Source organism: Pteropus medius, unplaced genomic scaffold, assembly GCF_902729225.1.
Source record: "Pteropus medius unplaced genomic scaffold, Ma_sr-lr_union100, whole genome shotgun sequence".
Classification (NCBI taxonomy): Eukaryota; Metazoa; Chordata; class Mammalia; order Chiroptera; family Pteropodidae; genus Pteropus; species Pteropus medius.
The window spans coordinates 13578764-13650852 of record NW_024347791.1 but is presented as its reverse complement, the minus strand read 5'-3'; the positions used below and the strand labels follow the sequence as shown (position 1 = coordinate 13650852).

The window sequence follows — 72089 nt, the reverse complement described above, 5'->3', positions numbered from 1 at the left end:
AAGAGCTAAGTTAGTCAGAACCATCTTGAAAGATCTGAAAAACAAATGAGAATATAACAATAAACAAATGACCACAAGACAATAGCCTCGGATGCCATCAAGCAGTATTTAAAGAACGACAACAACAACACTTAAGATCAAATGGGCAAAAGTGAAAAAGGACCAAACTATACAGATGGAACTTTCAAATAACTCAGTAGCCCTATTATCTCTCTCCCCAAGGGCAGAAGGGCCATTACTGCCGTTGTGGGACAGTGAAATATTCTCATTGCCAAACTGAACCAATCTCCTCTCTTATGGGTGATCGGAGCAAGGGTAAGTACACTAAGTGAATCAGGGGAAGAGACTGCTGGTGGAGATGTCTGCAGACAAGGCGTGAAAGAGCTCTTCGCTGGGTTTTACCAAGGCAATCACGTTAAGAGAGTAGAAACTTTCAATCAACTGGGAAGAACAGGTTATTATCATCCCGGAAGTCCTCTTTTTTTCCCTGGTTACTATTAAACATTATGGGTTAAGGAGAAGAAGGAAACTAGCATTTGAGCATCACAGTGGTAAAGGCACCTTGGTGGAGACTGTCGATGCAATTTCATTTGATAGTATAATAAATGCTGTGACTTCGATTTCTTCTTCCTTCATTATACTGATAAGAATAAAGCAGAGAAGCCGAATAACCTGTTCACCATCAGTCTATTAGTGAATGATAAGACAGGCTTCAACACAGGTCTGTGTGACATCAAAGCATTTTTTCGACTGCGTTTGGAAAACTTTGCCTCCCAACAAACAGGTTCCATCCTTCTTGCATCACTTCTCAGAAACATAAGCTCATCCTATCTTCTTTACCCAAGGCAGGAATTCTCCTTCAAACTGAACATTCTTTGCTTCCCTTCAAACAGACTCCTCTTTAATCAACTGTTTTCCCCTAAACACCCTCAGGGAATCCTATCTACAAAAACACTTGGGACTGGCAACGAGCAAAGTCAGGACAAAAGGACAAAATCCTTTTGAAATGTGCTTTTGGAAATGGAGGGAATGGACATTGTTTTTGTTTGTAATACAAATGAACCCTGGAAGTGTGAGTTCAGGTCTATTCTACATTATCCATCAAAACGGTCACTGCGTACCCAAGTGTCAGTGTTGGCCTAGAAGGCCTGGACAGCAGGCCCCTCAGTGGATACTGCTCCACAAGGATCTCTACATCAGGGGATGGGGAACGTGGAAATGGATGCTGAACAATTCTCACGTCCTCTACTTTCTTCATTTGCTTTCACACCACACTCTACTGAAAATAGGCGAGAGAAAATTAAAGTGAGCATGGGGAAAGAAATTTGAAAAAACATATTAAATATGACTTTTCTAACAGTCCAGAGGTCAACTAGACACAACCTACAGCAGAGTTTCATTTTACTTACACAGTTTGCACCACAGTTTGCACAATTCAGGACACCTCATTTGTTGCTACTGAAGTACGTGGAGTAGGCATGGGGGCTAAACTCCAAGATTACATGGACAGTGTTCATGGATATTTCATTCAGATTTTAGAGAGGCATGATGAATTATTCTCAGCACAGAACACTTCCTTAGAAACCAGAATTTCTGCTCTTCAGATTTTGTGTCTCTATTCTGGTCTAACGATCATTCCTGGCTTTCTTCGTAGTAAATAACAGCCAACGCATTTTTTCAGAAAGTCGGTATTACTCAACTTTACTAAACTCTCAGCGTTCTGGAATACTTGGCTTCTACATGTTGCCTATATACATTTTTTTTGTTTTTTTTTTTAATTGCAATGGTAATCTTAATTTATACTCTACTTTATAAATAATACCCTGTGAGAGTAAAAGTTAAAAGTAAAATTCTCTTGAGCTAAGTACATGAAGGATTACAGTTTTCTCTAAGGCTGAAGGAAGTTGGACCTTAAGTGGTTAAGTTTAACACACAGTGACTAATAACAGGAGATAGGAACGAGAGAAGAAAAGCTTTCAGACCAGTCCCAATGCATTAACAGTTATAGAATGTTTATTTAACCAGTTCCCTTTGTTCTGATTTTACATTCATCAGGTGAGTTTCAGGTTATAATTTGATATCTCATGTTCAATTATCGACAGAAAGAGAATGGACTGGTCATAGATTACAGTTCTCTGGTTAGCATCATTTCCCAATAAAAATTAATAAATTGGAACTCAAGTTTGGATATCAACCTTGTGAGCTCAGTTTACGTGAAACTGTCTCTGAGAAAATGCATCTGTTCTTGTGAAACTTCAGGGCTTCAAGCCTCGACAAGCTCAAGGCCAGATCAAGTGCTGTGATAAATTCACCAAAATAAAGCCCCCTCACAGGATTCTGTGAGGCATCTAGAAAGCCAGCCAGCTGTGGCTTGGCTCTGACAACACACCTCTCACAGGCTGGGTCTGTCTTCGCATTTCTGATACTTCTGTGCACCAGTGTCAACCACAGCAGCCCATTAATTGCTGGCATCCTAGTCAGCCTTATGCACAGGAATTTCCACAAGCAGAACATATTCTTCACATCTAATTGGGGGGGGGGAGGGGGAGATGCACTTTGTTGCTCTCATCCCACTTATGTCACTTGTCAATTGTCACTTTTAGCAAGAAAAATGAAACTAAAAAAGAGAAAGTTAATAATCATTGTCCTCCCCTCACTACCAAGAACACCAAGTTAATACATAAAAGATAACACTTTTTAAAAATATTCTAGACTTACAAGCTTTTTCCAATTTGCTATACATGTTTAGAGTCACCGGTTTCGATAAAGAAGTACAAGGTTTTTTTCCTGTGCAATTTTTCTGCCTCGAACATCAGAAAGCAGGCAGATTTGCAAATCCATCATCAAGGTAGGATACTGTAAATGTATTTTATTCATGTTTACTCATGTTATCTAGAAAGTTATTTGCTTTTCCTACTGTTTCTGGGGAAAAGTGAGAGCCCTACTTTACAAGACTACCACAAACAACAGTAATGTAATTTCACGACAGACAACATAAAGAAGCACTTCTCTATCAGTTTCTGCATATATTTTGAATTAGATCAACCAATATTTATTGAGTTCCTAAAATGCATGTTAAGCATAGAAGAACCCCCAAGTCTATATTTATGAAAATGTTCTATTTGAAATAGGTGTTATGTGTTTATTTGAAATTGTGTTGAGACAGAGACAGATTGGTGGGGTCATCATTTATTCTCATGTTGCTACCATAGAAAGATCTTTTTTCCGTGAAAAACAAAGTAAGATTTATAAGTTTCAATTCTAACTATATTATAGGCATAGGAGAATTAAAACTTACTTGAACATTTCAGCCATGGAAGTCTTAGGTGTAGTCCTATTGATCATTAATAATAGCCTTTGAAACTGATTAATCAAAATGGCAGCTCCCATGCATAGTCAAACCGTCCTGTGGAAAATGAGTATGCTTCTGTGGCTAGAAATTAGAAGCAACATCACAATATAAAGCAATCTATTCCAATTCATCAACAAAATCTTAGTGAAAAGGGAGAAGAAAAATGTTACGCTAATAATAAATGATATCCATAACAAAAGTGTACAATTTCTTACCTTTTGTATTAGCTCTTTTTAAATATATTCTGTGCTTGCTACATTTTATAATGTAGAGGATGATGTATCTTCTGAATCAGTGGAGAAACTGAGGAACCATAAACTCCTCAGTGTCCTGGGGAATGTGACTACGCATTTTCAGGACGCCTTTGGAAAAGGAGTGAGTGGTCTTTGATAAGGATACAATTTGCTAGGTCTAGAGAATAGACTATGCCAAGAGTTACATTGTTCTCTTTCCCACGAGTGACCATAAAGCCCCCATGGAGAGCTAAAAGATGCAATGTAGCACATTACAAACAATACTGAAAGTCCCATAGACGGAATTTGGGTGGCTTACATATAGTTTTCTTTATTTTTATTTTGGTTTTGTTTTGCTTCTTTCTTTCTCTGGTGTAGCATTTTGAATCTTCCTTCATCAACCTCATCTCAACTTGTATTTATTCAGCCTTTTACATTAAATCTCTTTTACATTAAGTCTCTCAACAATTCCAGTGAAAACTGAACTAGCTTCTCCAGTCTCTGTGATTTAATATATTGTGGACATTTGTCATTAGCCTTTCTACTTCTTAATAGTGCTCTAATGTCCTTTCAGGGAATGGCTCCCTCTTTGTGTATGACCACGGTTCAAGAATAATTGTAGGTGCCTGCCTTGTCAGGCTTCCATCTTTTAGTACAGCCAGAGGGTGGGCATGCTTCATCCATGAATCTATGAAAATCTGAGCAAGTGAGGCAAGAACAAGATGAATGATTGACAGTCATACACCAGACTGTTCCAGCCAGGCTATGGTGCTTGCACTTCCTATTTCTCTGCTCTTCTGAGCTCCTTGGAATCCTCCCCATTCTCAGCTCCAGCCTCCTACCTAGCATCCAACTGATTTTGAGAGCCCTTGAAACAACTTCGATTTTGAAACAACTTCGATTTTGCTTGATTTTGTCAGTGGACTTCCATCGCTTGCAACCATTATCCCTTACTAACATACTAAATATGTCCGTACAGATGTTCCTCAACTTATTACTGAGTTATGTCTTGATAAACTTATTAAAGTTAGAAATATAAGTCTAAAATGCATTTAATACACCTAACTTACTGAATATCATAGCTTAACTTAGCCTACCTTAAACTTGCTCAGAACACTTAACATTAGCTTGCACAAAGCCTATTTTATAATAAAGTATCGACTATCTCATGTAATTTATTAAATACTGTACTGAAAGTGAAAAACAGAATGGTTGTTATGGGTACTCTTCATTAATGTACACAGCTAAAAACACACTGGGCCTGAAGAATGTTTGAGGCATTGAACTAAAATTGATTGCTGGATTATGGGGAAGCAATAGCAACCTCTCTCTCCTCTGATGGAGCTTGAGAATAGCTGGTAGAAAGCACTGGGGCATCGACACTTGTTGATGGTTTAGCAGGCATAGTGTTCTTCAGCATATCACCTTTGCACCATTGTAAAGTCAAAAAATCATAAGTCAAAAACCATCGTAAATCAGGGACCATCTGTACTTGATTATATATTTTTCCATAATTTTTGTACTTCAGTTTTGACTCCCCACCAGGATTTTAAGTTACAGAAAACATCAACTGAAGGGAATTTAAAAAATAAGTTAGAGATGAAGAAACAGACATTTTAGCTAACATAACTTGCCATGGGTCACACACTTAGTAGTGGAATCGGAATCAGGAGTAGAACAAGGATGACCTGCTCTGCTGTTTATCACTCTTTCCACTACAACGAGCTTCCTTCTTATTCATTAAGTGATTCTTTTAAAAACATTTAAGACTAAACTATGAAATGTATTCTCAGATAATATTCAAAACGAATATAATATGCATTCAAACGAGGAGCCATAAGAACAAAACAATAGAACTGCATCCATCATTTTAGGGTGTCATCCTGCGGAGCTGATGGAACACTGGAACTAATTCCTAAGTATGTGCCGAAGAGAGTAATTTCCCATAAGAACCCAAGGAAATATACAGCTCTAATGATGACTGCAATAACTGATACACTGTTCACAAACCTTCTTTTATCCTGAGTTTTATTTCCATACTGAACAGGAATTTTTCTCTCAGTTTCTTCCATGAGACAGCTGCAATACTTAATGTTCCAGGGTTAACTAAAAGGTATCATGTTGGATTCAGAGTGACTATTTGCATAAGTGTAGCAGGGAGAAGTTTAAGGATTGTGCAGAGAGGTCTGTAATTCATATTAGAGAAGAAGCCAGGAACATTGTTCCAAGAGGGCTGAGCACACGTCCCTTACAGTCTGTGCATTCTTTAACGTGGTTATGGAAGAACTGCTCTAATGAGTGTAGACATCGAGTATCGTTCCTGCCAGAGATTTCTGTCTCTGGAGTTTAAATCTAAGTACAAGAGGAAATGTTTCCTGTTTTGGGTTTAAATCATAAATATCAAAGAGCAGAAATTTTAGCTGCCATGCTTTTATTATTTTTCACATATTTTCTAAATTTTCCACAAAATTTTTATAGCACATTAACAGTTTATTCTTCCTTTTTTAGCATGATTAATATGAACTATTTACAACAACATTTGAACCCATCATTTCAATCTTATAAGAAACCGATATATCATCTAGAATCTAGATGTCAATGATAACTAGTTAAATATGTGCACCCCTATCATGGACAAGAATTTAATCCTCAGGTATGAAGAGTTGAGATGAAAAATAGAATAGCATAAATGATTTTTTATAACTATCTTGACATAGTAGTAACATTGAGGTCATAAAAGAACAAATGTAAGATGCCTTAGTAGTTTCTTACCTCTGAGACAAGAATTATTTAGAATTATATGCTATATTGTGAGCATTAAATTATTTTCTACAAGGAGGCGAGGGCCAAGAAAATACTTGAAAATTTTTTTGAGAAAGCAAAGTTGCCGGCAACATATTTTACCATTATCTACAAGGTTTTCTGTTACCTGGACTCTGCCCACTTTGCCAGGGTATCTCCTATCACCACCTGCCTCACTAACGAAACTCCATCTATACTTTCTTTCTTGATCTGACCTTGAGGCATTTTTATCCTTTTGCCCCAGAGTATGAAATGAGTGGCTCTTTCTCATCATGGAAGTTTTCAAACAAAGAGGCTTCCTAGACCTCCACAGCTAAAGCAGCTTCCTGCCCACTCTCATTTTCACAGTTACCTTCTACTCATAACTATTTGCTTCATAGCATTAACACCAAACAAAATTATCCCACTTATTTGTAATCAGTTTACTTATAAAACTCTCTGGAGGAACAAACATGAAACAGTTTTATTCTTTCTCCAGTATAAATTTGATAATATTCTGAGTTAAAAAAAAAAATAGGAGCAACCGCAGAAATGTTATTCTCTCTCCTAAAAGTTTGGGTGAAAAGAATTATATGATCAGGGATCTTTTTCATAGTAAAGATATGAAGAACACTACATTCTTTGTTTATAGCTATATTACCGTTTGCTTCACTTAAGGTCCTTTGAAACTCAGTTTTATATCAAAGATCTACTATCAATTAGTCAACTTGCTATTCTGGTTTCCCAACATTTTGCAATTTCACCTTAAATTAGTGTAATCTCCTTTTTCATCTTGTATATAGATATGAGTACTACATTTTTTATTCCTTAAGAAAAAAAAGAAGAGAGGAAGAGGTGAAGAGAGGAAGAAAGGAAAGAATGAAGGGAGGGAGGAAAGGAGAGAGATCAGAGGAATAACAGGAGAGAGAGAGACAGAGACAGAGACAGAGAGACAGAGAGAGACAGAGAGGAAAGGGGTGTGGGGACTCCTGATTCTAGTTCCAGTTTGGTCACTAGCTTGTTACAGAAGAGTTAGTCTGGCCATTGCAAAGACTCTTTTCTTTTTCTGAGCACTGGGTTGTAGTAAATTTAGGTAAGTCATACAGTGCACCAAAGAGGGCACCTTTCCTTAAACTCCATATTCTTTCATGAATACCATCAGTCAATAAAAATTATTCAACACCTCATATATGGTAGTGGGATATGGTAATGAAATGAGGCATCCTTGCCCTCTTTAAACTCTTTAAACATAAGTAAAATAAAATTTAATACAGGATGTTGAGTAAAAGAAATTTGTGGGGGGTTACTATAAATTGATGGCTAGAAGCCAAATATAAGGTTGAAAACATGTTGAATGCTCCAGATTTTAAAGACAACAGCAAAGAATTGGAAACAGATATCCCCTCAAGGCTTGTGGTTTTTTAACTGATTTTCCCAAACTTTAGGCCATCTTCCCTTCATTCTCATTTAATGTCTCTTAGAGGAGATTAGAGAGGGGATTGAGAGAGAAAGAATCAACAGCTTCAAGTGAGAGTGCTGGGCATTTTCTTCTCCCCTACTTGGTGGAGTTGGTGAGGTGTCTCTTAAAAATTAAGTGAGTATTGTTAACCCCAAAAGCCAAGTGAGGGGAGCTGCGAGAGAGCCACTCATAGAGAGTGGGGGTATCTTCAAGGAAGTGAGATGGCATCTTATTTTCTATTGGATCATCCATTTATGCATGTACTTGCCAATTTGCCTCTATGCCATTTTAACATAGAGGGAAAAAACTGAAAACAAATGGCTGAACAGAGCCATTTGCATGGCAAAGATATGAGAATTCCCCAGTTCGAACAGACACTGTAAATAGACTTGAGCTGACCTCCTCCTGGTACCTCACCTGGCGAGTAGGTCTTGATACCACAACTTTCAAGGAGTAAGCTGTAGATAGACTTGAGCTGACCTCCTCCTGGTACCTCACCTGGTGAGTAGGTCTTGATACCACAACTTTCAAGGAGGAAATTCCAGTGGGATTATCTATGTCAGGGATCCCTCAGGGTTTTCTAAAGTATATAAATTATGAAGTCTCTCAAGTCTAAATAGCTCCATTTTCATTGGTTCTTAAAGAAAAATAAGTACTTTATATAACTCTAATATTCTCAGATTTCTCAGAAATAAAGAAATTGTACACATAAAACTAGGCTTAAAAAATTCTTACAAAAACCTCAAGATCAGAAGCAGATTTGCATAAAAACACAAGTTTACATAATAAAGTCGAATCTTTTGCAAACTAGGCTGGCTTAATAACTTTTGGTTTGAAAACTGCTTTATGATTCTTCCCTGGTTTTATTCATGTAGTTGTATTAGTTTGCTAATGCTGTATAATAATATTACTACAAACTTCTCAACTTAAAGCAACAGACATTTATTAACTCACAGTTCCTGTTGATCAATCAAAGCTAAGTTTATTAGGCCTACCGCAGTAAGGGAGAACACCACCTTATGAGATCTTAGAATGTCTCAAAATGGGGAGCGTAAGGGAGGATAATTATAGAGCTTGGGGATCTGGGATTAAGTGGTTGAAGGAAGGTTTGTCAGATATAAAACTAATTGAGATAAGGGACAGTCCTTGACATAATAATTTAGAATAGAGGAACATAGCAAGACCAGCTTCTCGACATGAGTTTTGATAAGTAAATGCTTTTTTATAAGCTACATATTTGGCCAAGTGAACAATCTATTATCTTAATAGGAGACAGAGTTGTTTGGCCAGATGAACAAACTATATGGATAAATAGCATTTTAGGAACTTCCTGAAGCAAATAGTGAAATTGTTTATTGGTTTATAGCTTTATATTCCTGGGCAAGAATTTCCTGGAACAAATATTAAGTCAAATTTATACAGGAGATCTTAGTTCTCAGTCTCAATCAGGAAGCTATGTGAATACAAATGATCTCAATTCTTAAGTTATAATTCTGATGAATGATTTTCTGTCACAGTATAACTTGACCAAGATCCTTATTTAACTTTAAAAGCTTGGACTATACTTAATGTTATTTAATGCATAATATTGGACACCTAGATAATTTCTAAGCAGAATATAACAGTGAAATGTGGTCATCCAACATATTTTTAATATATATTCCTTTTTCTCTTATAGTGGGTATATTTGTTGGTCATGTTAATGATAAAAGGTGAAAAATGGATTGTGTGACTCTAGAGGGTTTTATGCCTGTACTCATGAATCTTGCTAATTTTATTGTAGCCGCCAGCCTCCAAAAGACACATGGACCACCAGAAATCAGTGAGTTATAGGAAACACACTCTTTATTCAGCCAGCTGGGTCTGCCAGGGGTACAGAGACCCCAAATTAAGCAGCCCCAAAATGTAGAGGTACAGGGTTTTTAAGCCCTAAATCCCATTCCTCATTCTGTCTTAAACACAAAGGTCTATTTTTCTCCTATTCACTACCTGTCAACCCACAGGTCAGGTGTGCAAGCGGGGGTACAGAAGCAGAAAGCTTATTGTTAGAATGTTATGTTCCCATGGGTGATAGCCTATGTTCCCATGAGCAATAGCCAAGCAGTAATTTTCCAGCCAGCACAATTTGATAAACTAGGTATGATAGATACTTCTATACTCCCAGTTTTCTCTATAAAATAGAAATTTGACTGGAAGTTATAATTCACATAGGTAATCAAAGACTATAATAAAGCAATAGTAGAGGACGAGTACGACTATGAGTGCAAGCTAATGGAATGATTTTGTTTTCAAAGAAAGGAGAGTGCTTTTTTCAAACTGCACATAGTAAGTTTGAAAAGAAGCAATAAAATGTATTCAAATTTTAACAAAGTTCACTCAATTTTGATGGGTATATTTATAAGATAATTTAAAAAGTAAGGGAGGGAGCTCATGAATCTTTTACTGCTAAATATAATATTATTTATATATTATATCAGAATTTATTTTTCTATATATTAAAATGACAGTTTATCTTGAACCATTTGGTCTTCTCTTAACGAGGGTGAGTGAGGGGGGAGCAATATATGCCGCCTCAAAATATACTACTTTGGCACATTGATTATTTTGAATTAAAGTTACTAAGAAACAACCAGTGAGAGCAAGATACTCTGACCTCACTCTGTTGCCCTGCAGCAACAAATAACTCTGCCATTTGACAGGTACCTTCCTTGTACCAGGAGGGTAGAAGGCATCCTTATCATCGCAGATAGGGAATAAGAGGCTAGAAGGCTGTATAAACAAACCTTGTTATTTCACTAATTTACTTCTACAAATCCAAAATTCTTTGTCTTGTCAATTCTCCACAAATTTATCGTTTGTCTAAAAGGTGTAAAAGAAGCCTGCTTTGGTCACTTCTTTGAGTTTCATATTTTTATGGGCTCCCATAAATTAAATTTGTTTTTCTTCTGTTAATCTGTTTTATGTCAATTTAATTATTAGACCAGCCAAAAACCTAGAAGAGAAGAACGGAGAAGTTTTTTTTCCTCTAAAGTAGTAAATAGTTATTCTTTTACATTCTGTGTGATATGTGTGCTTGGCAGCAATTCCATAACCCATCAAAATAGTTTTCTGTGTTTTGTGCTGATTTTGTCAAGTCCCTGATTAACTATTGGTGTAAGAAATGTCCAAACTTGTAGAGAACTTCTATAAGAGTTTATTTGAGTCAAAACTGACAATTGCTGGGAAGCAAGCTCTCAAATGCTTGGGAAAGTAACAGTTTTGCAGCTTCTTTTATGCATTTAGAATTAAGGAGGGGACATAAGGAAGATTTAGTTAACACAATTATGCGTTCTCTTGAGGGTGGTTACACTTCTGAAAAGAGGCATTGCAAAGGTGTGTTAACCTAGATGCACAGAAACAACGACAGGGTTTATTTCTGGCAAAGATAAACCTTTTAATAAAAAAGTGATATGCCTGGGGTGTGACTTCCCACCATGACCTGCCCATTTAGGAATTTATGATCAGATCACCCTGTGAGGTTACTTTGCATAGAGTATCTTTTTCATTCACATAAGCAACAAAAGCATAAAATTCCTTATTTCTGAAAGAGCTAAGATTCCTTTCAATGGTGTTACCTTCTCATTTAAAATATTGTATTATCACTTTGATTAATAGGCAGCCAATTTATTGTTTCTCAGGCACACCTGATTCTGTTTTAATTGGTGATTTAAGGTACTCTGATAACTCTTGATTTTGCTTTCCCACAATCATATTCTAGAGTAAGAAAAATAAGTTTTAGTTTTTTTAACACAGAAAATTTCTTTGACATTTCCCATAAGGCCCCTGGAAATTCATGAAGATTTGTTTTGTCTTATAAAAGAAGGGATGACCAAAATAATTATTTCTTGACATATGTATTTCTTGATTAGTTCAACACTATTGTAAGAACTGATCAAAAGAGTGGTCAAATTAAAGGGTGAATTTTATAGATAAAATATTACTCATATATATGTTTCTGAGATTGTACACACTACAGAATGAATTGAAAGGCCCTGGAGATTTGTCAGTACTCTTACTGTCCATAATATGATAGTCTTCCCTTATTCATGGGGTATATATTCTGAGATCCCTCAGTGGATGCCTAAAACTTCAGATAGTACCTAACCCTACATGTGCTATGTTTTTTCCTATACATATATACCTATGATAAAGTTTAGTGTATAAATTAGGTATAGTAAGATATTAACAATAGAAACTAATAATAAAATAGAACAATTATAACAATATTCTGTAATACAAGTTATGCGAATGGCTTTGGGGATATTTTTAAGTAAAATAAGGGTTGCTTGAACACAAGAATTGTGATAGCACAACAATTGATCTGATAACTAAGATGGCTACTCAGCGACTATTGGGTGGGTGGTATATATGGCATGGATATCCTAGACAAAAGAATGATTCATGTCCCAGGAAGGAAGGCACAAGATCTCATCACACTACTCAGAATGACTTGTAATTTAAAACTTATGAATTGCTTATTTCTGGAATTTTCTATTTAATATTTCCAGATAGCATTTGACCACGGGTAAGTGAAACCGTGGAAAGCAAAACCTCACATAAAGGGATACTTCTATACATTCTTGATTCCAGGAAAAACATCAATCAAATTCTTTAAAAATTTATGTACTGCACTCAGCAGAGAATTGTACTGTCTTCGGTTTTGACATTATTGGTTACCACAATAAATTAACCGTAATAGCTTAGTCTCACTGACAGATGATTTTTGTTATCTTCTGATGCCTGCCAAAAGGCTCACAAGTTATGATTTTTATCTTCAACAAAGAAGGACCATCTCAGAATTTTGTGGAAAGAACTATACCATGAACTTTTTAAAAAATTTATCGGAGTGACATTGGTTAATAAAATCATACAGGTTTCAAGTATATGATTCAATAACACGTCATATGTATATTTCATTGTGTGTTCACCACCCAAAGTTAAATTTCCTTCCGTCACCATATATTTGACTCCCTTCTCTACCATCCCTGCTCCTACCTTCAATCTGTCTCTGTTTGTTTGTCTCATTCATTTGTTGCTTCCAGTTTTATATCCCACACCTACTTTTAATTGTTGATATTTCAACAAATAGGCTCAGGAATAACAACTTCGGAGCATAAAGATAACACTGCTTGCACAATTGTCTGGTATATTTGGAAACCAGTTGGGATTTCCAGGATTCTTTTTAGTTCGGAGGCAGATGATTTCACAAAAATGATCTGATGACCCAAATGCAGCAGAACAACAAAATAAATACATAAAACTAAATGAACTAACAAGTGAAATCTAATTATAGTTATTTGGTTTGAAATATTGATGGCATTTGTTAATTGTCTATTTTCTGATGTTTGTATGAAGAAGTCCTGTCTTTTACTTGGTAATTTGTTTCTAACTCTGGACATTAAATGTTACTCTCAACAGCAAATGAAACATTTTAAAAATTGCTTCTAACTCTCAGTGCCTCCTTCAGAATTTAGAACTAAATACCTTCATTGAGTCTTCATACCTTATATGGAAATAAACTGACCTGCATGGGGTCAATAAGAAGTTGTCTTTCTTTCGCCAGCTATCAAATTCCTATTTAAAAAAATTTAGGTACTGCATACCAATAGAGAATTTTACTGTATACAATTTTGACCATTGTTATACAAGGTCATGTCCGAGTGTCATATTTGAAAATAAGTGGCATGTAATTAGATATGGAAATCCCACCATTAAAGAGGAAGTGTTATATTTTATGTGTGAAAGCAATGCCTACAAATCCCACCCAAGAAAACTGACCTGGTACCTGTTATATGGTCAAAGCCTCCCAGGTCGTAGTAACATCATTTACTGGCTGGTCAGGAATCTCAGCGTATTTGGGACTTCAAGTGAAAATGAATTGACCAGAATCTATAAGCAATGAAGGTGAAATCTTGGCGGGTAGATTTTCTTAGGCCTGGTGTCCTAGTCTTGGGACAGAAAAAAAATTAAAAAAAGATGCTTTTAAATTATTGAATCCTATATTACTAAATGAAATTACTCAGCAGAAATTAATCATCGGGCCTCTATAGTTGCTCAGTACTAAATGTTCAAGGAGGCATTTATGGTTGTTAAAACCTCCTACTGAACTAGATAAACAATCAAGCCAAAACATAACAAAACCAGCCTTTTGTAGATGTGTGATCAAAATAATCTAGAGGTTATTTATGCTCCAAAGAGTAGACTATTAAGCTAAATTATTTAAAACTTGAAATAAGGCAAAAAGGTCGGTGGCACGACTTTTCAATATCATAATAGGGTGTTGTTTAACAGATAAATCCAGTATTATTAAACATCTAAAGGAATGTATCTGTGCTTGACTTGGCTATTTACTATTAATTAAATATACTGTCTGTACAACATATATGTTAACTTGCAGATATTGACTAATAGAGAGTAAATTTAAGAATAACTGCTGGTGAATTTACCAATGACAATGAACTTCAAAAGAAGAAAGAATCTTTTATTGAGCATCATCCAAGTGTCAAAAACTATACATTACTCACATAGTCATAAAACCACCTTGAGTGATAGGTATTATTATCTTCATTTTACAAGTAAGAAAGTTAAAGTTCAACAGGTAAAATGATTTGCCATATTATTTAGCGAGTAAATGGTAGAGCCAGGTGTCAAACCCTGAATGTTCTTTTCAAAACCTATGCTCTTTTTACTACATTATTTTACCCCCATAGTATAAATTTTTTTCTAACGACCACGAAGTTATACCTGCCATTTCTGCAAACCAAAAACGATATCTAAATGTCACCAAATATGTATATAATGTATATATGCTAGTTAGAAAGGCAGAATTTCATGATGGGAAATATATGTTCTGCGTGCATAGAATAAAAGATCTATGAGTCATCCCCTGCAACCCTGTTTAGTTGAAGACTGCTCTTTATCATCTAGCTAGATGACAATTAGAAGTGTGTGAGACAAAGTATCCCTTAGGAAAAACTGGCTAAAGAATAAATCATTTAAAGTGCTTTACAGACATTATCTAATATATTTTCACACATCCCTATGAGCTACACAGCCCTACACAAAAAGGAACCCTAATTTGTTTATAGACTTCAAAGGTGATATGGTATAAAATGAAAGGCCAAGATGCTGCTAACAAGATTAGACTTACCTGAGGCCTAGAGCAGTTTCCGCCATCTTAGCTGAAACACCACTAAGTTAATTAACCTCTATTGTTTTCCTTAACCTGCTTAATGAAAATGTCAGTACCATTTGGGCCAGAAGGCTGTGAAACCAGGCAGGTCATTTAGAATATTTTTTCTCCCCTTCAAGTTGCCCCACTCTGATCCAATCAATGGTTAACATCCTTCACCTTAAATACAATGGGAGATGTTCACATTTGCCTTCCCTAAAGACCATGGTATCTTTTAAAAATCAGTGAACTGTGAATTTCCAGCTAATTTAAAACAACTGTTCTACAGAAAGGAGCTTTGGTCTTAGCCTGTGAGGAAGACCCAAGACAAAATAATTGTTAGGCTGGCATCCAGCCAGCCTCTATCCCTCTATCCCTTTATTTTTTTTTAAATGATAGATCATGTTGATTTCACCTTAAAAAAAAAAAAAGACAACTGTACAACTTGGGAATGGAGTAGGAGATGCAATTTTCTGTCCTACAGAAAGGGTATTGAGGGTGATGAGGCAAGGCTAAAATTCACACATGAAAATTTAATATGTATTATATTTTCTGGGTTTTAATTTTTAAACATACTTTGATGTAAACAAGAAGAAATCAGAGAAATGTTATGATAATATTTCCCAAGCTCATCCCCACTCCAGTGTTCTCCACCATGTCAGTAAGTGGTCCCTGAGGCCAACCAGTTACTCAAGCCAGAAACAAGTCACACTTGATTCTCCTACTCCCTTACCTCTCACATGCAATCCATCAAAAAGTTCTATCGATTTTACTTCCGAAATGTGTCCCCAATCTGTCCAGTTTTTTCTCATCTCCTCTGCTTTCACCTTTGTCCACACCAATAAAGTGAATGAGGCTACTTGGGTAGAGAGTAAAGAGCTTTCTCAAAAGTACAGACGTTTAGGAAACACTACAATTGGTAACAGAAGGAAAGGAAACAGAAGAGAAGCTGAAAAGGTGGGAGAAACAGAATACAATTGAGATAAGCAGAGAATTTAGACAGAAAGGATCAGATACCTCAGGTCGACTCTGGAGCATTTCCTAGTCTGAAGACAAATACAGGTGTGAATATAAGGTGAATTCAGAATGTATTTCTTATATTTAAGACAAATCGTGTACAAAATGTTTAGTTCACACAACTTATAAATGATTACTGATATTTCTGTATAATTTTTTCATGATAAAATCCTTCAGGTTAAAAAAAGACTAAAAACATATAATAAAATAATTGAGTAATATTTTAGAATTTTTTATTCTTTTGATTCAGTTTTTGACTATGTGAGTAAATACAAATCAGGCATTTGGTTCTTGTTTTGTTTTATTTTGTGTACACTCAACTTGATCAAAGCATCCAAAGGCCAATGTTCAAATTCATTGTGATAAAAACAAGTTTTCAATCTTCTCCATGAAATTGTTCACTTGTTCAGACAAGCCAAAATTCAACTTAGACAACATTTCTCTACTCCATAACTTTAAAAATTCTAATAAAAGTGTCTCAAATTCCTCCAGTATTCTTCATTAAATGATACTTAATCTGATTTTAAGAAATATTAATATTTATTAAGTTCAAGGCATATTCATATATTAAAAGAAAATTTTTAGAAGAGGGTATAGTATGACTTTCATACAGTTATAAAATGAACATGTGTGAAATCTTTTACTTAATTCATTAATTAATGAAGGAACCAGTAAGACATTAGAATCGGTTCAAAGGAGAATTCAAAAAACCACATATTTTTGGACATTAAGAATACTGAGATAAATTTGCTTAACAAATATAAAACTTCAAAACTACTCAATATCCACAAGGCAATAATTGAGTGATTCCCAGTGAGATACAATTTGCATTTCTATGGACAAGAACCATTTGTATTACTATAAGTATTATATAACTTACAGCAATGTAAAATAATTCAAAGACAATAAAAGATTCAGAGATCCTATAGATTCAGATAATCTGGACAATGCCTAGTTTTCCATTGAAGACAACCCTAATATCTTGGTCTACTTCACAAATTGCCCCTATAAATAATACAAAAAGTACTAACTCCTTGTGTCCCAATGCCTAAAATCTGGAGGGAGAGGAATGAAGAAAAGGAGATAATAACTAAAGAGATTATAAGGCACAGTGGGACATATTCCAAAAGACAGAACTGATAATTTTCTAGTACGCACGATATGTACAAATAAGGAAAATCTCTGTTCTGATTGGATGTGCCTATGCTGAATGCATACTTAAGCATAGACAGAAATAAAGAACTATGGAAAATCAGAGGAGGGAAAGAGTTATATTACAACAAGGAGCCTTAGGATTTAGTTCATGAAAGAGGCAAAATGGAGCAGGTCTTTAAAGGAGAAAGTTTTTCTGATTGTGGTAATCATTTCACAAAGTATGCATATATGAAATCAAGACATTGTACACTACAAATATAAACAAATTTTGTCAATTACTCCTCAATAAAGCTGGAATGGGGAAAGAAAGAAGAAAGGTAGAATAAGTAGAATACGATGTACTGATAAAAAATATCTCAAGCTCAGAGAATAGTAAGAGAAAAGTGACAGATACATAATGTTCCTAGCTTATAGTTAATATGGTTAAATGAAATGAAAGTTAAGCAGAAGAAATGGAGATTTAGGCCAAATCATAGACAACTTTGAACATGTTAGGAATTCATTTTGTTCCAATAGGCAGCCATCAAAATTTCTAAGCAGAGAAATGACAAGATCAAATATAAGCCTGAGACAAATAATTCTAGCAGCAATTAGGATAAAAGAGATTGAAAAATGAGAAATTAAAGGCATAGAAGCCAGAAGAAATGTATTGACGTGGTCAGATTGGAGTCCAAACCAGAACACTGTGAGAAGAAAAGAGCTTTGAGGAAGGCAGAATGAACAGGAGGATATGGTGATTCACCGAGTAAGAGATTCTAGGTTTTTGACTGTATACTCATATCAGTTAAAAGTTTGAGCATGCACCCCTCCAACTTTTTTTAGTTATAAAATATGTACCGCTCTACTAATGACCTAAATAATACATGTAATTTGAGACATTCATACATGCTCACAAACTTCTTTGCTCTCAAAGACAGAGCTTTAATTCATGTTTGGATGCTTAGTTTCTAAATGTTTAGTTAATTTTGGTGGCTTTATATCAGTAATAACTCCCAGTTCTAAGTACTCTATACTTATAGCAAGATCCATGGTTTACAATGAGTGGATATAAATCCTTATTTCAAACAATCTTGATAATTCCAATTTTTTTCTGATTTTTTGCAGATTTAAGTTGTCCATATATGCATATGTCATGTACATACTGTTTTTAAATATAATATATAAACATACCTTTTTTAAAACTGTGTGATGTAACTGATGAAGAGCTTGTATTAGGAGTAGAAGAGTCCATTCTGTATGTTCTTCTTGCTACTGCTTGTATGAATAGAGTTATCTTCAATTCATATTTCTCATAGGGATTTTTAAAGTCACTTTTCATTTTGTGAGTTTAAGTGAAAGCAAATAATATAATCTGTGAATCCATAGGCTTTTAGGCACAATACGGTCTCCCCTCAGAATTCTTCTCCAGGTGCACTTGACATGACTTTACACATAGACCAAATCAGAGTACCGGGGAAGTCTTTATGTTAAATATTAATGAAGCCTTATTTTATTGTAGTTAGGAATATAAAAATAACTTTCTAGGTCCAACATGAGCTACTCCTGCCCCAGGGTTCCACGTTAGCAAATCAAAATTTAGATAACTTTCTTGTCCTTATAAATGCTCCACTTGACCAGAAATGCAGTATATCCAGTCAATCAATCCCCAAATGCCAAGCCAACTCTGGGCTCTATACTTATTTCCTGTCTCTTCTCATCGCAAATAGGGTCAACTAAGTGGCCCCATCCAATCAGATATTTTCTATTTTTCTCTTCCTTGTTATTTATTTTTAATGCTATAAAAGCTTCCTGCCTTCCACCTATTTTGCAGTTCTCTGAAAGGAGACTATCCGCTTCAATAAGTGTTAAATAAAGTTTGTTTGGCTCACCTAAATTGTTTTCTTTAATAATTTTTAACAGGAATTAACTATAAATAGACATTTTAGTAATTTATTCTGACTCTCCAATGACTCATCTTGTGAACACACCCCCTATTGAAAACCAATACTTTTAGATCGGGGAGAGTAGAAAAAAGATGAGTCAAAGATTAGCAGGACCAACTTGAAGCATAGTGGTGTCAATGACCTAAATGGTAAACACAACAGGATGAATGGGTTTGGAAGAAAAATAAAACCGGTTTCCAACATGTTGAGTCCAAGAGACCAAGAGATAACTTAATGAAGGTATATAAAAGAGGTCTGGAGCACATGAGAGGAATCTAGGTTACTACATGCATGGATGCAGTGTGATAGTCGAAGCCAACTCATAATGTAGGTTTCCCAAGGGAACAATGCAAGCAAATCAGAGAATCCTGAAAAGCATTTTCATATAAGGGGTTTAAAAAAGCAAGAGGACTCCTCTTACTCCTCTTAGAGATGCAGAGAAAAGGAAAGAAAAGAACCAGAAGGAGGTAGTGGCATGGAAGCCATAAAGAGAAGATTTTAAGAAAGCAAATATTTCAACTATGCTGCACAGTCAAGAAGGATAAAGTTAAGATAAAGACATTAGATTTGCTAATTTAGGATATGACTGACATTTGAAAGAATGATTTAAGTAAAGTAATAGGAGAAGACGGTTTTCGAGTGTTTACATAACCAATAACAAGTCGGGGCAAAAAAAATGGGAACAATAACCATAGACTGTTCCTTCAGAAAGTTTGATGGTTAAGGGAGAAGAGAAATTATGTAGTAAATTAAAGAAGGTGGTTTAAATAACAAGCATTTGAGTTTATAGGTAGAGCAAACAGTGAAGAGGTATAAATTGTAGGTAGAAATAAAGAAGAAAACTTGTGAGACCAGCTCTCAAATGAAATGATATTGATTAAATCAAGAACACAGATGAAAGCTAGCTTTGGGAAGGAGGAGGAGGAACTATAGTTAATAATATTGTATTGCATATTTCAAAGTAGCTAAGAGAGTAAGTCTTAAAAGTTCTAAGCATTAGAAACAAACGAAACTATGTATGGTGACATGTTAACTAGACTTAATGTGGTGATCATTTTGCAATATATGCAAATATTGAATCATTACACTGTATACCTAAAATTAACCTAATAGTATATATCAATTGTACTTCATTAAACAGAATCACATCAGTATAAACAGGATACAGCAGAGCAGGAACTATTTGTATCCAAAGATTCTTACCTCGAAACCGTGTTCTTCCTATTGAACTGGTTGCTTCATTTAGGTCTTCTTTTCCTGTCCTCTTTATCCCCGTGACCTCCTGTAGTGCAATGGGAAATAAATCTTTGGTTTAAAAAAAAAAATGAAGGAAAGAGGTAAAGTATGGTAGTTTTCGTTTTGTTTTGTTTAAATAATGCATCTTGAAAAAATAGTTTGAAAGCGTTCCTATCAGACGGTTTCTCTTTTTATCAGACTACTAGAAGGGTGGGGTAACCTGTTGAACATTGGTAAAAGTTTTGGACAGTTTAGGGGTAGGCAAATAAACTTGGAGCCACTAACTAGTTTTCAGCATCACTCAGACTTGAGCGGAAGAAAGTTCATTCTGATCAGAGGTATGTCAGAGGCAGGAAGACTGGATTTTTGAGCTAGTCCTGAGGAAGAATTAAAAGGATAAGAAATTCAGGCAAGAAAACATGCCTTAACCAAGGCGACAGCAAGGGGATAGAAAGGAGGCAACATACTTGAGAGTTATTTAGAAGGGAGAATGGGAGTGGAGCAAGAGGATACTACAAAGTCAACATTATTTTTTCTAGATATTTGTCAGAGAAGGAAAGAGAGATGGAGAGGTAAACACACAGAAACACAGAGTCTATGGATGTGCTTCACTAAAAAGAGAAGCTTATTGGTGGAAAAGAAACAGCCAAGAGAAAGGAAGAGTTTAAAGAAGACACAGAGAGAGGATGACTGATATAAGAAGAACTGATGGAGTCATCAACACCCTCCAAAAAGGGGGACAGGAAGAGATTCAGAGCAGAGGTAAGAGATTAGCTTTAAACTAGAGGAAAGAAAGGAAGAGGTCCACAAGCTTTTTACAATATTTCAGAAAGCTTTCTGGAAATTGCAATTAGATAAAATGTCAAGTTTCTTTACTTTTGGCAGGCATTAAATCAACTCTGGGGGTTAACACTGGTTATCACACACTGATCAGAAATTCTAATTTGCTATTGACGACATCATAGAAATTTCTAGGATGTGATTGGTGGAACTTATACTGTTAGCAGAGTTACTTATCTGTTTTTTACAATATCTGATTTAATTCTCCAGCATGTGATCAACCTTGGATTAGAAGAGTGACAGCCAAAATTAAGCCAGCTTTTCCAAAGAACACTGCCTAGTGTTTGTATACTTATTTAACTTTATTGCTTATTAGCATTACATCCATGACAGTGATGTATGTGATTTCATTTAAGTGACAAAATCTTTCAAGATACGGGGTCCACGGATGAAAACATAATAAAAAGAGTCCTTGGATTAAAAGAATTGGTATGACAAGATCTCTATTGTATCCTCATATCTAACATTCTGTAATTTAAAGAGACACCTATAAACACAAGTTCAGGAATGACTAAATGCGAAAGTTGTAAAGAATACTTGAAAACACCCCCAACTAACCAATGACTCACTCTAAACAAGGCAATAACCAATGACTCACTTTAAAAAAGGCAAGGAGAAAAGAAAGCAATATTAAATAACCATTCTCACCTGGAAGGCAGCACTGGCAAAACCAAAAATAAAAAATAAAGGAGAGCAAAGGATAGATAGCAAGCGCCTAATAAAGGCAAAGGAGTACTCCCTTTATTAATAACAAAACATTCATCAACTTTACCAGCAGGAATGATTGTCATGAGCACACTTTTTTATGTTTGGCACATCCACCTAGCCAACTCTTGTGTAAATACAGAGTGAGGTTTATTCTCACCAATACCTACTAAGCTAGGCTCATTCTGTAGTTTATATTCTGTACTTTGGTGTGTTTTTACCCACTGAAACTCAGTAAATTGAAGACTTTTTTTTTTTTTTTTTTTTTGAAGTTAGAAGTGGGCCAAGGCGATGAGTTAAGAGTTAAGACTGGTATTCCGTGGGTCGGATGCTAGGGCTACTAGCAGTCTCAACATCTGGCAAGCATCTGTGAGCAGTTGAGCAGACCAGATAGTCAAGATAAGCACTGGTGACGTCGGGGTGCCCTTCGTACCCTACTGACCAGGTTCAGACAGTAGAGAGCTCAGGAAAGGGTGTGTCGGGGGAAGGAGAGAGTGTAACTATGTGTACTTTTCTTCTGGAACTGTACTTTTATTGCTCCAACCGGGGCTCGGGTAGTGAGTGACCAGTAAGTAAGCCAGGGGAAAGCCCGGGGGTCCGCATTCAGGCCAGGTTGGAGCCCTGGTCCCCCCTCTTTACATCCCCATGTCTCTGCCGCCGTCGCCGCCGCCGCCGCCGCCGCCGCCGCCTGCCGGCGCCCGTGACCCGATGACCCCGGAGGGCCATCTGGGGCCCGTGACCCCGGAGCACCGGGCATCCGGACCCCCCTCGCAGGCGCAGCCGCTATTAAGGCAGGAGGCTAAAGGGGAGGAGGAGGAAGGGGAGGAGACAGGCGTCCCGGGCGCCTCGCGAACCGGCACGGCGGAGCAGCGGCGGCGGGGCTGGGGGGAGGCGGCCGAGGCGGCTGCGGCCGAGGAGGGGCAGGTGGAGGCCGGGGGCGCTGCGGCAGCGGGGTCAGGCTCCCCGGCTGGAGGCGCGGGCAGTGGCCGCGGGGACTGGCGGCGGCTCCTCGCCTGGCTGCGGCGGCGGCAGCCCCAGTGCTGCCCCTGTGCGGCGCCCCTTCCCCGCTCCGCCGTGCACTGTTGTCATGGAGGAACCAAGATGGCGGCTCTGGCCTACAACCTGGGCAAGCGGGAGATCAACCACTACTTCAGCGTGAGGAGCGCCAAGGTGCTGGCGCTGGTGGCCGTGCTGCTGCTCGCAGCGTGCCACCTCGCCTCCCGCCGCTACCGAGGTGAGCCAGCCCTCCCCCTGCCCGGCCGGGGGAGGAGGCGACGCGGCGGCTGGAGGCCGCCCCCCGCGCCCAACACACGCCCACGTCCACGCGGCCGCCTGCGCGCCCGGCCCGCGGGGAAGGCGGCGCCCCCACGTGCGCCCAGGTGGCCCCCCGCGGCGGGCCTGGCGCCCCCGGCCGCCCTGGCGGGCCCCAGCGTGGCCTGCCACAGTTCGAGGCCCCGTGGTTCTGGGCGCCGCGAGCCGTCCGCGCTGGGGTCGGGGGCGCCACGCCGGACCTGGCTGGAGGAGCTGCCGGGGTCCCAGCTCCAGCGCGAGGCGGCCTAGGGGACACACGCCAGGCCCGGGGCCCGCGTGCGGGGGGTCGGACAGGCGGCCCTCGGGGGCCAGCCCGGGACGCACGAAGGCAAAGGCCTCCCTGCAAAGGGGCGCCCCCGTCCGCAGCGGGGTCAACGATTCTGCGCCCTAGGGGTCCGGCTCTTCAGCCTTTATTTAATCCGGTCTCTGCCTTGTAATAGCAGGGCCGAGCTGTTGTTGGACAGCGGCAAGGGCCGCCCCGTTTTCCTTTGGCACTGGGGGTGACAGCTGGCAAAAGATGCCGTTGGCCAAATGGAGGAGGTGTCACTCAGCCTTTGTGATTCAGAAACATTTGAAGGCTTCTGGTTGCACACTTTTTACAAAATAAAGGCACTGGGGCAGATATGTGAAAAGAAGTAAGGGGTTGACCAGAGTCGAGGTGGGCAATGAGAGCAAGTTGGAAGCAGTTTGAAAGGAGGCCTTCTCTGTGGGTTTTGAAGTTGGTGTAAAGGGGAAAAGGAAATACGACCTTATTTAAGAACGAATTATCTTTTCAATAATCAAGGGATATTTACTTGTCCTTGATTGATTAAAAATTTTTTTTTCTCTGTAAACGTGCCACTAGGAGAGACTGACAGGCTGTGAGAGGTTAATAATGATAGGATCTTTTATTTTTTGCTCTTAGTATTATCGAAGCCATTATCAGGACAGCTCTTGGTGACTGTGAGATTAATTGGTCAAGATGTAATGTGTAGTGGACAGGTGGGCATTTAACGCTATTCCCATTTCACTTCACACCCACTTTGGCAAAATATCCAGTAAATGGGGTACTGGAATCTGAGCTCTCTACTCATCCCTTTCAGGAAATCTTTCAGAGTGTAGAACATTTTGATCAGTTTTGCTGCCTTGTTTTCTCCAATATTTGAGGATTAAAAATCTTGTACTCTAGTACCATGTTGGATGAATGGCTCTTTTATACAAAGACACAAAATGGATTTAAACAAATAAATTCTTTATACCCTTTTAGCCTTTCTCCTCCACTCTCCTACAGATCACAGCCATAGGACCTGGCAGGCCATTGCTTCATCTTTCCACTACAGTTACTGTTAACAGATCATATGCAAAATAAAACTAGAAATGTTGATGCATTAATTTGTGATTTTGAAGAAAGTTTTCTAACACTATTAATCACATGTTAGTTTGGTATAAGATAACGGTAATCTAACCCAATTTTGTGTAATTTTGGTGCTTTAGTCCTAAAGGTAAACATCTAATCCTTCCCCCTGCCCTTTAATTGTGCTTCCGTCTTTTGATAAGCTTGGATACTAATTATATTTAGATTATTTCATCCTTTCAAGATCTGTCATCAGCAGGGAAAATAGAATGTCAGATGGAACCGTATGATTCAGTGTGGCAATCTGGGGTTGTTTGTTTATAAAGCCTCCTCCAGAAACTAGTCATCAGCTTTCCTAGGTGCTTCAGTGCCTTGAGTGTGAAGCAGTACACCTGGTGTGTGTTCTTGCCCAGACTGAATGTCAAGAACTTGAGCCAGAGACTGAGAAATAGTCTTACCAGGAACTTTTTAGCCATCCTTATGCTTAGGCATTGTCAAACTGAGTCAGATGCAATGCCCTTTAACACAAAGATAACTATACACTTGAATAACACTATCAAATCTTTAGAATAAGAAAGGGCCTTCTTTTAGATACTGAGGTTTAGGCTGTCTATTAAAATCTCCAATGTGTGGGTATGAGAGTGCCTCAGGCAAGGTAGAGTGAATACAGTTTGAATACACATATTCAGCATCTCTTGCTTTATTTACAAAATACAGCAAGTAAAAGAAACACACAGCAGAAAGTAAAGCTTGGCAAACACTACATACTAACTAACATTGATCATGTTATATATACCAGGTAGTGTTCCACTAAGGGTTTTACATGTTTTAATTCATTTTGTATTTACAGCCATTCTATGAGGTAGATACAATTAACCTTATTCTATCCTCTCTCCTTTCTAACATTTTTGTAATCAGGATGAGTTTTTAAAACTTTGATTATATGTCGAAGTTTAATTGATAATATCTTTCCTACTGTTAAATAAAATAATGATGTGTCTTATAATCAATGCTCTTAGAGTCATCAAATTACAGTATTATTTACATTTTAAAGATGAGTCAGTCATGAGAGGTTAAGTTGCCTAAGGAGACACAATTAGTCAGTAACTGAGGTAGGATTTAGAACCCAATTAGTCGACCTCATGCCATTATGTTGTACTCTGCCTTTCTCAGAGCTTCTTATACAGTAGCGATGTATAGAAGATGAAATGAGAAAGCATTTTCCAGAGGAACATGTATTAAACCATTTAGAAACATTGACTTAACCTCACAGTACCAGCCAAAAGTTTTCCTATTCTTTTTCCAGTAAAGCGGTGATTTTCTAAAAGTTGCATGTATAAAACTTCAAAATCTGACCAGTTTACTTTTTATTACCTGTGTTTTTGTTTTTTCCTTCTTCCTAAACTCCAGGCTCACAGTCTAAATATGCTTTTCCCTTTTACATATCTAACAAATATCTGATTTTCTATGCCTGCAGTGACCTCTCTCTCCTGGAAAGTACAGAGTTTTCCAAGGCCTGGTTCATGTTACTACCACAGAAGTAGGAATTAGGATTCATTGTTTCTATAGCAGTTAGTACATACTTATCATGTTGTATTATAACAATTTGTCTCCTCCACACAAACTGTGAGCTTCCAAGAGTATTTTTTATTTATCTTTAAATCATCAGAGCTTAACATGCAGTAGGAACTCCATAAACAATTGTTGGATAAATAGATTCTTAAAGTCCTTATTTCCTTCTGTTTTCCTCCTTGCATTTGGTTCTTTTGCTTTGAGTTTCATGTTCTAATAGCATGGTTTTATAGTGACTTTAAATAGGAGGGGGTTTTTTGCATTATTAATTTTATTTTCACATAACAGTAGAATGACATTTTAAAAAATATTCTTTTAACTATCTTTTCAAAATTTTATCAATCTCTGACATTACTGAATTACAAAATGTCAACTAATATTGTGATTACAAACTAAAAACATCAATTCTATGACAAGAAGCCAGTATCTATAGCACTAAGAGTAGTTCCAATCTGGATATATTTTAATTTTTTAATTGATAAAGTGAACTTACTTCAAATGCCTTAATTTTTTTTGAAATCTAATTATTTTCTATCACTTGGCATATGAAATGCAAATGTTAAATATTGCACGTTTTAGGGAAAGGTTAAGTTCAGAGCCTCGGAAATTAAAGCAAGAAAGAAGCAGCTATAGGATTTTTAGCCTTTTCTTTCTTGGACTGCTAGAAAAATCCTGATCTGTATCACACCACTTGTAATGAGGCACTACTAGCTTGTCTAAAGAAAAATGTAAATGGTAATTTTTGAGCACAGACTATAACTTGCTGAATTTTAGGCAAACAAAATATACTACAGATCATACTGTAAACTTTATGATCTGGTATTTTAATAGTTGGTAATAAAAAACAAAGCTTTGGTAAATGATTCAGTCTCAAGGCACAGTGTGCTATGGGTATTTTATTCAAAGGAAGATATAAGCTACCTTTTATTTTGCACATCAGATGTTTTCTTTAGTTGTTACATTTGTTTTTCAGCTTTTTTTTTTCACCTGTTTGTCTTTTACTCATTTTGCTTGTTTTTCGTGTCTTTTCTATTATAGAAAAATCATGCATAAAAACCTGAGACTTTAGACTGACAAACCAAAATGCTTATGCTTAAGATAACAGAATTGAAGAGGAAGATTGCCATTCATCTAGATAATCTTAGTATTGGAGATAGCTGAAGTAGATAATTCTATTCTTTTAGTTACTGTGGTGTGTGTGTGTGTGTGTGTGTGTGTGTGTGTGTGTGTGTGTGTGTGTGTTCATAGCTTGATTTATCTGAGCACTTGACAACTTTCATCTCACGCTGGTTATATTAAAGTAGCTATCAAAATTATATGAGGTGATTGAAAATGGGGTTTTTGTTTTGCTTTCCTTTGGGGTTTTTCTGGATAAATTCTGAAAGGAAAATACGTGCCAGCATGGATTACATAGAGTAGGTATACATAATAAAATTGTGGCACATTAACTTATTTTAACATCATGATTTACATTCAGTGATTTGATCTAAAAAATATTTCTTTTCCAGAAGAAGAGAACTTCTTTTAGAGTATGGAATTTTGTGGCATTTTCTTTTCTTAATCAGGTTAATTTATTTTTAATCAGATTACAATAGTATTTATTATTACTACTACTTTTATTATTTTGCTGACAAATACAAATATTTAAAAAGTCTCTTTTTTGTCTTTTCAATTTTCTAGTTAGCAATTCCCTTACTTTTCTAACATGTCTTCATATTAGAGTCTATTAAAAGAACTAGTATAGTTTGTCTTCTGACAGGACTTTAACCGATATACAGAGACTATTAAATTCAGATATAGGATTATTAAAAAAAAAAAACTTTGCACCATAAAATATTTTAAGAAGAGTCATCATCAGCAAGCATTCATTAGCAAATTAAGAATTTCTTTCCTAGAAAGACTAGTAGTTTCAAAATACTGTATTTACAATACTTTTTGGTTAGTGACAACTTCGTACTTGGTTTGCTATAGGGTTTTTCTAATACGGGTTCATCAGATGAGAGCTGTTGCTTTCCCACTAGCTGGCCTTTAAAAACAACGTGTGAGTAGTAGTATTGAGGAAGAAAAGAACATTATATTTTTAAACACATTTTCTGTTGGAGAAAAGACTGGTTATTTTAAGATGTTGGATGATACTTCCATTTCCAGAAAATCATATTCATAACCCATATATAGGTCGTTAACAAATAACATAATCCCATACACTGAAGACTGATCAAGGTATGTTTCTGTTTAGGCTTCTATTAGAAAACAAAAATCAAATAACTACTTTTTTTAAAAGGAGAAAGGAAGAAAAAGAACAACTCCACAGAATGAATACCTAGTTATTTGCAACTTTTTATAACTTTTTTAGAAAATGAATGTGTTAACTAACTTTTCATTTGCTTTAAGAGATGTATTAAAGAGGTAGAAATGCTATAAATATGGAATTTTTATCATAATTTTAAACATTTACCAGATTTTTAGTAAAAGCATTTTACTATGTGGCCATTATAAAAGAATGCAGCATGAGTGCTGTTTTTAGGAAAATAACTTAATTATATGCTCCTATAGTCCTTTCTTCATTCCTAGGTTATATACGTAGCTTAATTTTGTTTTTTTAGAACTAGAACTAGTTTTTAATAATTGGAAAGAATTAAGAACTGATTATTTATAGTTTCCTTAGAGAGATGTTATTAAAAAATCTTTGAAATACAAGAAAACCTGCACAGGCTAAATATATAATTGCAAACATTTAATAATTGATATTTTGCTTTCCACCCACACAATAATACAGTGTATTTTCACTTTCCTATTCCATTTTAGAATTTATGATACTGAGGTAACAACACTTCCATTATTTATGCATACCTGTGTTGCATTTGTATCACCTTTTCTTCTGTATATTTGCCAAACAGATAACTGGTTTGAGAAGAGATATATGTTCTACTTTAAATATCTTTGGGTCTTCCCTATCCCTCCCCTAAGTGATTCAGCACAATTTTTGTTCTGTAATATTCCTTACCAGACTCCCTATCCCAACTTAAGTTATTTGTAAAACAAAGTATGCTGTTTTATGCTGTTTTAACTGTTCATAAAGAATTTGAGATTAAATTAAATAATACATATATTTTATTATAAACCCATGGTTAATCTAAACATCTCATTTTTGCTTCATTCATTTGACGTTATTGAACTTTTTTAATGCCTCCAACCCCCTTTAAACTTCTTCAGTCATTTAAGCCAATGTACAGTAAAATGGCCAAAGGAAAAAGGTGACCACCTGTGCCAGTTTACATGGGACTGGAAAGTTTCCCCCATGTGGAATTTTCTCTGTAAACCTGTGACAGTCCCAACCAAACTGGGAGGAGTCGGTTGGTCACCCTAAAGGAAGACAAGAGGTAGCAAGAGCAGTAGAGAATATTAGTAGCTGAAATCTGCAATTTATTACTGATACTGATTGTGTTTATCTTTGGCCACCTTGTAGATAACATGGCTTTAAAGTCTTTGTAAGACTGTAAAAGGATGCAGTTTTATTAAGCGTTTTAAGAGATTCTTAAATAAGTCTTCCTCTGTTCACACATTTACAGAATAGGGATAGCATACTTCATCACAGGAAAGTTGTGAAAATTAAGAAGTTTATAAAATATTTCAATATTAACTAGGTTTCCAGATATGATAATGTACTGTGTATTGCAATAGTTGAGTAAGAGGAAATTATTTCCAACTCTTAAACTTTTCTTTCTCAGCTAGAAGTCGGAGTGATAAACAGATATAAAGGCTAGTTTGAGATTGAAATGATGTCCTTAGAAAGAAAACCTGAAGCAGAAGGAACTGCCAAAGCACTAAATGTAGCATGTAGGAGTTAGTCTCTCACAGGGTGAAGTACCTGTCATTAGTGGCTCTTATCATTGTGAATGGTGATGTACTTATATTTGTCATGTTTCTCATGGATGAGAAAAATGCACCTAAACGGTATAGTGAATCATAGAAAACTTTGTTCTTTCTCATTTCAAAGAGCTTACATGAGGTCAGATAACCAACATATGAACATTTAACTATCGTTTACAACACTTTTGTTTAACTGTTATAGGCAATGATTCATGTGAATACCTTCTTTCAAGTGGCAGATTTCTTGGAGAGAAAGTTTGGCAACCTCACAGTTGTATGATGCATAAATACAAAATCAGGTAAGATTTCTTCATTTTGTTGTTTGCGGGTTTTTTGCTATGATAGATCATACTATCTAGTGGAGAGGGGTAGATGATACTTCTCTGTATGATGGTAGAGAATTCCTGAAGGAGGATAAGGTTGGGGGTGAGTCTGGGTTATGATTCCTGCCCAAAAGCATTAGGGAAAGAGCTTTGGCCAACCTACTTTATCTCAGGTGAGAGATGAGTAGAGACCCAAGGAAATAGCCCTTAAGTGAAGGAAGGACCTGTTTTGGGACTAGGATAGCCACCTCATGGACTCATTCGGAAATAATGGATTTAAAACAAATATGGTTAGAGTACATCTTAAACATTTAATAAATGGGGTTTCTTATTGTTGAGAATCAGTTAATCATACAGGGACTGGTTGGACAAGCGTGGCCACCTATTTTTAAAGCAGCGTGACTGTGTGCACAACAGTCCTGTACTACTTTTTTCACAAACCGTGTGCTTCAAATGCCAATATGCTAATTTTACTTATTTTAATTAATGTTTCTTTGTGATTTCAGTGAGGCAAAGAACTGCCTTGTAGATAAACATATTGCATTTATTGGAGATTCCAGAATCCGTCAATTGTTTTATTCTTTTGTAAAAATAATTAATCCCCAATTCAAAGAAGAAGGAAATAAGGTAAAATTTGTCTTTTCTCTTCATTAGGGTTTTGTTTTAGAAGTTGACCAATTGAGTAGCTTTAGGAGAAATGTGCATCTTCACATTAATACAAAGAACTAGAAAAGTTTTCCTTTGCTTATGGGAAGGGTGGAGGGGAAAAAGGGATGATTTGCTATAATCAGGAACATAAAAAAAAAAAAGATGTGGGTAAAGTGTTCATTGGCAAGCCTTTTATTAACTTAAACTTTTAGTTTTTAGAAATAAATTCTTTCCATGGAAAAACTTTAAAAAATTCCTTAGGAAAAAAAAGAGAGAAAAATATCCTTTATTCTCTTTTTAATATTTGCCATTTCTTTTCAGTTTCTTTTTTTAAAAACGTGTTTTAGCATGTACAATTTTGTCTTGCTTCTTTCCCTACCACTTATTATAATTCACCATATTATTATATAATCAATGTAAGTATCTTCATGATGGCAACATACTATTGAGTGGGTATAATGTAATTTTGTATAATCCTCCCTTTTTAAAAACTTTTCGTAGGTTTTTTTTTTTATTTTGCAATTTAAAAGAGGACATTTTCAATGATATCTGTGTGAAAATTTTGCTTTTTCAATTATTTCCTTAGGGTGGGATCGCTATAATGCAAATTTTAGATTAAAGTATATAGATGCTTTAAAAATTATTGATTGTATTGCTAAACTTTCAATTTATACTATAAGCAGTGTACATTAGGGCCTAATTTTCTGCAGCCTTGCTGGTACTGGGCAGTCATGCTATATAATTAAAACAACAGTGTAACAACAAATTTATGCTCTTTTTATAGAAAATTTCTTATTTTAAAAATATGTCTTCTTGGTAAGTGTTCTTCTAGCAGAATAAACAAAATCTAACACACACAGATATTTTTAAAAACTAACAAATATGAAGATCTCTATATATGTTTGTTGATAATTAACTTTTTTTGAATTATATCATATAATCCTTCTGTTTATCCATTTTTAAGTGATCCAGGGTTCTAATCCCTGTCTTCAACTGCATATCATTGGGAGTAGGGGAATGGCAAGGAGTGAAAAGTGAAGTACAAGAAAGTTGAGAATTGTAGGGGAAATAGCTCATGAATTTATGATGAAAATCTGCCTGTACACATCACTTTGCCCTGTAGTAAAGAGCTGAAAAATTAGGGACTTCACAAGTAAGTAGGTAGGCATATAGTGATGATAGTAGTGGATACTAAAGTCTTAGAAACTATTCCTTGTGTTAAGAGTCCTTAGAATATTAGATGTTTTGTCCTCTAGGAAAGAGTGCTATAGATTTTAAAGCTGAATAATGGAAAATAATAAAGTCAACTTTTCAATGTATTTGGTATCTATAAATGTAGTTTCCACTTGTATTTATACACATAAAATTATACAGACGAGTTGAAATTAATGACATGAAATTATCACAGTTCAAAGTAAAAAAAACTTTAGTAAACTTCTAAAAAGTAGAGAGATTTCTGATTTCAAAGAAACAGTTTTTAAATTTCTAGGCTTAGAAATATTCAATATTTATATTAAATATAAGTATTATATTTATTTCTGAAAATTGGAATAATAGATTTGTTAGTTGAAAAAAGATTTAGTGGTTTAGTCTACGGCCAAAAGTAGGTACAATATAGTACATCGTTTCTGAGCCCTAGTTATAACACCTAGGTTTCCAATTTTTATTTTCTAGATGTGCACAGTTATCCCACAATTATCAAACAAGATACCTTTAAATTTATAGGCATTTAATAAAGAAACAAAGACAGCTTGTCACAGTCTTAAAGGGACAGTTATTGAGAAACTTTAATTCATACTGCTAGTGGAACATTTGGGAAATTATGTTTTAGTTCTCTTGTTTCTGAACAATTTGAGGATCAGGATTGTGTATTATTATTATTTTTAAAAATACATTTTTGTGCCTACTATAGCCTGGCATATTGTAAAAGCTGATTATTATTATTATTATTACTATTTAAACTTGGTATGGGTTTGAGTGGAATAGGAGTATTGCAATAATTCTTCGTTTCAATTTGTTTCTTTTCTATATTGAGGCAAATTTTTTTAGAAAAGAAGCTTTAAAGTAGGACTTTTTTCAAACTACATTTTATGGAAGACTAATTCTGTGTGAAGCTCTGGTCAAATAAGTTTGGACAGAGCTGGATATCATATCCTTGTCTTAGATGGTATTAATTTAGGCTAGGATATTAAAAACTTGAGAAATCTTGCAGTAAAGAAACCTGTTTGTTTTGCTTCCAGCCAGCGGGCAAGCTAGGTACTCTGGGGGCTCCTTCTACCTCAAACCAACTAAATCAAAGATTAAAAAAAAATACTTGTTGATGTATTTCTAGACTTTGAGGAAATGGGAGACATTCCCCCAAAGGGGACAAACTATGAGGCAAAACCAGAGATGAGAACAATAACAGTAGGTATGCAGTAGAGATTCAGGTTGCCCTGAAGCCAGATGCCAATAACTATAATGCTCTATATGTAAAAAACTAAGCTTTGGACCAGCATATTTCTCAGTAGTAATATTGGAAGCCAGAGGACAATAAAATAATAGCTTTAATGTTCTGAGAGAAAGTAAGTTTCAACCTAGAATTGTACACCTAGCATGAAATTTTCTCTATTCTTGAAATATAGGACATTTTCAGATAAACAAAAACTATGAGGGTTTATTGTCACATAGATTTATACTAAAGGATTTTCTGAAGGATAAACTTCAGGAAGGAGAAAAATAAGAAAAAAATCTGAAATATAAAAGCAATGTTTAAAGAAAATAGTAAATGTATATGTAAATATAAACAGATAGTCCCTGTATAAAATAATAATGGCTTTTTACACTTTATAAAAAGACTGTACTAAAGAACTGGCCAATAATAGGATATAAGTCAGAGGGAAATTATCACAAAGTATTCTAATGTCCTCCTTACTCTTTAAGGTATTATCTTTCTGTAGAACTTAAAGATGCATAGTAAAACTTCAAGGGCGAGGATTAAAAGTATAAATTAGGATGTGTAAATTCCAAACCAGAAGAAGAAAAAAAAATTAAACAAAACCAAATTTACTTAATACTAAATATGTTTTACACACACACACACATCCATACCCCTGCGTACACGTGCATATATATATACACAAAACCACTTATATGTACATACAAAACATTGGTGTTTACATATATGTATATAAAAATATGTATGCGTGAAGGAGCTAGAAACCAAAAAGTAAGGTAGTGGAAACATTTATAATCAATAGTTTAAACTTGTCAGCTAAACACAGATTTTCAGATTGATTTTAAAAGAACTTTCTGCTGCTTAAAAAGATATACCTTAAGATAAATTTTAAGGCAAAAAGCATTATCAGGGTTATAGATAATTTTTAATGACGAAAAGTTCAAATTACTAAGATTTTTAAACATGTAAGCATTTAATAAATTAGTCTTAAAATGAATAAAGGAAAATTAATATGATTACATGAGAAGTTGACAAATTCTCCATCATAGTAGGAGATCTGCACTGCTCATGCAATTACTGATAGGACAAACAAATAAAATTAGTAAACACGTAGTAGACTATTAACATGATGATTTTACAAACTTACAGCACGGTACTTAAAAGAATACACCAAAATTCAGAGAATACATTTTTTCAAAGCACAAATGGAATGTTTGGTTTTTTGGTTTTTGTTTTGTTTTGTTTTTTACCATATTTTGGGCCATTAAGCAGGTTCCAAAAATACCAGAACTGGTATCATTGTTTCTCTATTTGGTAAGTTCTTTTATATTCTTAACTTAACCTGACAAAAATTCTAGAAGCCTGCAGTAAATGTTCTTAGTGGTGAAATATTAGACACATTTCCATTAAATTCAGGAAGAAGGCAAGGATTTTCAAATTTAGCTTCTATTCCACATCATATTGGAGGTCCTTAGCCAAAGAAAGATAATTTGAAGATGTAAGGATTCTAAAGAAATAAACTCGGGATTTCATATTATGTAATTATCCACAAGGAAAACCCCAAAGAATCTATAGAAAATTTGCTAGATATAATACAAATTTTAATAAGATAGCTGATTATAAGATGAACATGCAAAAATTAATTATAGTAACTCAATAAATTTGTTAAAAATTAATTTCATATCCACTTACCAGGAATATAGAGTTTAGAAGCACTGTTTAAAATATACTATAGTAACAAAAACCATATAATGTCTAGGAATAAACCTAGCAAGTGTGCAAGATCTGTATGCAGAAAAAAATTATAAAATTTTATTCAAAAACAATTTAAAATTATATAATTAAATGGAAGATTTATACTATATTCTGGAATGGGAAAACTCAATACTGTAAAGATGTCAGTTATTCTCAAATTGATCTATAAGTTCAACATAATTAAAATAAAATCGTAATAGGGTTTGTTGTGGAACTTTACCAGTTGATTCTAAATTTTATATGGAAGAGCAGTGGACCAAGAATAACCATGACAAATCTGAAAAACCAGATGGAAAGGACTTGTTCTCTAATATCAAGACTTATTTTAACTGTATTAATTAAGACAGTGTGGTATCGGTAGAGCTAAACAAAGAAACCAAAGGAGCAGAATATAGAGCTCTAAAATAGACACATGCATATACAAAACCTTAAAAGTAGCAGATACGCCACTAAAGATCCCTGGGGAAAAGAAAGTCTATTAAATTAGTGATAGTGAAGCAACTGGTTATGTATATGGAAAAAAAACTAAAATTGGACCCCTACCATATACTACCAAGTAAAATCATTTCTAGATAAATTCAGACTTAAATGTGGAAGCCAAAACTTCAAAACCTTTAGAAAACAAATGTAGGAGATCTTTATTACCTGAAGTAAGTGAAAGTTTCTTAATAAGAAACAGAAAGTACTAAACATAAATTTACATACTTAAGATTAAGACCATCTATTCATTAAAAAGTACTTTAAAGAAAAAAGACTAGTTATAAACTGAAGGAAGATATTTGTAACATATTTAAGAGATATAAAAACCACAAATTAGTAAAAATGACAGCCTACCAAAAAGCAGAAGGCAAAAACATGACCAGGCATTTCACAAAAGAGACAACATAAATCCCAGTGTAAATCTAAAAGATATTTAACTTTATTAGTAATCAGATAAATGCAAATTAAGACCATAACAAGATACTATTTTATACCTACTTTAGTGGCAAATATTAAATTTGACAATGGCAAAATATCTGGTCTGACAAGCTATGTTAATGAAAGTATTAATTATTACAAACACTTGAAAAAATAATTTGTATTAGGTGAGGGTGAACATTTGTATAAAACCTTTAGAACTATTTAGAGAAACTCTTACACATGTACTAAGTGACATATACAAGAAGGTAACTGTCAGTGCTGTTTATAATCTGGATTTGGTCCCTTGTATCACTGACCTAGACTACAAAAATAATAAATGTAATATTTGATAGATAAATTTTTAAAGGCCAGAGAATGTTCTAGATTAAATGAGACTGAAGAGACATGATAATTAAATGTAATACCTGATTTTAATTAAATTCTACATTAAAATATAAGAACTATAGAGAAGACATCAGGAAATTGGGGAAACTTGAACAAAGCTGTATATTAATATTATTTTATCACTTTGAAATTTCTTAGATGGGGTTATATTGTTGAAGTTATGTAAGAGAACATCCATATTATTGAGAGATATATGCTTAAGTCTTCAGGGGTGAAATCTTATGATATCTGCAGTTTACTTTCATGTGTTTTAGCAAAAGGGTGTTTGGGTGTTCATTATAATTTTGTCAAATTTACCATCTTTGCTGTAAGTTTGAAATTTTTCAAAATTTCAAACAACATATTATTTAAGGATGCATATATATATGTAACAAAACTATATAATAGACAATACATAAACAAAATTTAAGACAGTGGTTTCTTTAAGAGGAGAAGTTCACATAAGTCATTCAGTGCATTGGTAATGCTCTGATTTGTGCCATGGATTCATGAGCGCTTATATATTTTTACTGTGCTTTGTGACTTACATATATGTGGCATATTCTTTTGTATATATCATGTCACATTAAAATAAGAAGAAAGAAGTTGAATTAACTGAGCTATGTAAAAGGAGGGGAAATAAAGTTCATGACATATTTCTCTGAGGAAAAATTTTAACAAGGTCGGGATGGGGTAGAATCACATTTGCGTGATTTTGTCTGACCCAGTATTTCCCAGACTTATTTCACCAAAGATAGTCTTTTCATATAACATACCTTAAAGTTCCATTGAATTAATGGTACCAAGAGTTTTTTTAGGAAATGCTTCAGCAGGACTAACAAAAATTTTAAAAATTAGCTTGTTGATAAAAGCAAACTTTATTTAACGTATATAAAAATAAATGCTGTCTGGTTAAATTAATGAAAAGATTTTAACCTTGGCTTTAGAAAGAGAATTAGCTTATTGACCACTTCTATCCTGTAACCCCACCCTGGGTTTTAACTCTGAAAGGATCTCTCTTCTTTATATGGAACACTTGTTTATAAGAAGTTGTCTCCAGATTTTAATTTTTTTCTACAACTAGACTGTTTATGTACTGTCTTCAAAGTGAAACCTATAATAACCTAGAATCATATATGTCTATTCCTGTTCAGATGTATATGGACCTATGCTCATATTGATGAGAATGGATTAGATGTTGCTGCAGCAATAAAGCACTCTAGAATTTTAACAAAAGTTCATTTCTCGCTTAGCACTGCATGTCCTAGATGGGTTAACAAGAGGCCTTGCTCCACACAGTCATGCAAGGATTCTTGCTGTTGGAATTTTTACCATCTTCTAGTTGTACTGTTTGGAACATTTAGATTTTCAGTCTCTGCACCAGATTAAGCCAGACTAGGAATTGCCTTGGGAAATTCAGCCCAGAAGTGACCCACATTACATATAGGCACAATACTTTGGCCAGAACTAATCATGTATGGAAATGTAGGCGAGCAATTCGTCTCTGCCATAAATCGAAGTAAGACTAAATCGAAATCATGTCTTGGCAAAAAAATAATTTATGTTGGCATGTTCACGTATCTGTTTGTTTGTAGTTAAGGTTTTATTTTTGAACTACATCTTAGACATTGAAAGTCACATGTAAATCATTTAACTCTACTGTCACTTTTTGGTATTTTATGCAGGTCTTTTCCTCTTTGGGTTCAATATAGATAATTGAGATATGATGCATAAATAAATCAAAAAAAGGAGCTAAAGGGAGAATTATTTACATAAAATTTATATGTTAATATTTCTGTTTTCTCATTTTCTTTATGGCAGCATGAAAACATTCCTTTTGAAGACAGGATTTCATCAGTTAAAGTGGTAAGTTCATATAATAGTAAGCTAAACGTTATAATGGCAAAACAATATTCATTGTTAATTTATTTGCAGATCAGCTAATGCTTTGTACATACTAAATATATGTCAGTGTGTAGAGAGTAGATAAGAATAGTAAAGTAATTGAATAAATGTTTGTGTGTACTGTTTTTGTGTAATAAAATAGAAAATTTGGTCTTGGATGTTTAGCCAAGAAAAAATAATCTTGTACATTAATTCGAAATCAGTATGTATTCACGATTAATGACCATAAGAGAATATATGTGAATTTTCTGAATTCCCAGTCACAGTGACTTCTCCTAAATACTGAGAATACAGTGAAAATCAAGACAAAAATGTCCTAGACCTACTGGAACTTCCAAGTCATTATAGTTCTCTACATACAAATAAATGTGAGATAAGGATAGCAAAAAGGAAGAAGTGGGGCATTAGGAATGTACGTAGCAGAAAATTAAAAGTAGTTTTCCTCTTTGAAGAAGTGATGGCTTAACTGAGACCTCAGAGATTAGTAGGAGCTAGTCAGGCTCAGTGCAAGAGTTTATGAGCATTTTAGGCAGAAGGAACAGTGCAAATTCCTGGAGAAAGGAGCGCAGAGAGCATTTTAGGAGCTGAAGGAGAACCAAAAAGTACTTAAAGCAAGGAAGAAGGTGGCAGGAGAAAAGACAGAATGCTTCACAGAGGCCAGATCCTGCACCTTCTTAGCAATCTTAAGGACTTGAATTTATTCTGAGGGCAATTGAAATATCTTGAATATTTAAGAACGTGGCAAGATCACATTTCAGATTTTTTAAAGATTTCTCTGATTAAAATGCATAAAGTAGTTCAGAAGAAAGCAAAAGTGGATATAAGAACTATTGTGCAACTCTTGCAAATTGAGATGAGAGATGAAGATTTCATAGAGAAGGTGGTGTCTTTGAAGTACTCAGGAAGAGATACGTTAATGTTTATTTTGAATGGTGGATGTAACAGTTTCTTTGACTCTTTCTTTTCTTAATTTCTCTTAGGATTTTCTGTGGCATCCAGAAGTTAATGGTTCTATGAAACAGTGTATCAAGGTGTGGACTGAGGTCTGTATTTGAAAATGTAGACCTTTCTGGTTTTATGAAACCAAATTTTAAAAGCTCATATGCATCCACTGTTTTTCTCCCCTTCCTCACCTGTCCCCCTTTCCTGTACTTTATACATCCTTCTTGATAGCAACTAAGCTGTGCTAGATCGAATCTATCACTTTACTGAGAAGAGAAAGTATTTTGATCCAGTATCTCTGTTATCACTATTCTAACCCTAAGATAATTGTGCTTATACCACACTTTCCAGACTTAAAATTTTCTGTTACTGCTGTCTCAGTTAATTCAAGCCCAAGTAATCTTTCAAGCACAGTACACATTCCCTTGAGCATTTTTCCACTTTGTCCTTTAAATTATGCTCAGGTACTTCAGGAAACTTTTTTTTTTTTTTTTACATTTTCTTCCCTTTTATCTCTACATTTGTGACATAAAAGTTGAGACTGGAATGTTTTGGCTTATAATGTTCAGAGATAAATCATATATAAAGGCAAGCATGCTATTAAGATCAGAAAATCCCTAAGTTCCCACAAGCCCACTTTAGAATTTCTGTGGTAGTCTCCAAATAGCTCTTCGTCAGTCCTTTAGTTAAAAATGTATTCATTCCAAGAGGGGTTTGCATTTGGGATGGATAAAACAATGTTCAGTTTTGTTGACCTTATTTTGTTTAATTTACTTGTATTACAGTGGTAGTTTTCTTTTCTTCTTCTCACAGTATATTTAGGACTATAACTACTTCATACACGAAATAAGCTTTTTAGGATTTAGTGGGAAGCTAGTCAACATTTCTAACTTTATTTGTGTGTGTATGTATGTGTAAATGTGTTTAAGTTTTTAAAGAAAACAAACATGTAGATAACTTCTAAAATTCAACTTTCTGGTAAATTGAGGTCTCACATAATTGTATTTTGTATTTATTGATATATTTTTAAATGTCCAGAAGTATAGAAAAATTTATGTGTATATTTCAAATGATTTAACATGTTTCATATTTGTGTTGGTCCTGAAGGTATATCCATTAAAGTAGTAGAAAATCATAGTTAAACAAGTATCAGTTCAGTATAATTTATAGGTAATTAAAAGTTTATAGAAAACCTTTGTTTTTTACTAACCTGGAGGTATATTTTACATTGAGATTTTCAGTTTTTATAATTTGCTAAAACTAGTTTTTGTAGCTTGAGATTCTGTTGTAAAATTCCTTATGATTATTGGAGGAAAGGAAAGATTCACCTTCTTTAAGTAGGTAGCCATGTAATTACTTAAGATTGATTCATTGATTGGTTTTGTTTATTCAGAGACTATGTCTGTATTTATGTATTTATTTTTTACTGTTTCCGTAGTAAGCTGCTAGATCCTGAGAATACAAAGATCCATTTTCTTATGTATATACTATTGCTAGTTTTTGTGCTCCATATTAGGATTGTGACTGGGAATTAGCCCACTCTCAGCCCTTGAAGGATTTGCAATCTAGTGGATAGTGACTTTCTAATGAATAATGATATGCTAAGATGAAGGGTAACAACAGATTGAGTACAAAGGACCATGAAAGCCCCATAGATCAAGGCACTTAGGATGGGGGTTGGTTAGAGTATAAGTGATAATCTAAGAAGCTTTACAGAGGAGATAGTATCTCCAGAGAACTATAGGTTGGAAAGAGATAGTCATATGCCTTATATAAATCTATAGGCATAAAAGCAAAGTCGAATTTAGATGATTTTGCTGTTATTCAACAGATATTTATAAATTACCTGCCATGTTCCAGGCACTGGGCTAGACACCAGATTAGACACTGTTGATACCCTGGTTAACAAAATAGAGTTCCTCAAAGAGCTTCTAGATGAGTGGCAGATACAGGTAATTAAGGAAGCAATGTGACAAGTGCCAAAATAAGGGAATTATAGGGTATAACATCATTACAGAGAGTAGGCATGAAATGTAATTTTAAAAGTTTCAAAATTAGTTTTCAGATACAGTAATCTTAAAGGTGAGGATCTGGAGTGAGAAATGAGTTATCCCATGCAATAGAAATAGCAAATGCAAAGATGCTCAAGATATAGTCTATTCAGGGAATCACCAGCAGTTTTTGTGTGACTAGAGCTAGAATTCAGAATGCTCCTTTATTTATGTTTGGCTTTGGTTGTTAATATGTGCTTTATTTTGTGAGAGAGTTGATAATAGATGAGGTAAGCAGATACTAGATTGTGAATAATATCCTAAGCTATATTCGGTGGCTTGCAGATTTACTTTATCCATTTTTTGAATACTTCTTAATACATCAAAGTGTTATCTTCTAAAAATAAGGATATTGGGTTGAATTCATTTTGAAGGCAGTGGAGAACCACTGAAAGCTTTAAACAGAAGAATAATGCAATTGGTGATATAGTAGTAGGAAATTGGGCTAAATTGTGAAGAAACCAGCAATTTAGATTTAATTCTGTCAGTGAATGGTAGTCATTAAAAAGTATGAGCTACTTCGATGGACTTGGGGAGTCTTGGTATGGAGTGAGACGATATTTGAAATTACTTGAATGGAATAGGCAGAGAGTTTAGAGATTAAAGAAGAGAATTTAGGAATGGAATTATCCAAACAATTATGAGAAGGGGTGGTAAAAGGGGTAAGAGGAAAACAGGAGAAGAACGTCATATAACACACAAGAAAGGAAAGAGTTTTAAAAAGTGGGCAGTCAGTCACTTTAGGAACTAGGTAGGGTAGAATGAAGCTACAGGACTTGGCAATCCAGAGTTCATTAATGGACTCTAAGGGTGAATTATGAAGCCTGAATGGTGAAGCCCGAAATCAAAACATGGTAAATTGAGGCATAAATGAGAAAGAAATTGGCATGGTGAAGGCAGAATGCTCTTCCAAGTAATCTTTTGCTAAGGGTGTGAGGAAAAGAATTTGAGAGTGAGACAAAGTTGAAGGAATATTTTTGACGATAAAGGTGACTTAACACTGTGTAGACTGAGGGAAGGAAGGAGTGGAGATGAGGGATAACATTGATAATACAAGGGTTGAAGGAGATAATGCATGGATTTAGCCCCAGAAGAAAAAGGAAGGGATATAGACAGAGTAAAGGGTTAGCCACTAAGAGGATAGGGACATATTTTCTTTAGTCTCTTGTCTGAGAAGATGGGCTTGGTGAGCATATGGGTGAAGTAAAAATGGAAGAAGGAAGGGAAGGCAGGAGCACACAAGCCAAGTGAATTCTATTTTCTTTGAAATAGAGAATGAGACTTTATGCAGAAAGTGAGGAGAAGGACAAGAGGGAAAGTAAGATTTGGGATAACCACTGTGAGGAATGAGAAAGGGAGCCATCTAGGAATAAGGAAAAAATTTCACTGAAAAGACAATGTAAAATGAAGCACTAAGTACTTTCTTTTAATATAGCTTGTTTTAATATAGATTCTTGCCACCCATGAGATAGGCAGGGAAATATTCTACATATCTTATAAAACGTGGACACAGACTCAGATTGATTAAGGGTGCTAGACTGGAAAGGGGAATATCTCTGAGGGAAAATAGGTTAATTTTGTTATTTTTCTCTGCTTTTATAGTTTTCTATGAAAGTATATATTAACCTTATAATAAGAGAGTAACTCATTTTATTTTTACGTATAGGTCAGATGTTTTTCTAATTTTCCTTTTTTAATTGTCCCTTGTGTAATATCAGGTCTTCTATGTTGTGGGAAGCATTGAACTCAGGTCAGAAGACAAGTTCTGGCTTTGTCCTTGGCAGGCTTTAGCAGTACCCTGTCTACCTTTCTGAGTACAATTTGCATTTGATGAGGATTTCTGCCAAATTTCTCATTTTTTCTGCATTGTGGTCTATAATAACTATCAGTTTATTTTGTTAAATACATATTGGATTTAGCTTTCCCAAAAGATTATGTTTCTTTAGGGCATGGACTTCATATTTTATTTAACACATAACTGCGTATTCCATGAAAACTTTTTAATTGGCTTACATACTAGAGCTTTACTCTTAAGCAATTTACTCACAATTCAAAATAATATTAGGCCATACTGGATTTCAGTAGTATTTTCTATTTTTTTTTTTTTTTGTAAAGAAGACCAAAGAATTAATCCTACAAGCCTCATGCCATCCTGAATAACCATGTAACTAAGTATGGTTGTTTAGACATTGGTTGTCCATCTTGTTGTAATATTCAGTTAAGGAACTCTAGAAAATTAAAATATAGTTAGAAAGAAGAACTTGAATTTAAGGAAAAAGTTAAGTGATGTTACTTATATTAATTCTATGAACTGGATATAACACATTACAAAGATTTTCCTTTCTTTAGGATTCTGTTGCAAAGCCTCATGTGATTGTAGCAGGAGCTGCCACAGTAAGTTATTATCTGTATTGTTACGTATGATTTTTGTTTCATACTTAAGGACATGCTAAGAAAAAGTTAACTTCTGTTAAATGGAATTCTTGATTGTACTTGTATTTTAATTCCTTTTTCTATTATAATTAATGTCTGATGAATTTTAATAAAAAGACCTGAATGAACTTAGGAAATTTGATGTTAAATGTCAACATTATTTTATATTGGCTTTTTCTAACTGCCTTCATATATTGCATGAAATAATTTGACCATAATTCTAACATTGAATAAAAATGAGAATTATCTTAATAACCTTTGTTACAGTAGAGTAAATTATATACTTAAATTTTTCTGTGATAAATACTGAATTAATGCTTAATTTTCACTTCTTCTTAGTGGTCTATCAAGATTCATAATGGCAGCAATGAAGCGCTTTCCCAATATAAAACGAACATTACCTCCATAGCACCACTTTTAGAAAAACTGGCAAAGACTAGTGATGTTTACTGGGTCTTACAAGGTAAGGAATGAGTAATGAAAAAAATGTCATTTTGTATATATTCTGAGGAATAGGTTTTTATTATCTTCTGTTTCAAGAAGCAAAATTACTGCTTTATGAGAATAAATTTTGAAATAAGGTTTGCAAAATGAGAATAAATGTGAGTTATTTTCTTTCTTTTTTTGAACTTAGGGAACAGACATCTAATAAATATAAGTAAAAAATAAATAATAAATAAATAAAAATATCTTCCAAGGAGCCTCAACAGGCAGAATACATTCTAAAGGCAAATAAGATGCTTACCTCTGATTTTTTATTTCTTACAAAGTATACTTAATATGATTGGGAAATATAGGAAAAAATTATTAGTCTTTTTCATAACATTAGACTCATTGGAAGTAAATAGCCTTTGGTATTGACAGAATGTATTTAAATTCATACCATCTAGTTTATACTTGATAATGAAATTCTTTAAGAGACAGTTGACATTAGATCAACTCATTTCAGAAGTTTACTGAATGTCCATTATTTAATGCCTAATACCGTATAGGAATCTTTGGGTTTTTTAGCAATTCGACTTTCCAGAAACTCATGATTATTTCTAAGTTGAATGTCAAGCTGAGAGAAATAAAAGGGCTGGTGATAATCTGTATTTATAGACTCATTGTTAACTTTTCTTTTACTAAAATGAGAAAAGGCTAAATTATTTATCGTAAGTGATAAGAGACCTTGATCCTTAATAATATTACCTCTTAATTGTGTGAACAAAGTTTACAGAATTAGGCAGTGACAGGAAGACGAAAAGACTGGCTACTATTCTTAATTAGACAGTCTTCTATAATCCAGTTTTAAATTCCCATTACCTAGTATAATCCAGCATCCACAATTTTAAACTCTTAAAATATGCTGGAACATAAAAATGTCTCCTGAAAGTTTTATACCTGACAGGAGGCCTAAAAGTTGTTTAAATTTGGGGGAGATATTGATTGATTCAAAAATCGAATATAAGATAGGAACGCTATTGCAAATCTTGGCCAGCGTTATTTAAAAATGAATTATTTGGTGCCTGGAATCCTCTGAACTTTAACAATAAAATATGAAATGCAGTCAACTAACTTACATGATCACAATTTGTACCAATAGAGATTTGTTTTACTGTGTTTTTAATAATGTATTTCATATACAGATCCTGTTTATGAAGATCTATTAAGTGAAAATAGAAAAATGATCACTAATGAGAAGATAGATGCCTACAATGAAGCTGCAGTCAGTATTTTGAATAGTAGCACCAGAAATTCTAAATCAAATGTTAAGATGTTCAGTGTTTCCAAATTAATTGCTCAGGAAACCATCATGGAATCTTTGGATGGCTTACATCTTCCAGAAAAAAGCAGAGAAACTGTAAGAATTCTTGTATCCATCAGTAGTTAGAAACTATAATATCTAAATGGGTATGGCTATAAGTTACTATAAGTGGTAATAAATAATTATTTTATTGCATTCTTAATTACTTGCGGTTATTCTATCTAAACATACATCTAGAAGTAATTTTGCTTTCATCACCTAGCTGAATATATAAATGAGAGTTTTAGTATACTCTAAGAGTGAAAGAAGTTATGAAAAGAGGAAATGAAACTTCATTTATTGAGTGTAAGTCGCTCTTAATATACCTTGTCTTATAAGAAGCTTATAAGTTCTCAGCACACTCATGTTTGAAATAAATAAAATAACACACTGCTGCTTTATGTTCTTGCCTTAAACCTTAAACTTGCAAGATTCAGCTTCTGTAAAGAGCACATTTTTTATATATATAGAATAATTTTGATTATTTCCTTATAGTTCTTATACTCTAAACATTATTCAAAGTACATAGTAGATACTAAAAAAAATCCAGATTTTCAGATGGAAAGGGATGTTAAGTATGAAAGAAAACTACATAATTATAATTTTTACACATAGTATAACAGATATTATTTGGAGTTACTGTTTTATAAAGCAGTGATTCTTAACCTTTTTGAGGATCACATAACCCCTCTGAGTGTTGGATAAAAAGCAGTGGTTCTGTCCCCACCCTACAGAAAAATGTGTTTGTGTATCTACAGACATGGTTCTCGATATACTTTAAGGGGTATTTTGGACCCCCTGGAACTAATTAAGAACCTTGAGATGGAGTTTATAGGCTGGCATCTGCAAGAGTGCCAGGCACAGAACCTCCTGAAGTCTCAGGGCTGAAAGGATGAGATTTTCTAAATAGTAGAGTACTTTGAATGCTTAGGCTTAAATAATATAATCATCTAAAAGTTCCAAAGATACCTAGACTATAAGTTTCTATAAAACTAGATTTGACTTCACCTTCAACTAGACAGAATCTTGACAGCTTGCCTAGAATATTTTTATTATAATGAAACCATGTTGAAGATCTCAGATTTTATTTAACATTAGAAATCTTAAAAGTGTAGAATCCTAAATGGTCCATAAACTGTAAACCAAATGAAAGGTGTATTACAAGTATTGTTAGCTAAGAATTAATTATAATTTGTGGAAGTTATTTTACATTTTTTTTCACATCTAAAGACTAGGACTCTCTTAAATATCCTATTTCTGTATTGAACGTCTGCTAATTAAAATCCATTGGTCTTTGACATCTGTCAGTATTTTTCAATTCAAGGCCACATCCTATTAGAAGCCTTAAAATCAGTATTAAAAAAAAAAAAAGAATAAAATAGAAAAATGTCAGAATGCATTCCAGGTAGTAAGGATAGGTATTATTTCCCATGTATGCATCTGGGTCACATTATAAAATGAGTTTTTCATTATAGAGTCTAGTCCAAAAAGTTTCAAACTAGCTGTTATAGATTGAAGGAATACCATTATTTGCATGAGTGTTTGAGAAATGGTAGCAAAAAGTACAAAAGCATTTTGGTTTCAGTCCTTAGTATTCATAGGAGAAAATCTAATGCGAGATAAATTACTGACAAGATAATAACCAAATAACTTGATTTGTTCACAGAGTGCAATGATTCTTATGAATGTGTGTTGCAATAAGATTTTGAAGCCTGTGGATGGTTCCTGTTGTCAACCTCGGCCTCCTCTTACTCTCATACAGAAGCTAGCTGCTTGTTTTTTTACTTTATCTATTATCGGATATTTAATTTTTTATATAATTCATCGCAATGCTCATCGGAAGAATAAGCCATGTACTGATATGGAAAGTGGAGAGGATAAGAAAAATATTATCAATACCCCTGTGTCTTCATTAGAAATACTTTTACAGTCTTTCTGCAAACTTGGCCTGATTATGGCTTATTTCTACATGTGTGACCGTGCGAATCTATTTATGAAGGAAAATAAATTTTATACACATTCAACTTTCTTTATTCCAATTATCTACATCTTGGTTTTGGGAGTATTTTACAATGAAAATACTAAAGAGGTAAGAGTCATTTTCTTTTTAGCTCATGGTATCCTTCTTATCTCATTACAAACTCTAGATTTTAAAAACCAATATTTATCATGCCAGGATATGGAAGTATGGATATAGAAGAGGACAAGGGAATATTGTGGTTGTACTTCACTAAGTGGACTCGGTTGCTTTTTTTGAAAGAGTTTTGGGGAAGGTCAAAGGGTCTCGTGAAGATTGTTAAAAAGTTGGAAAATAATGATCTGTGAAAAGATGTCATGATTTAGTGTTATTTTGCCTACGTGGGGATTGAGAAATTAGAGGGGCTTCCAATTTTATAATGGCCTTCAAACATGAGATACTATTATCTGTTATAAAATAAAAAATATATAATTATATTAATAAATGCCTATATGCACAAATGTATTTTATATTTATATATTTATATAGTCATATATACATACAAATGAGAACTTACATAATAATGTGAGCACTGTTCACAATATTTTGAATTTCCTATTTTAGCATTGCTGTATTTGCTTAATATTAGTGAAACTCCTTTTTAAGGCATGATTTATTTGAATTAATAAATTCTGTTGTAAGAAATAACTCATATGAAGATGATTAATCAGTTCTTCATCTCCAATGAGACTAATGTAGGGAAAATAAACCATAATAGTAGAGCTTTTTTCCCCACAATGAAGTATGAGAACTGTAAGAGCTTGTCTAACTGAAATCCTAAGATTTTTCTTAAAGAAAAATATAAAATGCCATTTTTTAGATTTATAAAAACATGTCATAGTTTAAACGTAATCTTAGTATAAAAACATAAGTATCAACTTAAATACTATTTAAAATCTTTTAGTATGTTAATTTTCAAATTCATATTAATTTTAAATAGTTTTATTATATCTCTTATCAAGAAATAAAATGACAGTCTTTAACTTTTTCCCCCCCAAGGTTCTTTTCACAAAAGCATTAGCTTTATATCCTATAAGAACAGTTTTAACATACTTAATATAAACTGTCTAAATAATAGTTTCATGGGGAATTTTAAAATAGGTCTTGGTTCTTTTGCACAGACTAAAGTATTAAATAGAGAACAAACAGATGAATGGAAAGGCTGGATGCAACTTGTGATTTTGATTTATCACATCTCTGGAGCAAGTACAGTAAGTATTTTGAAGTTCAGAACATGCAGGAATTAATCTCACTTTAATATTTTTTAAAGGCACCAACTCTTTTGTGGTTTATATTCTCTACCATGTAAGAAACCCTTATTTCCAACCCAATCTTTCTGTCTTCCTGTTCTCCTGCCACCTGACTCATTGAAAATGTATCGTTTTAAAAGCAAAATAAACTTTAAAAAAATAATAAGGCAATAATTTATTTGTATTTACTTGTCTTTAATTTTAATGTAGTAGAAACGGCTGATAATCTAAGGGTATTATTTCATGTCATCCTGTTGAACAACTAATTTAAAGTTATCAAGAATCTTTATAGATGACATAATTGCAAAGGATTTACAACAGGCAAGTCACTATCAAAAGAAATCAAATTATGATTATATTCTACCCCTTCCCCGTATTTTAGAAAGTTTAACCAACTGTTTTTATACTTATAAAAGTTAAAAAATTTAGAACCCTCTTGCCCCAGTGTTCAGAGAACTCAGAAACCCATGGACTACTGCTCATAGACCAGAAAGCATGACCATACTTTCCAAGTTTCACCTTCTCCATGAGATGGATTACCCTCTCATTGCTCGCCCAGTGCCTTCTGTATCTGGACAAAATCATTTTTTCCTTCTCCTTAGTTGTCTTAAAAGACAGGAGTCTCATGGTCTGGGGACACCTTCGATTTAGCAAGGGTAGAAAAAATGTATTCAGAGTTGTAACATTTCAGTTACTTGTCAGTTAAATCAGCTTTTGAGGGAGAACCTAGCTATCTAATAACCACTCTTCACACAAGTTTTTATAGTGAAGATACCAACTGATTTCTATAAAATATGTTTTAAAAATTTAAGCAACTCATTTAGAATTTGGGAGCTACTGAACTGTTTTATTTGCTTATAAAAAAGCACATGACTTTAAACAGTGTTTGAATTAGTGATAAGTTGAGATCACAGAGGAGTGTTCCTCAGAAAAGGGTATTTTGAAATTTTCATAGCAGTTAAGAAGGTAAATAACATTGAGGTTGTTCAGATATCTCTAACAATTTAAAAATGTTATTTTTCATTAAGTCTCGATTATTTTCAAACCTTATTGGTGACTTTACCAAGGCAGAGGAGTGAAGTATGATTTTACTGAAGTTATGTGACTGATACATATATATATATTGGGGAGCAGTGAAATTTCTGTGACACTGCAGCTGAAGGGACCTAGTGAATTCAGGTAGCTACGGAAGAGCCAAGGTAGTAAAAGAGATCTAAGTCAAAGAGAGACAAAGATAGTAAGGCTTAGTTTATAAGCCTGGTTTGGAATTTATAAAATAAATTTGGTAAATTCTCTAAAGAGTAAGTAGAGATGCATATTGAATCCTAGAAATATCTCTGACATGTGAATAAAGATTAAATTAATTTGAGGGGAGGAAGCATTTTGTTTTAAGAAAATGCCACTTAGAGACATAATTAATTGCTGACATATTAAAGTGTGATACTACTGTTTAAAAAAAATCAACTTGAAAGAATTAATGGCAGATTAAGTTTCTCAATTCAGTGATTCCAGAAAAGATTTGGATCATAAAAGGATGCAGGCCATTTGGCATTCTATTATAATCATTCGCCAAGCTAGCATTCTAATTCATCTTAGACTACATCCCGATACATCCTAAATTACAATTTTAAAAAATCTCTGTTCTGGAAGGACATACTTTTCATTAAGAGATCATTTGTTATGATTAATTAACATATCCCTCTTCTTTTATACTATAGGATTTTGTGATTAAAAATTACCTGTATCTACATCAGCAAAGCATTATTAGCATGGATTATAACATATTTTGGGACTTGATTCTTGAATATTTGAGGGAATAGCTTTTTTAAAAACTTTTTAACTGTTACAGTTATTTTAATTACCTAATTTCAATGTTTTTTTATTTTGAGTAAAATATATCAAACTTTACTTGTGCCATGTTTTTATGCTAAAATGGAAACTATATCAAAAATTACAGAGAATTATTAAAATACAGATGGTCTAGCAGATTGCAACTGTTGATATAAACATTCTTTTAAAACATAATTTATATCAAATATGGCTAAAATACTATGAATTTAATATAGAGAGTACAGCAAGGTAATTATATACAGCAGATGATTTTGTGTTCCACTGTGGGTTTTTTCCTGTGAGAGTTTGTAAATGACTTTTATGAAGGGACTTGAATGAAAGGTCTTGAGGGAAAATTTGTGAGACTAGAAAAAGAACAGAACCAGAAGTCAGCCTAGCTATTAATTCTAATGAAGTTGGAATTTCAAATATACTTTTAATACTAAAATTTTATTGTAAGTAATACTTGACTCATGAAAGACAGAAAGAAAAATAGTTTAAAGGAGACTAAAGAGGAATGACAACTAAATGCATGATCATTGATTCAGTTTTCTAAATTTAAAAGATTTAACCATAAAGGATATTATTGGAACAATCAGGGAAATTTGAATATGGATTGTACAGTAAATACTGTTAAATTCATTTAAAATTTCTTGGGTATGAGAGTGATAATATAGTTAGATACAAAACTATTTTTTCTTCTTAGGAGATACTTGCTAAAATATTTAGGAATGATATCATGTGGTATGCAACATACTTTTAAATGGTTCAACCTAATATATATAGATGTCCATTGTATTATATTGCACCTTTTCTGTTGATTTAAAATATCTTAAAATAAAAAGTTAGAATTATTACATGAAATTTGTAATAATCCAACATTGGCAGGAATCTGGCAAATCATTGTGATAGTGTTTAATTTAACTTAAATAAGTTGTATTTACTGTTTAAATATAATAACCAACCCTCAACTTTGTAGGCCCAGCCTCAGTTTTGAAGGGACTTGAAAGCATGTTTTATGGACAGTGGTTAAAGTAATTGGGAATGGTTTGCCTAGGTTTGACATCTGGTTTTAAATACTTGCAGAACTATTAGATGTAAAAGTGATTAAACTAGACTCTCCATTATGGTAGCTACTAGCTACAGGTGGTTATTGAGCACTTCAAGTGTAGCTAGTCGGAACTGAAATGTTCTGTACAAACCAGATTAAGAAAGATTATGATAAATCCATACTAAATTCAAAAACAGTGTTAAGAAAAGAATATAAAATACCTCATTAAAGAATGTTAATATTTTAGATATATTGAGTTAAATAAAATATATTTATTAAAGTAAGTTTCATTTATTTCTTTTAACTTTTTTAGTCACATTAAAAATTTACTATGTGGCTGGCTCAAATTTTATCTCTATTGCATAGCCCTATCCTAGAAGGCTGAAGTTGGTAGTTTTACATTGAGTTAAATTTCAACTTTTCATGAAAAGTAGCTGTATAGTAGTTAATGAGCATCCGAAAATTGAACAGATTGCCTTGGGAATTTGTACGTTTTCTGTTACTATTAGTGCTCAAATAAATACTTTAAGGGAATATTTTAGAATACATTCAAGAATGAAGTAAGGGTACAGATTTAGATTAGGTAAATCCTGAGATTATTTCACTATTACATTTCTCACCTTCATCACATTCTAAGACGTTACACCTTCATTGAAAATTTCTGTCTAATGTTGAGATGACACTTAAAAACTAATGATGAAGAACAATAAATAAAAACTCTTTGATATAAAAATTATTGGTACTATACTAACTCAGAGGAAGGAGAAATGACTCTCATTTGAGAGTAAAGATTGGAAATTTCGAACAGGGCTCTAAAAAAGAATAGGATTTGAATAAGCAAACTGTGGTTGGGAGAACATTCCCGGGTAGAATATACAGGTCAACAAGGGAAAAGGCACAGGAGAAGCACAGGAGAACCAGTTTAGGAGACAGATCTAACTGGCTAGAGTGGAGGCTGTGTTAAAGAATTTATGAACTATTATGAATTCAGAGCTTTTTCCTTCCAGAAAAAAAAATATTATCCCTAAGAAAAGAAAACCGTGTTCAAGGATACGTTCAAGGATATATATAAAAGGTGTATACATTCAAGGCCTTATAAAGTCTATTTAGGTTGTCTGCTTAATTTTATTTTATCCTATAAAGCCTCACTTGGGGAAGACACATTAACTAGAGTAGCTATAAACACTGTTAATGCTGGATAATTACAAAGATGATCAGATGAGTCTATAAAATAGAAGCACCTCCACCCCCCAAAAAAACAAACTTTACATTGGTTTAGTAATTATCCTTAAAAGAATGGCCTGAACAAGCCTTTTAAAGATCATTTTTAAAAACAGTGCACTCGTTATATTATGGAGATCGTGAATGTACACCTAAAAGACGGTTGGGGGCAAGTGAAATGGCATTGTTCTAAGGTCATGAGAATTAAGACTTATAAATGAGATAATATTTCCAGTGACTCCCCCAAAAATATAGATAGGAAATGTTATATTTCATTCAACTTAGAAGTGAATACGTGATGCTCTGAAAAACCATGGTAAGTAATTCTCAGGGTCTTGATCATAATGAAACATTTATGTAGAAATGTAAAATAAAATAAGGGAGGGAAATAATATTTCTAAGTTATGTTTGCATAAGCTTTTTAAATATGTATTTTTTGCTAAACTATTCAGTATTGTAAGTAGTCATGTAACAATTTTATTTACAAGTCTAAAGTCTACTTATAGGGGCCAAAAATTTAGGAGTTTTGTTTTGTTTTTGATTCTCATTGGGAAAATGTGAAATCCAGAGTGAACTTGTATTCAGTATATATGGTGATTAATTATTATAGATATATTTAATCCTAACTAAACAAAATGTACAAAGTGCTTTCTATTTATTGACTCATGCATTTCTCATAAGTGCTTTTTAAGCAGAATAGCCTCATTTCTCAGTTTAGAAAACTCAAAGTCATATAGCTAGTAAGTGGCAGATACAGAATTTGAATCTAGGCCTATCTGATTTCAAAGTCCACATTTTTTTTAACCTCTGCTATAATACCTAACTTTTAAGAATAAATCTTTTCATTGAGCTAATGTCAAATAGTAACACGATCCATTATCTTGGTTAAATGTACTGGTTATAATAATTCAAGGTATTGTTAGTGCCAACACATATTCTACCTATTTTTGTCAACAGTTTTTGCCTGTGTACATGCACATTCGGGTTCTGGTTGCTGCATATCTATTTCAGACAGGGTATGGGCATTTCTCATACTTTTGGATCAAAGGAGACTTTGGAATCCACAGAGTATGTCAGGTAGGAATATATTCAGTTATTATCTTTTTCTCATTTCAACATGCTTTTGTGCCTAATTGTTAAGGGAAAAAAAAAAAAATATATATATATATATAGTCATTTTAAGGCCATGAATAATTCGAATTTACAAAATAGCATTTTAAAGTTGAGTTATTTCTGTGTTCTATGGTTAATAATTTGAGATAAATAATTTACTACTGAGGGAATAGAAAATATAATTTAGATGAATATATAATAAAAGCACTGGTACTCAAGGGACAACATTGCTGATTCACTTCAGTTTTGTAGAAATGTACAGTTAATGGGATTTTATAACATGCTATGTTTTCTCTAAGAAGAGAATTAATATTTATTAAGTTTCTACCTTATGCTAGGCAATTTCTGAACATTATTTTATTTACCCCTCATTACACCTCTGAGTTGTGACCTTTATGTGTACAGACAAGGACACTGAGGTTCAGAGAGGTTAAATAATTTGTCTATGGTCACACAGTAAGTGATGCAACTCTAATATCAATCTGCTCAAATTCTTTGTTCTTTGAATGCACTACACTGTCTGAAGTGACTGTTAGAAAAGTCCTAACAATCCTTTAAATTTGAGTAATATCATTTTGTATCTATGACAGTTCTCAGTTTAATCCCAAATGGGGTAAATCAACATCAAGTAGAGATGAAATGGACACCTTTTCTTCAGGTAATATAATCTCCACTTATAAACTGTAGGCCTAGGAAGGAGGTGGATGATTCTTTTCCTACATTTAACAAGATGGCAGTTTTAGCCAGAGGACAGCTCAGGCTGGTGCTTTGCTGGGATTAAGTTAACATAGTGATGCTTAAATATTTTATATTCAAACTCTTTACAATGACTGTAAAACAAATATAATTTTAGGAATTAGTAAAAGATACTTATACAGTTATTATTTTAGTCTTAAATAAACATTTACACTCTGTCAGAAAGAATCTGTCTTTGCTCTTCATGCATATCTGGAATGAAATCCATTTTCTTCTTTTAATAGGTCTTATTTCGTCTCAATTTCCTGGTAGTGGTGTTATGTATAGTGATGGATCGGCCTTATCAATTCTATTACTTTGTCCCCTTGGTCACTGTATGGTTCATGGTCATATATGTTACTTTAGCACTATGGCCTCAAATAATCCAAAAAAAAGCAAACGGTAAATATACTCTCTTACTAATGTTAATAAATATATTCTTTCAATGTTCTAAATTTCTTTTTAGTTCCTAAAGGCTATTATTTTTATTGAGACATGTAGACAGTTTAAATTCATGTGTAGTATTGATATTTTAAAAGTTTATTCTTCAACTGTTTTCTGAAATGTTACAGCTAAGTAGTTCAAGTAACATAACAGTGCAGAATAATAGTTTGTATCTATATTGTGTGTGTTTTCTCTTTTTTAAATTTAAATTTTTCGAAGCCATTTTACCTATTAATGCAACAGTTTTCAAACTGCCATGTACATAACCAGCTGGAGAGATCTAGAAGAGAGAAGGGAGAGCAAAGTAGTCCCCTCCATCCTGCTTCAACCCTAACAACTCTGCTTTATTTGATCTTTACATATATTGATCTTTATATATATTGAATAAACATTCATTTGTAGAAAGGCTTTTTATGTCAAACAAGTTTAAAAAGTACTAATATAATTTATCTTCTAGATAAACCTTTAAGCAGTTATTATCAACCTATAAGGAAACCTAACTGTCCAAAAGATTATCATCTTCAAATTTCACAGACAGTTACTGATATGATAATGTTCAAAGTGAGACCACAGTCATTCATTTTAATGCTTCCCCGTCAAGATCATATCATTAAAATGAAAGCTTCTCCTTTCTAGAAAAACAATATTTTTAATAATTAGCTCAACCAAATATCGTATGTCAAAAATATTTTCTGTTGATTTCCATTATAATCTCAAATAATTTTTCAGGAAAGAGTTTAGTTTCCAGCCTTTATTTAATAAAGTCCATTAGTGTCTTTGGATAGCCTCTGTAGTTTAATTCCTTGACACAAACCCAGCATATTAATCAAATGAATAATCAACATATATAAACTGAACACATAACTTAAAATATGTGTATGTTAAAATATATCTTATTTTTAAATCCTAGTTAAATCCTAGTCCATTAGGGAGTTCTTAAGCTGTCTCTTGAATGTTTAAGCTGTTTACCAAAGTTATATTCAACATGAGTGTTTGTTAGAATTGCATTGAACATACTGTTCCATATGTTTTTGTAACTTTCACTAATGAATAGGTATAATTGAATCCAGGAGGTAGTTTCAAATATATTTATAGTGGATGAACAGCAGGTATATAAAGTATCAGGTATATGTTAAAGCCTCATTCCTAGCAAGTACCCTCCACCTTTTTTTCCTTTTTGTCCTACTTGTAATTTATACTACTTAGATATATTTCGTGTATCCTATAAGCAGCCATAAATTATTTTAGGAATTATGTAAGACATTATTATGTTAAGTAGAGAGTATTTAATATGTTTTCTTATGTAAATTTATATTTAGTAAATTAAATATTTTCTCTCTTAGGAAATTGCTTCTGGCATTTTGGCTTACTGCTGAAACTAGCCTTCTTGCTATTATGTATATGTTTTTTGGCATATTCTCAGGTTTGTACAGTCTTTTTAGTTTATATTTTGTTCTATTTTATTTTAAAGTTCAAGTCTATTAAAGTATGTGAGGAGTAAGAGCATTTTTTTACAGCTTCATTTTTTAATGACTGTAATAAAAGTGTCACTTTGTAGTTGACTACTCAGTGTAGTTCTTTTGAGACCTATCTACTTTTGTTACCACTGTTTTTGTTGTAAGAGCAATTTAAAGCTCTTCTTCTGGCAATTGTTCAAAATCCATTTTACTTGAATTTGATCAATCAAACGTTTATTGAATGCCTCTTAGAAGACACTACTCTAAGTAGAGATCAAAATTCTCTTGACAGAATTTGCATCTGAGTTTGTGCATTATTCATTGCATCAAGTGTTACTACTAGATTTTTCTATAACTGCATGGAGTAAAATTTTGGCAGTTAGTAAAACCAACTTAGGAGCAAAAGGTTTTGTATGTATAGAGTATGTTTAATTTAATTAAAATTTTGATCATTTTCTTATCTCTGACCTTTTATCTATCATGATGGTTGAGATTTTCTCAACTACTTTAGCAGGGTGGCAAACTGCTATCTACTGGTCAGTCCATTAAGCAGACATATCATTTGGGCAGCATGATATTTAGAACAAAATATTTTAATTAGAATGCCTATAGTTGAGACATATTCTGCAATTTACTTTTGTCTCCAACACTCTATCTTGTACCTGGCCGCATCAGGTGCAAATGCCACGTAAGCATGTAAGCAGTGTGTGTGTGTGTGTGTCTGTAAAGCTTTCTTTTTTTGCTTGTTTGTTTCATAGGCTCTTATACTTATTTTCATACTTAGAAATAAAGCATTTCTATTTCTGCCTGACCTCCAAGGTGTTTTGCCTGAGATATATAGAATAATAAAGAAACAATAGGCAAATATATAAAGAAATAGAAAGACAACTGCAACAACTCCTTAAAAATCATCCATTAAAATTACTAGCACTTGGTGGTGCATCTGAGGGAGAGAAAGGAAGGTGGACCAGAGGTTCAGCAGAGGGACTGAGAAAGTTTCCCCTGCTTTGGGAATAAAGTACATAACCTGGTATTGCCCAGTGTCTGCCACAAAATGGGTGTTCAATAAATACTTGTTTATTGATCACATTAGAAACAAATGTTTAATCAGAAATAAAGTTGTAAATTATAAATACATCATATATATGGTACATAAAATCATCTATATATAATATAATATACTTATTGTATTTCTACATTTCATGTGGATACATATATATGATATATAAGTACTTTATATTACAAATCTTGTTAAGAATCCTTAATATTCTGAGGCATAGATAGAACCTATTTTTAATAAGCTATAAGCATTTGAAATTTTTTTGTTAAATGGAGAATATTACATTTTATTAAAATAATAAAGTTCTGACCTAAGGATTCAGTATTACCTAAAAAATAATAGTTTTCATTTTTTTAATTATTTCTATTAGCCTTTTTAAAATTGTGATGTTACATTTCTTATTCTATGGCATTAAGTCTAATAATGGAGCTTTCCTTAATAGAGTTTGCCCTCATTCTTTAGTTTGGAAATTGAGGTTTTTGTTCTCTTCTTTGAATGACTTCATTAATGTGCAGGAATGTACCCAAGACTTCTACCTCTGCATTCTCAGATTTTCCAGGCTGTCAGATTGATAAGAGGGTACAATTCACTAACTTGACCAGAGTTGAATTGTAAACTATTTCAAAAGCTAGTAATAACATTTGGGTATGGTTGATTAAGGTGACTAATTCAGAGGATTCTTTAACTCAAATGATTAATTATAGATTATTAAGGACATTTAGAGAAAGAAAAACCGTATTTTAACCTTAGCCATCATTCTTTATGTTATTGATACCATATTGGCTGAAGCCTTTTGGATTTTTGTGTTTTATCAGTAATTGTTAGCTGTTTTGTGTACTAGGTGAAAATTTTTAAATGGAATAATTTCCTAATTACCAGCTTGTTTTTTAAAAAAAATTTGGTCTCAGTACAGAAGCCTTTCATACACAGTGAAAGTAAGTTAACAAAGTTTTAAGTCATCTTTATTAGCCATTAGTATAATAAATTTATTTTCAAATGAATTTCAAATGAAATGACATTTTTTAATGAAATAAATAGACTCTAAAAATTGAGTGGTCTTATATAATCCTAACTTATAATGAATTCTAAAGCGAGTGTTGACTTCTACCATTGTAATTTATTTTCTGGATTCCTTTTCTCAGGGTGCATTTGAGAAGATCTTTTCTCTTTGGCCATTGTCCAAGTGTTTTGAACTGAAAGGGAATGTCTATGAATGGTGGTTCAGATGGAGGTTAGACCGTTACGTATGTATTTACCTTGTGCTCTTTTTCCATTTCAAATTATACTTTTTAAAAATTATTTGGAAAATTTTAATATATTATTTAGGTTTAGAATAAGGAAACATGTTGATTTGGTAAATCAGAGTAGTCCTTCCTACTTGTTCTACAGCAGAGAAAGGGTATGAATGTGTATGTAAATCAGCAGAAAAATACTATAAAAGTGTTGACTATAAAATGGCCTTTGTTTGAGTCATAACTTTGATGTAGGTGATCCTTCATATACATACTTCAGCCATTCAGCACAAAACTTAGTGAGCCCCAATATATGCTCCAGTGTTGGTATTATGAGGAATATGTTAAAGAAAGACGGCATGCCTCCAGGCCTCTAAGCCTTACCATCTAGTTTCAAACTCAAGTTTACTACTTATTATTGGGTGCTAAACTGTACAGTATGAGTTTTGAGGTAGAAGTATGCAAAGAAGAGAGAGCAGTGTCATGGATGATTCCATGGATGATTCCATGGGTTTAATCTCAAAGGATGATTAAGATTCAGTTGGCCAACATAATATAAAATATCTAGCACAGTGTTTAGAAAATAATAGACACTGAATAAATATTAATTACCCCTCTTTACTCTTTCCCCTTTTCCTTCCATCTTTCACTCATTTCATTTTTCATTCAACAAATATTTTCTTAATGCCTATTCTGTGCCATTCTTGGTTTCCAATGCCTATGCACTTTTCAATAAACTACACTACTGTGTAGTTCAAATATAGTAGTTTGAAACACTACTGTGTTTCAAAATCAAGTATGAGTAAAAAGCTTTGCTAAAGTCTACACGTCAAATAATTTTAAATTCTCAACTTTCTTATTAGAGCAGTCTACTGTGATAATGATAGTTCACGTTGTCTTTGTTTAAAAAGAAAGCTCACGTGCTTTCTGGTCCATATTTTTTTCACTCTTATGTACGTATACTCCTTTTTTAAAAGTATGATCTTGGTAATGTTATTGTTATTTGTTTTATTTGATTAAAAGTACCAATATAAAATGTTTGTCTTGGTTGAGTACATTTAAATTTTATCATGTGTCTTCAGAATAGTTTATTATTATTTTTAATTGTTTTATTTCTTCACTTGCTTCTGAAACTACTCAAATGGTACAGCTTATCTCATATTGTGGGGAGAGATGTTTGCCTATCTATTGCTTATATTTGTAATGATCATGGGCTTTATTTCATTGCTCAAAGTTTTACTCTTGAAGTTTAGGTCCTAGAAACTCTGAACCTTTAAGCTTCTAACCTACTCACTTTTATATATACATATTTTCTCATTTACCAATTTTTTTTGCTATTTATTAGAAAGTAGCTGTTTAAAACAAATTTTCTCTCCTTATTTTTCAGGTAGTCTTTCATGGAATGTTGTTTGCTTTCATTTATCTGGCTTTACAGAAACGTCAAGTACTTTCTGAAGGAAAGGGTGAACCTCTTTTTTCAAACAAAATTTCAAATGTTCTATTGTTTATTTCAGTGGTTTCTTTCTTGGTAAGTTTCAAAATGTAATCTTCTAAATTTCCAACATCCTAAATGGTATAGAAAATTAGATAAAAATTTAATCAATTATTTTTTAAAATAATTTATTTTTCATTTACAGTTGACATACAATTTATTAGTTTCAGGTGTACAGCATAGTGGTTAAACATTTATATAACTTACTGAATGATAAATCTAATATCCACCTGTTGACACCATATATAGTTATTACAATATTGATGACTATATTTCCTATGCTATACTTTATATCCTCATGACTATTTTGTAACTACCAATTTATACTTCTTAATCCCTTCCCCTTTTACACCCATCTAACTGATTCCCCTCTCATCTGGTAGCCATCAAAATATTCTCTGTATCTGTGAGTTTGTTTCTGTTTTTCATGTTCATTTATTTTATTTTTTAGATTCCATACATAAGTGAAATCATATGGTTTTTGTCTTTCTCTGTCTGACTCGTTTCATTCAGCATAATATCCCTCTAGGTCCATCCATGTTGTTGCAGATGGCAAGATTTCATTCTTTTTTATGGCTCAGTAATATTCCATTGTAATATATACCAACTCTTCTTTATCCATTTGTCCATTCATGGACGCTTAGGTTGCTTCCATATCTTGGCTGTTGTAAAGAATGCTATAGCGAACATGTGAATGCATATATCTTTTAGAATTAGCGTATCGGGTTTCTAAGGATAAATACCCAGAAGTGGATGGAATTACTGGGTCCTTCTTTGTCTCCTGTTACAGCTTTTGTTTTAAAGTCTATTTTGTCTAGTATAAGTATTGCTACCCCAGCTTATTTTTTTTTTCATTTCTATTTTCATGAAATATTTTTCCATCCTTTTACTTTCAGTCTGTGTATGTCTTTCAATCTGAAGTTATCTCTTGTAAGAAGCATATATAAGGGTTTTGTTTTCTTATCCATTCAGCACCCCATGTCTTTTGATTGGATCATTTCATTCATTTACATTTAAAGTAGTTGTTGATAGATATATAGTTATCACCATTTTTCTTCTTCTTAAGGAAGTCCCTTTAACATTTCTTATAATGCTGGTTTGGGGTTGATGAACTCCTTTAGCTTTTTCTTATCCAGGAAGCTGTTTATCCATCCTTTGATTCTTAAATAGCTTTGCTGGCTAGAGTAATCTTGGTTGTAGGTCCTTAATTTTCATCATTTTGAATACTTCTTGCTAGTCCCTTTCCAGCCTACAAAATTTCTGTTGAGAAATCAACTGACAGTCTTATGGGAGCGTATAGGTAACTGTTTTTTTTCTTGATGCTTTTAAGATTATCTCTTTGTTTTCAACCTTTGGCATTTTAATTATGCTGTGTCTTGGTATGGGCCTGTTTGGGTTCATCTTGTTTGAGACTCTCTGAGCTTCCTGGGCTTGTATGTCTGTTTCATGCACCAGGTTAGGGAAGTTTTGATCATTATTTCTTCAGATGGTTTCTCAATTTCTTGCTCTTTCTCTTCTCTTTCTGGTACCCCTATGATGCGAATGTTGGTATGCTTGATGTTGTCCCAGAGGCGCCTTAAACTATCCTTACTTTTTTGAATTCTTTTTTCTTATTGCTGTTCTGATTGGATGTTTTCTGCTACTTTATCTTCCAAATCGCTGATTCAGTCCTCTGCTTCATCTAATCTACTGTCGATTTCCTCTAATGTATTCTTCACTTCAGTTAATGTATTCTTTATTTCTGACTGGTTCTTTTTTATGTTTTCTATCTCTATTTTTTATTTTCTATCTCTTTGTTGAAGTTCTCACTGAAATTATTGAGAATCCTCATAACCACTGTTTTGAACTCTGCATCTGGTAGATTGCTTAATTTTGTTTAGTTCTTTTTCTGGAGCTTTATTCTGTTCTTTCATTTGGGACATGTTTCTTTGTCTCCTCATTTTGGCTGTCTCTCTGTGTTTGTTTCTTTATATTAGGTAGGGCTGCTATGTCTCCCAGTCTTGGTAGAGTGGCCTTATCTAGCAGGTGTCCTATGGAGCCCAGTGGCACAGTCTCCATGGTCACCTAAGCTGGGTGCTCCAGGTGTGTTCCTTATGTGGGTTGCGCATGTCCTCCTATTGTAGTTGAGTCTTCATTGATATTGGTACATCAGTGGGATTGACCAGGTTGATTGGTTGTGAGGACTGGCTGTGACTATAGTAGAGGAGCTGTTGTGCAGAGTCTGACCCTATGGAGTAAAGATTAGCTTTCACAGTGCTCTGGTGCCTGCCCAGTCTTCCTTTTGGATGTGTTGTTTGTAGAGGATATTGGGTGGTGCTCTGGTGTGATCCAAAACCAGCCACTGGTATTGTTTGTTCTGGGTCCTCCTGGGAGGGCCTTTGTTGCTGGCCAAGGTCAGCCATTGCCTGTATGTACCCTGCCCGGGGCCACTTGATATGAGCTACAAAGTGATTTGCAGATGGTTGCCTCTTGTGCTGGGCTTGGAGATGCCTGGGAGAAGGTAACTGTGAACCTAGGCCAGCTGCCACTAACCAGGCTTGGGGCTGCTTAGCAATTGGTATGGGGCATGCTGAGGCTAGATGCTGCTTGTTTGGGTTTATGAACCTTTGTAAGAATTTAGGAAAATCTGCAGCATGAGCCAAGACAAGACAAGAGAAGCCACTTGGGTGGGCCCACAAGTTGGAATGTGGTCTCAAGGAATCACCAGAGCCAGGAGAACAGTATTAGCCAGGTTGATGGAGACTCAGATCTGGTGACAGCCTACATCTGCATGCTGAGATGGGGGAGGACTCAACATAGAAACAGTGCATTCTGCCACCACTTCTGTCTGGAAAAAAGCTGCCCCTCCAGCCCTCAAGCCCTGAAGCCAGACAATTCATTTCCTCCCAATATGTCCCTGGGGCCTTTAGAGCTGCTGCCCCAGTGCTGGAGCTCTGAGCAAGTGGGTCCATTAGCGAATAAACCCAACTCAGGCCCTTTAAGAGGAGCACCGGGGACTCTAGCCACCCTCCATCTCACTCAACTACAATCTCTGCTAGTTTTCACAGCTAGAAGTTGAAGGGATTTCTCTTCCTGGTACTAGAACCCTGGGCTGGGGAGCCTGGTGTGGGGCAGGGACCCCTCACTCCTCAGGAGGGACCTTTGCAGCTGAGATATCTCTCCCGATTTTTAACTGCTACACTTGGATGTGGGGCCAGCCTATTCTGTATCTCAGCCTCTCCTCCTAGTCTCAAGGTGGCTTCTTCTGTATGGCTCCAGTTATAGGATTTCTATTCAACTAGACTTCATTGCAGTTCTCAATCATCGTTATTCTGTAGTTTAGTTTTAATTTTGATGTGGTCATGGGAGGAGGCGAGCACAGTATTTACCTACTCTACCATCTTGACCATGTATTATTTTTAATAAATAAAATCTTTACTTTAAAATTTTTTTTAATTTTCTAATTCAACATAAATTTTGAAATGAATACACATATAAGTTAAATATGAAGAATAACTGGAAGCTCTGTGAAATAGGAATTTTAAAAGTCGTAATAAATTTGAAAAAAAATATAAGGTGTTTGACATGAAGAGCCATCCCTGTTTTATGATTACTGTTTCCATAAAAGCATAGACCTATCCCCCCTCACTGCTTTCTTATGTTTTGGGCAGTTGAGACACTGAAACAAGTGATGAGCCAACCTTTGGGAGATTTTTACTGGAGCTTTTTAAATATCGTAATGAAGTATAACATTATAAATAAGTAAAACTTGAAAAATGTACGAGAATGTACCACTTTAAGGCTTAACTGTTTTTGTGAACTGATTCATATATTTTTCATTTTAGACCTATTCCATCTGGGCTAGCAGTTGTAAAAACAAAGCAGAGTGCAATGAACTCCACCCATCTGTTTCTGTGGTACAGGTAATTATCTTAATTTAGAGAAATTTTTTCTTTTTAATTCTTGATGGAATACAGTCTCTAGTGGCAGAGAAATTTTAAATCAAACTATAAAATGTAAGTATATTACTTAATCTTTCTAAGCCCTACTTTCCTCTCCTGTAACAGGGATATTAAAATCTTTTGTAAAAGTTGTTATATTAAATGTATGGAAATGATCAGTATTTGTCACTTACTTAGAAAATGTTAATTTTACATCTCATAATTGCTTTTCTTCATTTATTCAAATTTCTTCATTTAATTAATCATAGTTATTAACGAACAACTATGTGTTAATTACCATGGTACGTGTAAAGATGTTCAGAGTTAAACAAGATAGAACTCCTGCCCTCATGGAACTTACAGTCCAGTAGAGATATGGAACAATAAACATTCATTCATTTAATAAATTCATTAAATTTTCATATTCATTTAATGACTGTTTGATACCTAGTATGTACTAGATAATATGCTGAAGGATACAGTGTTAACCAAGTCAGTCATAGTTCCTACCCTATCGAGCCTACATTCTTCTATTATGAATAATAATCATATAATTACTGTGTAATTATTAAAAGAAGTACATGATGCAATCAGAGAATATCATGAGTGGATATGATCTAGTTGGGAGTTGGAGTAAGAGTGGTCAGGAGTCAGGGATGACTTCTCTGAGAAAATTAAGCTGAGAATGGAAGGACGAAGGTACAGCAGACAGCAAGAATTTAAGCCCTGTGATGGAAAGGAGCATTAGCACACTCAAAAAACTTATAGAAGGCCATTGGGACTGGAGTTCAGGGACCCAGAGTCTAGAGAAATGTGTGGTAGTGACTGGAAGGTAGGCAGAAGCTAGAGGCAACTCAAATCAAATTTACATTTTGCAGAGATACCTCTGGTTGCAGTTAATTATAGTACATTGTGATTTGTGTAGTGGTGGTTAAGTACAGACCACTTTGGAAACACATGGAACTTCTTCCTAACCCATCTTGATATCACAGCAGGGTCGCTGGAAAAACTAGTGTCTAAGCTGAGGCCCGAAAAATGAGTATCCCAGCAAAGAGGAGCAGGGAGAATTGCTGGAGGATCTTCTCTGAGGTCTTAAATTTTCTTCAATGCAGGGCTATTTTATTACTCTTAAACCTCTATATAATCAGCACCAAGCACATGATTGACTCTGCAAACACAATTGATGAAATTTTAAGTATTATACTGTATTCATAAAACGTTTTTTATGACTTCTGCAGACAACACTAGTGCTTATCAATGACTCTTTGCATATTACATCTGATATCATTCCTGTAGCTCATGTCGTGGAAGGGAGGTGTCACCACTCTTCGTGTCCCAGTACAGAACAATGTGAGGAGAGCTAAGGGAGAAAATGGCTACACATAGAATAACACTAACATAAGCACTGCTGAGCCTTACCACATTCCTTCCCAATCACTACCCTCCATGTACTCATATTTCCTTAGTTAATTTTTTTGTGAGGGCCTCAGCTGCTCCATTGCACAGTGAAAGAATGGGCTTGGAGCACAAATTGAAGCAAACCCTTATTTTATTGGCTTGCTATTTTTTTTCAAGGGCACTTTTCCCCCATTGTAAAAGTCAGAGAGTATTCAGGTAGCCCCACATGTTACAGGTTACATCCTTATTTCCTTTCACTCTTATTTTCAGATGCCAACAGAAGATAAAGGTGTAGGTGTGTGTGTGGGTATGTGTGTGTGTATAGGACATTATGATTATATAAATACGTGTAATTATATACATGCATATAATTATATTAAAGTTGTATATATGATTATATATCCTTAGAGTACTTATCCGAGGGGGCTTCTTTAAGATTTTAAACATATACAAGATTCTTAGTGTTCTATTAGAAAGTATTTTCCCAGCCTGACCCAGCAGAAGGCTTATGCATCAGTTCTTGAATTCTTACCTTTTTGTTTGCCTGTCAATTTGGATAGGAATTTCCAGAAGGGCTTAGCTGTAGAATAACATCCAGATGACTAACCATAAATAATGTATATTGAGTGCTTAGCTTAGTACCCAGCAAGTTATAAATGGTGAACAAATTTTAAGCATTATTATTTCTATATCAAGCTAATGACTCCCCAGAGTTGTCTTCTCCATGGTTATTATTTCTTTGATTTTCTGCTGCCCTCATCCCATTGCTTCCTTAGTAGATGACAAAACAAAACTTGAATATGCTAAAGAAATAAATACACATTAGGAATTGGTAGATTGCAGATAGAAAGAAGGAACATGATGTGTTTAAGACTGTTCCCAGATTTTTGATGCTCAGGCTAGTGATTTGTATGTATATGCATCTTCCTAGCATTTTTTTCCCTAGCATTTTACAATTTAAGCAATATTTTAATTATAATAACTCATTAAATGGTTTCATGTTTAAGGGCTTTATTTAGGTCTACCTTTATGATTTTTGCCATTTATGTATACCACCCATAATATTAATTACCTAATATGTTTCTTTAAATGACTTACAACATATGCTGTAATAAGCACCTCATATTTGTTTTCTCATTTAACTTTCATATCAACCTTTCAAAGTAAATTTTAATCCCATTTGTATAGGTGAGGAAAAAGACTTAAAGGAGTAAAGTACTTCTCTGTGAGTCCCAGAACTAATAAAAGGCGAAGGCTAAATTCAAACTTGAGTCTCTGGTACTGTTGCCCATGACTGAGGATCACTCAACTTGATTATACCTGAATAGTTCACGTTGGTTTTTTTTTTTCCCGATGGAAAAGTTCTCCACATAGTTCTTATTTCCTCATTTTTTGTGCATCTCAAAGACCTCTACCTTGATCCTTTGACAAAATGCCTACAGTGATCAACACTGAATATGGGATTTTCTCTGAAGCGTAAATAAAATTTCAATTCTTTTATGAAAGAAAGTTTTGAAAGGTATTTGTGAAAGTGGAAACCTTTATTTATTTATTTATCTATTTATTTATTTATTTATTTATTTATTTTTAACAGTTTCTTGCTTCTTTATGAGGAAAATGGATTCTCATGAGAGTTCTTTTCTTGATAAACTAGTTACTGGATGTGTCACTGAATTGAAGGTTTAGAAAATTCAAGATTGTTTTACCTGGTGGAAAAGTATGGAGGAGAGAATGGTGAAGTCCAGGAGCCCAAAAGTTGGAGATTCTTTTGGGGGAGAATAGATCCAGAGGGAAAATATATTACATGTGAATGCAGTTTAAGACATCAGAGCAAGCCTGAGGGCATCTTAAAAGTCATGCCATTTCCCTTATTTACATGACTGTCAGTGGAAGAAAGATTTTGAAGAGAGTAAAGGAGGCTTGGGGCCGGCTGTCAACCACACAGACACTTTTTGGAAGAAGGAAAATTGTATTATGAGATTTTACAAATTTTGCCACATAAATGTGATACCATCTCTTTCTACACAAAGGGCCTCAAAGTGGATTTTATATTTTTTCCAATAAACATAAAATAAAACTATTCAGCCCTGTATCACCTAATATCTACACTGATATGCAGTATATAGACCACATGTTGAGAAATCCAATTTGGATAGACTCCAGAACAAAAATAACTTACTAATACTTTATCTATTGGAAAAAACATTGTGTATGTATCAAATTCAAGAACATAATAAAGTTATGACTTGAAGGAAAACAAAATGCTTTTAATAAATAGATTGTTAATATTTGCCTTTTTGGTTTTTCTTTAGATTTTAGCCTTTATCCTAATAAGGAATATTCCTGGATATGCTCGTTCCATTTACAGTTCATTTTTTGCTTGGTTTGGAAAAATTTCATTAGAGGTTGGTATATTAATATTTTGCTCTATCTTACATAGCGAAGTGTTATATGTGTGCATGCATGTATGTGTGTATGAGTATGTATACGTGTGTGTGTGTGTGTGTAAATGTATATAATTTAACATGCATTTTTTTTAACCAATGCTCTGTTATTATGAAATCGTAGGGAAAAATCTCTACTTTCAAAAACAGTAAAGTATTGTAGAATATTTTTAAAGCCTTATTTAGATGACTGGACATAGACGACTTTCACAGTATTCTTTATATTGTCTTAAGCTTTCAAGCACAACCAAGATGCTGAGATCAGGAGAGAAAGAAATGAAATAAATATAAGTGAAATTTATAAGTACGTATAAATGAAATCAAGCTGAGGGATTTTGATTTATTGTTCATCTCCATAATTAATATTACTAGAATTTAAGTTATTGATGCTTAGCAAAATGAAATTCACCCTATGATTAGAAATTTGGGGGAAAATTTAAAACATTACATTGTGCATGTAATACCTAATTTGAAATTATCTACGAAATCAATTTAAAGTAGATTTTGAAATACATTCTGAGTATTCTGAGCTTTATTTGAAATAGAATATTTTAAAACAGTAGAATTCAAATTCTAATCAAAAGATATATTTTAGAGCATAAGATTTATTTAAAAGATGCATTTTAGAGTATAAGATTTTTTTAAGTTGTCTTTAAAATAGATTTTGAGTTCTTGAATAAATGTTCCATTATTTTTTAAGTCTCGTCAATAAGAGCAATTGTATATCAAGCCATTCAGTAGACAAAAGAATATTTTGCCAGTCTCTTAATATTTGAAGCATGAGAGGTTTTATCTACTTTAATTGAATGAATTTAATATTTAGCATTTCCATTAAGTATATAGAAGTGTCTTAGTCCTCATATTTGTTGAAGTAGCTTAAGCATATTTCTACTCTGATATTTTGAAGCAATGTGATGAAAGAACCACGTTTGTAATCGTAATCAAAAGAACTGGTTATGGTGTTTACTGTGTATACTCATGTAGAACTTGAAATACACTTTAGAAACCTGCGAATGTAGTTGAAGACATTCATCTGGCCATGCATAGCAAACAAGAGGATGTCTTAAACACCATGCCATTTCCTATTCATATACATTCACACAAAAATATATTAAAAAATATAAACATTTGTATACACATAAGTACACAGGTAGTACACACATGAGTGTACTACACAGACGTGCGCACGTGCATGCACACAGTCATTCTTTAGGGTCTGAATACTGGAGTCTAGATACCATTCTGTCAGCTGTCTTCTATGTCATGCAAAGACATGTTTGTGAAGTTAGAAGATTCCTGTGGCTCGTTTCTTGAGGACTTTGAAGCAGTGCTTCAGCAAATAGGAGTTCCAGAGAATAGACTTTGCAGTAGACTTTTAGGACCAGAAATGAAACAGAATTAAATGGTTTTGGGAAAGCCTGCTAATGTAATTACGCTATCAAATGTTTAAATTAGAAAAAACTGTTTTATATTCATGGGCTCTCTGTACATATCTAACTTCAAATATTTTTCCTCCTAGCTATTTATCTGCCAATATCACATATGGCTGGCGGCAGACACAAGGGGTATCTTGGTGCTCATACCTGGAAACCCTATGCTTAACATCATTGTCAGCACTTTCATATTTGTTTGTGTGGCACATGAAATTTCTCAGATCACTAATGATCTTGCACAGATTATTATTCCTAAAGATAACTCATCTCTGTTGAAAAGGTTGGCATGTATAGCTGCATTTTTTTGTGGACTTCTCATTTTATCATCCATTCAAGATAAATCAAGACATTAAGTTCCTAAGATTCTAAAAAACTTAAACTCTTCAAGCTAACTTTACGTCTGCCAAGAGGAGAAAAACATCTATCTGGAGATATAACTGTATATGTAAATAAACATTTGTGGTGAGAGGACAGCTCAGTGATGTCTGTTGAACACTTGTGGTTGTATATATAGGAAATGTACATATCCAATGTGAAATATTGAAAAGAACTGGTGAAGCAGAGTGCATTGTATGGGACTGCATGTGAAGTCTTCTCTACTGGATCTGTATTTCCATTTATAAATGATTTTAAGTTAACATATGAAGGCAGGGAAATAATTACCTTTCCAGTAAAAAAAAAAAAATAGAGAGATAATTTAATGAGCTTAGTGTCACACTGTTTTGATATTTACTAAATTTGTGGTAATAAGATTGTCTACACCTGTATCGTCATGGAACTTCCTATTTCATTGAAAACTTTCTTAAGAATGACTGCAGTATTGTTTTCTTATCATATGTGCAATGATGTGGAATGTTAAACAGTATGCCTTTAATTTATATGTGTTCGTGTTCTTATGTTATATATTTCCTGCCATGATTTTTTTTTTTTCTGTGGTTTTCAGGTATACAAACCTAAATCTTTGTACACTTTGTCTCACCGTTGTTCGAGGCTCCATGACAGGGTTTTGTCATTGTCATATGTTATTGTTGCTTCTTTTTATAAAAAGGCCAAATTTTCTTTCCAATTCAAACATTCACTTGTTTCCTTAAGCTATACCAGTGTAATACCAGTTACCCTGTGGATCCACTTAATCTGTTTTTCCCTGACTGGTTAATTTTTGTACATTATTTCCAATGTTTGGAAAGCTCTTTATAACCATTTCGGTATTTCTTATTACTCCCTCCTATTTTTAAAAAATATTTGTCAGTCTAAACTTGTGCAGTCTAGTGAAGATTCAGGTTGTTAGGAGTGAGATATATATGACCATCAGTAGAATTTTAAGTAAACCGGTGACTTTGAAGTAATCCGGTGACTTTGGGCAATATGTGTTTTTGGTTTGGTTTGGTTTGGTTTTGTTACAAGCTAACTGTTAAAGGTATAAATTTATTTATCTGTTGTACAGATTTGATTATGACTTTTAATGTTTGAAAGATTGCACTTGTTTGCTCTTACTATGTGTGGGGTAAAATATATTTTCTGTTCATGGTATATGAAAATATGGAGTAATTTAAACAGTAAATAAACGTTCTGTGGATGCTTATTTTTGTATTGGCAAAATATCAATTAAACTATATGTGTTCTTTTTTTAAAAAAGCTGGGTCCATTAATGATTGGCTCAAATGTCTACTTAATTTCCTCAGCTTAAATTTAGTTTTTAAAACTCTTTGTATTTAGAGGTAGATCACTCTGATAGTTGAATAAGGAATAATTAAGTTATCAGAGCTTTGAAGGATATTCTGCCTTTCTACCCAGGAATTTTAAGCGTTATGGTTTATTAGTAGTCCTACTCGAAGATCTGCAACATTTAACTATTTCTTTAACACTGGATTTATGTGCTAGTGATATCTTCCTATTAATTGGGGAATATTTCTCAGATAGAAATGTGTGTTCTTTCCTTTTCTCTCTTCTGCCCTTACTTAATCCTTTGACATTTCCCAGATGGACAATTGTAATGATTCATTGCTCTGCCTTCTAGACTGCAGCTTTATACGTAGAGAATGGTATAGTTATAAATCAAAAACTTGCAAGTACTGTGATCACATTATTCTTATTGGTGTGGCCTGCCAACGAGTAGAGTGCATTTTAATTTAGCTTGTAGGTTTTATCACCTGAGAAAGTTTCTTCCCGATGAAACAATTGAAGAAGAAAAGATGACCAGTATTTCTGGTTTTTGGAAGTACTTATTGTCTCCAATAGTGATACTCAAGTGAATATAAGTTTTCTGTCCTATTTGAACTCAGGCTGAAAACTTAACTGGTAAACTCTGTTTCTTTATCACACGCATGCTCTTATTTAATATGCTCCACAGCTTTATTTTATGTATAGTTATATATAATAGTTAAAACATAATGCATTTGTAATTAAAATACATTCTATTTATATTTGATTTT

The 72089-nt window shown here is 34.0% G+C and overlaps 1 protein-coding gene across 4 annotated transcripts; it reads left to right on the top strand.

Moving 5' to 3' along the window:
• Nucleotides 1–22354: 22354 nt before the first annotated feature.
• Nucleotides 22355–71292, top strand: CASD1 (CAS1 domain sialic acid O acetyltransferase 1). Of its 4 annotated transcripts, none has more exons than XM_039878073.1 (18): nucleotides 22355–22478; nucleotides 30199–30295; nucleotides 30826–30946; nucleotides 38265–38309; nucleotides 39329–39391; nucleotides 43691–43735; nucleotides 44114–44237; nucleotides 45403–45617; nucleotides 47227–47649; nucleotides 48699–48788; nucleotides 53887–54006; nucleotides 55023–55179; nucleotides 56565–56644; nucleotides 58881–58982; nucleotides 60358–60498; nucleotides 64287–64364; nucleotides 68093–68185; nucleotides 69744–71292. In XM_039878073.1, exons 2-18 carry the CDS (start codon nucleotides 30273–30275, stop codon nucleotides 70008–70010), a joined length of 2187 nt encoding a protein of 728 aa, XP_039734007.1. In that variant the 5' UTR covers nucleotides 22355–22478; nucleotides 30199–30272; the 3' UTR covers nucleotides 70011–71292. The 4 variants fall into 4 exon arrangements, with proteins under 4 accessions (XP_039734007.1, XP_039734008.1, XP_039734004.1 ...); XM_039878070.1 differs by lacking the exon at nucleotides 22355–22478 and adding an exon at nucleotides 22541–23144; XM_039878074.1 differs by lacking the exon at nucleotides 30826–30946.
• Nucleotides 71293–72089: the final 797 nt, after the last annotated feature.

What these genes read in the sequence shown, in the direction of transcription:
- CASD1 (XM_039878070.1), top strand. Translation starts at nt 22,556, where the DNA reads ATGTCTCTGCCGCCGTCGCCGCCGCCGCCGCCGCCGCCGCCGCCTGCC. An exon ending in GAATCCACAGAGTATGTCAG is followed by an intron (nt 54,007 to 55,022) that starts GTAGGAATATAT and finishes TTCTTTTAATAG; the next exon opens with GTCTTATTTCGTCTCAATTT. An exon ending in AATCCAAAAAAAAGCAAACG is followed by an intron (nt 55,180 to 56,564) that starts GTAAATATACTC and finishes TTTCTCTCTTAG; the next exon opens with GAAATTGCTTCTGGCATTTT.